Source organism: Coregonus lavaretus (genome assembly GCF_964263955.1).
Source record: "Coregonus lavaretus genome assembly, chromosome: 12".
Lineage (NCBI taxonomy): Eukaryota > Metazoa > Chordata > Actinopteri > Salmoniformes > Salmonidae > Coregonus > Coregonus lavaretus.
The window spans coordinates 35,840,681-35,912,769 of NC_139999.1; the positions used below are offsets into that span (position 1 = coordinate 35,840,681).

Below are 72,089 nucleotides of genomic sequence, written 5' to 3' on the forward strand. Positions count from 1 at the left end.
ATTTGCAGTAGTGGTGCGTGGGTAAAATCACTGGGGAAGCCAGGGACAAAAAAGCCATATTACAATCTAGGCCTATGTGTTGTGATAATTACGTTATTTACTCTAAAACATGTTAGTTCATATGCCTTGCCACCGTGATATATAGGCCTAAGGCCGAGACAATAAGAAGACACAGTGGCAGAATATATTCAACCACACCTTTGTTTTATCACAAAACCGCAAATCTGTCCGGCGGAGTCCACAAAGCATATTGCATGTAACAGAACAGTTACATGACCTACAGCATGGTCAAGCAAGTTAATGTTTCCTATATTTTCAGACTAATAAACAACTATTAATTTAGAACACCGCAAGTTGCAAAGAAAACAGGAGCTGCCTCCACTATTCCAGCACCATTTCAACTTCAATATTTCAACATCATAAAATCACCTATGCTCACCCTACTTGTAGAGAAACGCCAATGCCATCCTCCTCTCTTTTGTGTTGCAGAAATGGTCTATGATTCTGTCATAAAGTACACACTTTTAGTTTTTGTTGTCCTAGGCTACCTGGCTAAAATGCTTGCTCATTGCCTCTTTCATGAGCCAGCTAGTTAACATTAGCCTACTACATCTAGCTACAGATTGACTTTTTGAGAATTAAGTCAAACCACAAGACCAAATCCCTGGCTAATTTAGGAAAGTGCCAATTTTAGCTAGCTAGCTAGCCACTGGAGAACAACAACAAGATGCAACAATTCAATTTTTTTCAATGAAGTTTGGCTTTTGATGTGATGTGATTGGTGTGAAACTGGCTAACCTTGACACTTATTTGGTGCGCCAGGACCATTCACATTTGAGCTCACTCAGTTTAAGTCACCAAATGTTTGCTGGCTTCCCTTGCATTCAATGCTACAATGTCATACTCTTTTTGACCAGACAGCATCAGATAGATGGCCTACACATACAGAGACAAAGGGGCGCTGTTTCGCTCCCTCGGATGAGATACATTTAGCCTCTTGCAAATTGAAGGAAAATTATGAAACACAGAGAGATGAAAGATAAATTATAATCATGTTTTCCCCTTTTTGTCTTGGTAATTTTTTGGGGGAATCCTGGCTTTTGAAGATTTTGTAGACGATTTAAGTCAAAACTGTTACTAGGCCACTCAGAAACATTCAACGTATCCCAGTGTCTTTTGGAAAGCAGACTGAACCAGGTTTTTCTTAAGGATTTTACCTGTGCTTAGCTCTATTCCGTTTTGTTTTTATCCTAAAAACTCCCTAGTCCTTGCCGATGACAAGCATACACATAACATGATGCAGCCACCACCATGATTGAAAATATGAAGAGTGGTACTCAGTGATGTGTTGTGTTGGATTTGCACCAAACATAACACTTTGTATTCAGGACATAAAGTTAATTGCTTTGCCACATTTTTTACAGTTTTACTTTAGTGCTTTACTTTTTATTCTGTACAGGCTTCCTTCTTTTCACTCTGTCATTTAGGTTATTAATGTGGAGTAACTACAATGTTGTTGATCCATCCTCAGTTTTTTCCTATCATAGCCATTCAACTCTGCAACTGTTTTAAAGTCACCATTGGCCTCATGGTGAAATCCCTGAGCGGTTTCCTTCCTCTCTGGCAACTGAGTTAGGACGGACGCCTGTATCTTTGAAGTTAATGGGTGTATTGCTACACCATCCAAAGTCTAACTAATAACTTCACCTTGCTCAAATGTCTGCTTTTTTATTTTATTTTTACCCATCTACCAATAGGTGCCCTTCTTTGCGAGGCATTGGAAAACCTCCCTGGTCTTTGTGATTGAATCTGTGTTTGAAATTCACTGCTCGACTGAAGGACCTTTAAGATAATTGTTTGTGTGGGGTACAGAGATGAGGTAGTCATTCAAAAAACATGCTACACATTATTATTGCACACAGAGTGAATCCATGCAACTTATTATGTGACTTGTTAAGCACATTTTTACTCCTGAACTTATTTAGGCTTGCCATAACAAAGGGGTTGAATACTTATTTACTCAAGACATTTCAGCTTTTCATTTTTTATTAATTTGTAAACATTTCAAAAAAACATAATTCCACTTTGACATTGACACACACATCTCAATTTAATCAATTTTAAATGCAGGCTTTAACACAACAAAATGTGGAAAAAGTCAAGGGGTGTGAATACTTTCTGAAGGCACTGTATCTCTGTGAGGAGGAGAATATCAAATAGGAAATATCTATGACAATGAGCACTATATACAGTGAGGTTGGGGTAGTAGTAATAGTAATACTATTAGTAGTAATACATAATTTTTCATCTACACTGATTGAAGTGCATTTAATAAGTGATACCAATAAGGGCTCATAGCTTTCAGCTGGATTCACCTGGTCAGTCTATGTCATGGAAAGAGCAGGTGTTCTTAATGTTTTGTATACTCTGTGCATATAACTTTTTCTAAATACGAAATATTAGATCAACTTACCTCAGAATCGTTTTGTTAGAGTGAAATATATTTTTTTAGATGTGACAGATAACATGTTTAGTTGAGCAAGAGTAGTGGCAGCCAGGGAAAGTGATGGGGGAAAAAATGTGTGACATAAAGTGGTTTCTGTGAGAATTACAGGGGGGCAGTTACCCCGGGGGGCTAGTAACCCCACCTTACCCTACTGGTAGGACAATTTAGGACCTTTCATTAGCTATCACAATAAACTCTAAACTGTTAATGAGGCCATTTATAATGCTTATATCTAGGTTAAGTGTGGGAAATGCCTAATCAAATTCAAACAGGCCTACTCTTCCACCTGTTTAAGATTAAGTCCTAATGTGATATATAGTGGTGGATGAAGAATTGACATTGCCTAAATGCTATTTTTTTCAATTAGAGAACTAATTAGCCTACATAACACTTTTAATTAAGATTTGCCATCCTGCGAAATTGTCCAGCACATTATTGTTGGTCTCCTCAATGGAAGGCTGACTCTGTCTTATTTTCTTTTACTCAGCGTTGTTTACATCCGAAGAAAGCGATGGAGTCATAAATCTTACCCTGACTGCACCGAGACAGTGCCATTTGTATGCATGGTTCTAACCACAGCCAGTACCTTGCCCATTCACATCTCCCCAGCTCGCCTCTTGCCTTCTCTCACCCCCAGGTCAGGCTGTACTCTATAGACTATCACACAATTTGACCCCAAGGAGAGAGGCTGTGTTTGCCTGGGGCTGAATCAAAACTTATTTTTGATTGTTTGTACAATTCATAAGTCACTATCTGCCTGATAAGTTCACTAAACAAACAATAATAACCCCATTGTAACATGTGAGCCTATTGTCTTACTGACTGCATGCCCAGTTACCAGCAGCACACAACCAGTTTTACTTATTTTATTCAAATCTTCTTTAATATTCGTTTTTATTTATATTTCTTCTCGATATGCCCTAGCCTAGACCATATCAAAGGCAGGGAGATATTATAATGGTTTGACAGGGTGAGCTAACGGCCGGCGCGAGCGATGGGAGAAAATAATGTATTGTTGTCATCGCGGTTCACACGGAGTTCACGAAGAGCTGCTGCCTGCTTGTGCAGAGAAGAGAGGAAAGGCTCGAGCTATTCTAGCGCTCTGAAGAAAGGGAATAACAAAATAGAAAAGGGAAAATGTTGATAATAATAATGCAACCCAACGATAGCACGAATTATTACAATTACATTGTTAGTCTAATGTTTACCCTGTAAGTAGTAGTAGTAGTAATAATAATAATAATAACAATACATTATTTTTTGTCAGTCTGGTCAAGCAGAATTGAGAGGATATGGCAGAGAAGTTTTGCTTAAGAATAAAGAGATTGAGAATTATATAATTTTGCAATATTTGCATGATTTCTTTAATATAAATCCAAGTGTTCATTTGAACAATAGGCCTAGTCTATAAAACTAAATGTTATTTGAGAAAGTATACATTTCCATAACATGATAATAATTTGATACACTTATGATAACCTTAATGTTAGGCAAAATGGCAAGAACATTTTCCAATATTGACTTTGGTTAGGTCTATATCTGTCTTTTCTGATGTTCAAGGCATATCAGTTATTATGAGGATTATTTAACACAGGAAATTGCAGTCAAACTTGCCTCTATTTTGTGCAGGCAGAAAATACTTGTGGGAAGTGCAATATCGTCTCAATTGAAGAAGTATTAATTAGAGTGGTGTTGATTAGCAAATGTAAATACTTTTCATAATGCATTGGCATATTGCTTCTGCATACTTCCGTATAGAACTATTTACCTATAATTTAATTTGATGCAATGTAGGCCTATTGTCAGGGCTGTTGTTTTTGTTTGACGGCCTTCCTGATATTGCTTTCCTTGTCTATAACCTCCCCAGCTTGTACTCACCTGTTCTGTCTTGGCAACTTGACAAAGCGTTTGAACTTCAAATTAGACCTACTGATTACAACAATAATACAAATCACAGCAGAATATGTAAACGGAAATGGGTTACAGGAAATTATATGAAAAAATATTAACGCTAAATAGCTATTAGCCGACTCTTCAATTGGCTCAACAAGTTAACAGAATGGAAAGAAATGCTTATTTCCCAGAGTGGGGAATAATTATGGGCCTTATACTAAAGACATGTATTTTGACAGTAAACATGTATTACCTTTTAATGTGGCATGAACACAACTAGTCATTATGTTTTCTTCTGATTAGCCAGGTTTCCATCCAATTGGAGACACTTTTTCATTCGAATTTCCGCATAAAAACTATATATTCTATGCATTTTCCGACCAGAGATGTGTTTCCATCAAATTGACTTGTTGATGATAAAAGGCTGTGTGTGATGACTTAGTGCACATAAAAATAGCTTTTGCGGTTAAATTCCCATGTACGGAAAAAAAAATTCTACTCTACTGATGGTTTTGTCACAAAAAATGTTGCCTTATATTTGCACGTGCGCTCTCACCAACAGCTTGCAGACACAGTGGGGGTACATGATCAGATTATTATGGACAGAGTGAGATTATTTGTATTTGTCAAAAGGCAGCCAAGCATCTATCATCATGTCACCAGAATAAGACTCTCGATATTTATTGGAAAGCAGCATCAAGCTCATCACCATGCACTTTCACCGCCCTTTGAAGCCTTTATAAATTATTTAGTCTGTAGCCTAATACACTGCATGCTTTCAAATCAAATAAAATCAAATAAAATTGTATTTGTCACATACACGTGTTTAGCAGATGTTATTGCAGGTGTAGCGAAATGCTTATGCTTCTAGCTCCGACAGTGCAGTAACATCTAACAAGTAATATCTAACAATTTCACAACATATACCCAATACACACACATCTAAGTAAGGAATGGAATTTAAGAATATATACATATATGGACAAGCAATGACAGAGCGGCATGAACTAAGATACAGTAGAATACAGTATATACATATGAGATGAGTAATGCAAGATATGTAAACATTATTAAAGTGACTAGTGTTCCATTTCTTAAAGTGGCCAGTGATTTCAATAGGCAGCAGCAGCCTCTAGTGTGCTAGTGATGGCTGTTTAACAGTCTGATGGCCTTGAGATAGAAGCTGTTTTTCATTCTCTCGGTCCCAGCTTTGATGCACCCGAGTCATAGTGGGAGGACCACACAATGAGTTAAATAATATGCCATTTAGCAGACGCTTTTATCCAAAGCGATTTACAGTCATATGTGCATACATTTTTACGTATGGGTGGTCCCGGGGATCGAACCCACTATTTAACTGCCATAAATGTTATTCATGTCATTATTAATGTTATTCATGTCATTATTAATGTTATTCATATCATTATTAATAGGTTTTACATAATATCATTATTATTTGTACAACTTGTATTTTGAATATTGATTTTGCTTGTATTTATGTGATAGGAACTATCTGTACATTCTATGTTGTGTTGGGACGCTTTTAGTGGTGACAAGTTCCAGACATCGCGGTAAAGTAGCGGCGGTAAAGTTTAGTACTCTGAAAGATAAGTTAAATTAACGACGTGTTTATTTACAAGTATTCTTGTTTCTAAGTGGACCCATTTCCCTCTCAGTTGTGTGCAGCCAGCGAGGTATGTTCATTATGTTAATTGTTTGTCGCGCATATTTACGTGCAAGGTTTCTGTAACGTGAACGCCAACTTGTTTTTTGTGCATGTGTTGAAATGTATTTAAACAGTTCGACGGTGGATTGATGACGGTGGAGAATTTAGTAGAAGAATAAATCCATCAGTAACCAGAACAGCGGCGTCGTGTATTTCCTGGAGGGAGTGATAGTCGAACTCGAGTCTGCGTGATCGTTTCCTGACCTGCTCTGCAAGACGGCTCGTCAAGACGGACTCACAGATAAGCCACTGTTCAGTGTTAAAGGACTCACACAAGTTCATCCGTTTTTTCTTTCATGAAGACGTCCGTAAGTCAGACACTTAAGTTTGTGTTCTGAAAAGGTGACACAAGGATTGGAAAATATAAAGGACTTCAAAGGGCTGTGTGTAGCCAAGTAACATAACAGTGTGTAACAAGATATTAAGAGACATTAATGTAAGTGATTTAGCGATATTGATAATTCTTTATTTCATTGAATATAAGTCATTGATTTACTTAAGAAGAGGATTTATGTTTGTGCATTTAAGAAAGCTGTTATTTTGAGTGATTCTGCAACATTTCAAAATCTTTATAATGCCTGCCTTTATTCTGAAGGGTTAATTTCAAAGACAATAACTTAACTTGGCATATTCTATTCTCTTGAGTATTTCTTTTTGTAAAATGTTTGTTGTAAACTCTACTGTTTATTTAAGACAACTGTCTTGTGTACAGGTTACTTTCAAATAAGTTAATATGTCACATAGAAGTAAAGAGAGTCAGTGTAAAGGATCACTCGTAGAGCCAGTAGAAGAGACAGAGCAGACAGATGAGTCTAGCGTTGTACAAGAAGCAGTACAGTCTGAAGAGCCTCGACAGAGTGGAAGAGCCCGTACATTAACGGAAAAGGGAAAATAATTTCAGAAAGAAAAAACAAAAGAACTACTAATTCGCTTTGACAGCATTTATGAACGCTGGAAAGTTTTAACTAAGGTGGCTAAGAAATCAGTTACAAAACAAGATCCAAGCAACATCCTACACGAACACAGCAGCACTATTCAAAGAGAGTTATCTGAACTGAATAATGTTTATGAAGAATATCGCAGGATTGACAGCCCAGCTCACGAGATGCGCCGCAAGCTGGATAAATGTATATCAGTCACCAAGATTGTTGTACACAACGCGCAATCTCAAATTCAAGGAACAAAGGAGGAACTGATTTGGCCGGATGCAAGCTCCGTATTCGCATCTACGATTTCCAGTGTGTCATCTCCAGACTTTAAGTCTTCTAAGGCCACTTCCATTCGCTCTAATGTATCCTCAGTTAAACGACAAGAAGCCGCTGCTGAGTATGCAGCCACAAAGGCTGTGTTGAAGATTATGGCTGAGCAAGAGTGCCACCAAGAGAAACTCCAAAGACTTGAAGTTGAGGACAAGAAGATAGTTGCAGAGCAAGAAGTAGCTGCAGTAACTCGTCGTCTTCAAGGCGAAAGAGAAGAGACTGAACGTAAGATAGAAAAGGAGAGACAAGAAGCTTTGCTCTTAAAGAAACAGCAAGAAGAGAATGCTGCAAGGAAAAGATCTGTAGAAGACTTAAAAAGAGAGCTTGGACGTTTAGAGGAGATAAAAAGACTGAACGCGGCCAGAGCAAGGCTTCAAGTCTATGACGAAAATGAGTTGTATCCAGACCAAAGGCTTACTCCACATAAGTCTGAGCTGCCTACATTTGAGCAACCAATTGATCAGGTGAATCCTGTGTATCAGCACCCACAACCACTAAGGGATGTGGCTACAAGAAGTGTGCTTCAAAACGACACAAGAGAGCTTGTGAAAGTCCTGGCTGAGGCTATATCAGCAAATAGGCTTCCCATTCCAGAGCCTACCATTTTTAGTGGGGATCCACTCAAGTTTAACCATTGGAAGTCTTCCTTTCAGACACTGATTGAGAGAAAAAATATTCCAGCTGCAGAGAAAATCTTCTTCCTTCAGAAATATGTGGGAGGAGCAGCTAAAGAAGCAGTAGAAGGTTATTTTCTGATCGATTCAGAAGATTCATATCATGCAGCATGGGACCTGCTCAAGGAACGTTATGGTGAGCCGTTTGTGATTGCCAAGGCCTTCCGAGACAAATTACATGCTTGGCCAAAACTAGCTCCTAAGGAGAGTGCAGACTTAAGAAAATTTGTAGACTTTCTACGTAGTTGTGAATTCGCTATTGCTCACAATGAGAGTCTAAAGGTTCTTAATGATGATATTGAGAATCAAAAACTAGCTGCCAAACTACCCGACTGGTTAAGTAGCAGATGGAACCGAAGGACCACACAATACCAACTGGAACACAGAAGGTTCCCAAGCTTTAACTATTTTGTGACATTCCTGTCGATGGAAGCTAGTATTGCGTGCAACCCTATAACATCCTACAACGCATTACAACAAAGTGAACCTGATAAAGCAAAGATCAAGAACCAAACTGTAGGTGCCAAGATCTTCACAACTAACATCAGTGAGAGAAACATAGTCACATGTGTGTTATGTAAGAAATTAGGACACAGTTTACACAAGTGCTTCAAATTCATTGAAAGGACAGTCGCCGAACGAGTCAAGTTCATTCAGAATGAAAGACTGTGCTTCGGATGTTTAAGTCCTGGCCATCAATCCAAGAGCTGCAGTAGCCGGATGGTCTGTGACACCTGCTCAAAACGTCATCCCACATGCCTACACGAAGATCGCTCAAAACAAGAACCAAAAGGGGAAACATCTAAAGACATAAGTTATGGCAAGGAAAGAAAGCTACTGTCAACACAAGAGGTTATCAAGGAAACCACATCCAACAGAGTTGTGCAAGATGGCAATACCACACAGACTTCAGCGATAGTACCTGTCTATGTATCAACGCAAAGTGATTCAAGTAAGGAAGTTCTTGTCTATGCTCTGCTAGATTCACAAAGTGATTCTTCCTTCATTCTTGAGGAAGTAGCAAACATTCTAGATACGAACACGGAACAAGTGAAGCTGAAACTATCTACAATGTCGTCAAAAAGGACAATTGTACCCTGTAAAAGACTCAAATACCTACAAATAAGAGGTCTATTCTCCTCTAAGAAGATCACAGTGCCAACAACGTACACTCGTGAATTTATCCCTGCCAATCGGACACACATTCCAACTTCAGAGACCGCTAAAGCATGGCCTCATTTGGAGCATCTTGCAGAACACATTGCACCGCCAAAGGAATGTGAAATTGGTCTGCTAATCGGATACAATTGCCCACAAGCGCTAATGCCCAGAGAAGTCGTATGTGGAGAAGAAAACGAACCCTTTGCTCAGAGAACTGATCTAGGTTGGAGCATAGTGAGTTATGGTGACCCACAAGAGCACTACAGTGATGCAATTGGAGTAAGTCACCGCATCATTGTAAGGAAAGTGACACCTGAACCCAAACCAACAATCAAGCTCAAAGGTGAAGTTCACTATGTTTGCAAGACTCAGATCAAGGAAATGATCAGTCCAAATGATGTAATTAAGGTACTAGAATCTGATTTCAGTGAAAGAGTTGAAGAAGATGCAACCGTCTCTCAGGAAGATCTCCACTTCTTGACTAAGCTGAGAGATGAAATCAAACTCAAACAAGATGGTCATTATGAAATGCCCTTACCTTTCAAACAAGACAGACCAAATCTACCCAATAATAAGTCATGTTCTGTTCAGCGTCTAAGAGGCTTGGAACGAAGGCTCAAGAGAGACCAGAAATACTGCTCAGACTACATGAACTTCATGAAAGATATCATTGCTCGTGGTGATGCTGAGAAGGTTCCCGAAAAGGAACTCAACAATCATCCAGCCTGGTATATTCCCCACCACGGGGTATACCACCCTCAAAAGCCTGGGAAGATACGCGTCGTCTTCGATTGCTCAGCAAGATTCCAAGACACGTCATTGAATGACCACCTTCTTACTGGGCCAGAGCTCACAAATACCTTGGTGGGAGTTCTCTGCAGGTTTCGCAAGGGCCCAATTGCTATTATGTGTGATGTGGAGCGAATGTTCCATCAGTTCCATGTAAGACCGGAAGACCAAGACTACCTGAGGTTCTTATGGTGGGAGAATGGTGACCTGATGTCTCCGCCATCAACTTTCCGGATGAAAGTCCATCTGTTTGGGGCAGCCTCCTCACCCGGCTGTGCCAATTTTGGTCTCAAACATCTAGCCGCTAAAGGTCAGGATCAATTTAACCAAAACGCTGTTAAATTCATCCAAAGGAATTTTTATGTTGACGATGGACTGGTGAGTGTAACGTCTGATGCTGAGGCAATTCAACTCATCAAGGAAGCAAGAGGTCTTTGCAGCACAGGCAAGCTAAGACTACATAAGTTTGTCTCCAACAGCAAGCATGTATTGAAATCAATACCAAAGGAAGAGTGCGCTGAAAGTGTCAAAAACCTTGATATGGCTTTGGGAGAGCCACTCATGGAAAGAGCTCTCGGAGTGCAATGGTGCGTGTCCTCTGATGACTTTCAGCTCAGAGTTACAGTCAAGGAACACCCGTTGACCAGAAGAGGAGTGCTATCAACAGTAGCTTCCATCTACGACCCATTGGGGTTCGTAGCCCCATTCATTCTTCTAGGAAAGCAGATATTGCAACAACTGTGTCGAGACAAGGCCGGTTGGGATGAACCACTCTCAGAGGAACTCAAGACACAGTGGGAATCTTGGCTACAAGATCTACAAAACTTGTCTAATGTAAGGATCAGAAGGTGCTATATTCCAGCAAACTTCATAGATGTCAAACAGTACGAGCTTCACCACTTCTCAGATGCCAGCGTCACAGGCTATGGGGAGTGTACTTATCTCAGAACGATCAACACCAATGGGGATGTCCATTGTTCGTTAGTCATGGGGAAAGCACGTGTTGCCCCCACCAAAGTGACCACAATACCACGCCTTGAGTTATCTGCAGCAGTGGTAGCAGCAAGGACAAGTGTTGTGCTCAGAAAGGAGCTCGAAATAGATGGTCTTCAAGAACATTTTTGGACAGACTCAAAGGTTGTCCTTGGATATATAAACAATGATGCAAGACGATTCCACGTCTTTGTGGCTAACAGAATCCAAAGAATCAAGTCCACTACAGATTCAAAGCAATGGCGATTTGTACGTTCTGAAGATAATCCTGCGGATCATGCTTCAAGAGGCCTAAAGGCAGATCAGCTTGTAGCTTCAACTTGGTTTAATGGGCCAGATTTTCTGTGGAAAAGAGAGCTGCCCATAGAAGACGTCAAAGTAAGTGAGGTCATTGACAATGATCCAGAACTTCGAAAGGCCCAGGTGCTCAACACAAAAGCAAAAGAGGACAGGACATTGTTAGACCGCCTGACAAGGTTTTCTGACTGGAAAAGAGCCGTCAAAGCTATTGCTCGTCTTAAGCGCCATGCTAAGCAAATCAAGGGTCTCAAACTTAAAACAAATGAAGCCACAAGTGTTGAGGAAAGACAGGAAGCAGAGCTTTTCATCATCAAATTGGTTCAAACGGAAGTATTCAGCACTGAAATCAATGGAGATTAGCAAGAGTAGCACAGGTGTACCCTAGCACTGATGGAAGAGTCAGAAAGGTAAAACTGTTAATTAGTGACTCAACCTTAGATAACCAGGGAAAACGCACTACAAAGCCAGTCTATCTTGACAGGCCTGTATACAAGACAGTTTTACTGCTTGAAGCAGAATGAATGTTATGGTTATTTTGTGAGGTGAAATCCCAAAGGATGTGATTTGGTGGGAGTTTAACTGCCATAAATGTTATTCATGTCATTATTAATGTTATTCATGTCATTATTAATGTTATTCATGTCATTATTAATAGGTTTTACATAATATCATTATTATTTGTACAACTTGTATTTTGAATATTGATTTTGCTTGTATTTATGTGATAGGAACTATCTGTACATTCTATGTTGTGTTGGGACGCTTTTAGTGGTGACAAGTTCCAGACATCGCGGTAAAGTAGCGGCGGTAAAGTTTAGTACTCTGAAAGATAAGTTAAATTAACGACGTGTTTATTTACAAGTATTCTTGTTTCTAAGTGGACCCATTTCCCTCTCAGTTGTGTGCAGCCAGCGAGGTATGTTCATTATGTTAATTATTTGTCGCGCATATTTACGTGCAAGGTTTCTGTAACGTGAACGCCAACTTGTTTTTTGTGCATGTGTTGAAATGTATTTAAACAGTTCGACGGTGGATTGATGACGGTGGAGAATTTAGTAGAAGAATAAATCCATCAGTAACCAGAACAGCGGCGTCGTGTATTTCCTGGAGGGAGTGATACACTACCCTGGCGTTACAAGCGCCATGCTCTACCAATTGAGCTACAGTTATCTCTTGACTCCAAGTTTACTTTTATATGATGCTTATTATATCAATATTTGCGCATAAAAGCGTTTCCACCACCAGTTCTCGCATAATAAATTTGACCAACACATAAAGATCCCACCTTGTGTAGATTATTTTGTTTTGTCTACATTTAAAACGTTTACAGACAAATGTGCTGTTTCCTTCAGGCCTGTCATGACATTTTCAAAAAGTTTTATGGAAACCTGGTTAGTAGTTAGGTTTCCATCCAATTGGTGACAGATTTCGAATATTCTAAAATCACATAAAGAAAACATATGCATTTTCCCACCAGTGGTGTGTTTCCACCAAACTGACTTGACGCAGATACAAATCAGTGCGTGATGACATGGTGCACACAAAATGTACTTTTTTGCTTAAGTATTCACATACCAAATAAAAATCTAATGTTCATGTGTTCCATCACATTTTCAACTCTACCGATAGTTTTGTCATAAACTGTTGCTTAAATAGCAAATGTGCCAATAGTCTTGCACATACAGTGTGGGTAGGCTCTGCAGGTAGGTTAGTCTACATGATGAGATTATTATGGATAAGAGCGAAAATATTTGACAGTAAATGATCGATTATCATGTCACCAGAATAAGACCCTTGACATTTATTGGAAAGCAGCATCAAGCTCATATCTTGCACTTATCTTGCATTTCATCTATAGCCTAATAGTTTCCGGAGTCGTAGTGGGAGGACCACACACCATGTTATAGCGTGACTCCAAGTTTACTTCGATATTATGTTTATATCAATACTTGCCCGTAAAGGCGTTTCCACCACAATTTCTCGCATAATTAATTTTACCGACACAAAAAGATCCCACCAGGTCAAACAAACAAATTATCTGTTGGCATTTATAAAATTGTACCGAAACTTCCTGTTTCCATTACAGCTGTCTTGATTTTTTTATGGTTTGACTTTACTGACATTAAAACTGTGGATGGAAATGTGGTTATTTAAGTGTGCATTCATACTATTTCATCCTTCCACAAGATATAGCCCCGACACAAATCTAGGGTTGCTACACAAGCCGGCTGGTCATTCAGTCTTTTTGTTCTGTATCTATGGACCATACCCAGTTGTTCAGTCTTTTTGTTCTGTATCTATGGAAGCGACCCAGTCATTCGTTCTAAATGTTCCATTGCCTTACTGGCTGGCAACGTTCTTATCCCTTGCTTGCTAGCTAGCCAACCACGGCTAACTTACAGTCAAGTCAAAAAGTGCAGCCAGAATAACAGCAAAGTAGCTGTACTTGTTATTTGGATACATGCGTAACAATGAGCTAATGAGGCGCGATTTCGCCTGGATTAGAAAATGTGCTCACTAGTGTCGTAGTAAATATAATTTGTCGTAGTAAATATAAAATGTTATAGATTGGTCTGACTAAAATGTTGTGCAAGACCCATTTGTGTTAGGAGCTTGTTTTCAATAAATGCTGTTCCAGGTCAGAGAACAAAGGACAGAGGAGAACGCCATATCTTGTCACCAGATGGCCTAGTCTTGCAGGAGTGCGATAACAGGACAACACCCCCACCTCCGGCCATAAACCACCAGTTACTCCCCACGAGTTCCCTGGACACACACAGACATTTCACTGTGCACGCACACTAGTCAGGACACTGTTGTTCAGAGGAGCTAGCCAACAACACAGGTAAAACAATCACTTCGAACTGAAGCTGGAAAGACTGCAAACTAGATGCACTTCGTTTCGTTTTACCTTTTTTCAATTGACATTTCTTTGTATATATACATAAAAATCATGCCAGCTGATTCATGATTTGACTGGCCGAGAAACGCTGCATGCTTGCCTGTCTGTCTCCTCTCACTTCCGACATGTTCATTACTATGGGACAGCTGGAGATCGAATTTGAATATTAAAACAATGTTGCAAATGTCGGAGAGACAAACAGCAGGGTTTATAAAATCTCTGCTGTTGAAAACTAAATGTTAGTCTAAAAGAAATGTGAGATAATGTCTTTATAAATAGCCTGACTGGGTTGATGAGACAGTGGATTGCGCAGTCAGATGGAACAGAGTAAATAGGCATTTTAAAGTCATAGATTTAGCCGGTGGTAATTTATGGAATAGACACCGGCTGGAATGCGGTTTTAACCAATCAGCATTCCGGATTAGACCACCCGTTGTATAAAGTCAAACAATCACTTCAAAAAAAAGTATGCCTAGGCTACACTTTCCTCCACTCAAACTAATTCCAGCATCCCAAAAAGTGCACTGTACACCCACCATTTGATGAAGGGAAAGAGAGATAGATATCTTATAAAACACCAAAAAGTGTTATGAAATTGAGCGATTGTCATAAGGCCTACACGCTTGTAGGCTAAATTCATTGATGCATCTTGCTGACAAATTGACCTTTTTTGTCAAAAGAAAAGTCGGGACACCTGAAAAGGTGCTGAAATATGGGACACAAATAAAGCTGTGTCTGTTCCGAGCTCATTGGCGTGCAAAACTGTGAGGGCCGATATAATGTTGCAAGTTTGCTAGCAAAGCTCAAGACAGACAGAGAGGCAGACAGGCTGAGTAGAGAGATTAATGCAATTGAAAGAACCTGACCCAATTGTCACTGGTTTAAACCATGACAGAGAGGCTAGGGAGTTCGTTTAATTTGGAATACGTTTTTATTTTCATATTTACCGCTGTAGCAGTACAAAATATCATTTAAAACAAATAGGAGAATGGTTAAATTAGACACCCTCCCCAAAATTTTACTTTTGTTGCATTTAGGGGAGCTCATGTCTCATTCAGGACCAAAATATGGTTTTTGGGTGGAATTTTCCTTCGACTGGCATGGCCTCTTTACAGCTTTGTATGATAACCTCTGTGGGTAAAATGAATATATCCTTTTGTTCATAATATGTTGTTAAATTCTCATTAAGTTGCATTAATGGAATGGGGCAGACTGTTTTCATATGCGCTACGTGGAGGCCGCAAAGGCTTGAAGTGTAAATTAAATGGAGATCATATCTGGGTTGATGCTCTCCTACATGGCATCCATCATCGGGGAGATAGAAAGAGGCGACTCTAACCCCGAACTAAGCAATAGTCTATTTGGCTACTTTGTGTCTCTAATAATACAGGGGTTTGTCCAAGTTTCATCCTTGCTTTAATACATTTTGATGATGTTTGACTGATGTCTCAGGCTGTTACTAAACTAAATATTGTGTAGTGATATCTTTAACCTACACCATTCCATCATTTCCATCCAAATTAAGACAGATAACTATTTTGTTTTATTTCTCTGAATCCAGAAGGAATGGACTCACCTTCTCAATTCTCATAAATGGAAGTCCACAAGAGAAAGGGGCCGTGACAAATCTGAAATGAATGCAAATTACATTTTTAAAGGTCTATGGTTGCACAAAGACAGCAAACATCTCTGAGTAGAATTGACAAATTGAATTTGTTGCACAATGTCTACAGAACATCCTTCAAACCACTTAGGAGCTGAGAGAGTCTCCTTGTTCTCTTTAGTGTGGAGGATACAAACGTTTCCATTTACCTAACAATGTGACTCAGATGGTGGAAGGCAGCTATATGTGGCATAAAGTCTCAGAAATGTGCCATACAATTGTTGTATGAAAGTGAGAAAGCCAGGTAGCTTGTCCTCTAACTTTGGTGTTGGTTCAAGGCCCTGGATGGAGAAAAGAAAATCACACAAGAATGCTTTGTCAAATTTCTGCAAATACAAATGATATGTTCTTTGCTTTTTGCGAATCGCTGCATTGCATCATGTCACAAAAATGTATTGACAGTCTCTAATTTGTTGGCTTCATATGTGTAACCTTTACCCTATGTGTCTTTCTCCCCTGCCTTCTATCTCCCCAGGTACGTCACCTGAGAGGCACAGTGGGGTGGACCTTGTCGGATGACAAAGTCAGCCGATGAGCCTAGTACACCTGTTCCGCTTGGAAGACCACAGTACACTGAACAGGGATGGATGCTGTGAGGAACATGGCTCTTGGGCTCCCCCTTGATATGATTCTCAAAGGGAGAATCTGAGTACAGCAGCACTTCACTTAGTGCTCTGAGAAGGGCCTAAGTGCAGAAGCTATGGCCCACCCACCTTACTACTACAGCAAATGGTGCATCCTCTAGCCCCCTAGTAAACGGAGCTGCAGCATTAGGAAACCAGAGGAGCCAACAAGGCTGAACTGTAGAGGCTTAGGGGGGGAATCTTCCAGTGATTATAAATTAAATGATTTTGTTTGTACTGTACGTTATGACTAGTGAAGGCTGTTGGGAGCAGAGTGCTACACTCAGGTCCTTGGACAAGGGCTTGTCATCAGCCTCTTTTGGACTACACCTCTGAGGAGTACTGTCGACCGGCATGCCAGTGAGCACTCCAACAGCTCCATGGACCCTCACTTATTCCAGTCATGTTAATGGGATATGTGATGCTACAGCTGGGACATTGGTAGAAGCCTCTGACAAGTACCGCTGATAAGATCATTCTAAGGACACACACACACGACCTATTTTGTAATTCTACCAACATTGTATCCGGAGGCCCATTGTGATTCCTCAAACTTCACTATCAGTGAGTGAGTTGTTTTCTCATTGCTAAATTAGATTGCATTAATTATATTTTTGCAACAGTGTATTAAGATATTCATACTGAATACTGAAACAATATATATGTTAAACATATATATATATATATATATATATATATATATATATATATATATATATATATATATATGTCTATTATACACCTGTGATAATGACACACCATCGAATACTATGGAAGCCATAGCTATGGAAATGACAGATTGGAAATACATTTGCTGCACAGATAGTGAAATTGTTGATTAAATGCTTTAATAAGAGTATTGATGGTATTTTTCTAGTTTGTGTCATTTGAACTAAGCAATGTAAATGTGATACATGTTCAAATTAGAAATGCAAATAATAACATTACATACTGTTAGAGAGAGAGAGGGATTCATGACAGTGGCAAATAAGACAGTGTGTTCCTTGTTGTATGGAAATCACACAAAAAACACATAATTTCCTCAGGGAGATCATTCAAGATTGAGGTCAAAATTGGACATCTATCCATGTCCTGAGGATGTGGGGAAATGCCTTCAAAACCGGCCACTAGGCTCAACAGTAAGCACTATTACCATCAAGTAGCCTTTTACTAGGGCGTTGTGGATGGGGGTGGCGAATGGGCATAGTTCCATGACTCTGCATCAGATGGTTGCCTGTTTGATCCCAGTGGTGGACACTGTTTTTCCCCCAAACCTTAACCCTTACCTTAACCATTCGGAATGAGTGCCTAAACTTCATGTTTTAACCCTACCCCAAACCCATGACTCTGGATCAGACCCTTACCTTAACCATTCGGAATGAGTGCCTAAACTTAACTTCGAAATGGAAAGATACAGAGCAGCAGGAGCAACAAAAACACTTAGAAATGTGATGTTTGGAGCAGCTTCGAAATTTGACGTTTGGAGTACATTGATGAACGTCTAATTCTGCAGTGAGACTGTGAGAGCTGGTTGACATTATCCCCATTGCAATCAAATCCTGCTTTGTCCCTCTGTTTTCTTTCTAGCTTAGTCTGATACTCTTTTAGGTTGAAATGTTTTTGCTAAATAATGACTACAGAACACCTGCTAGCATCTCAAATTATTTTATTTTCAGAGAATATGTAAATAATTGTAGTCAAAAATGACAGTGAATAACATAGGATGAGATTTGGGGATGTTTGAACTGCTTATTCTCTCTCTCTGCCTCTTGGATGGTTTCTGCAGTGGCAGCTGTGTATGCTGATGCTGTTATTGTACATACGCCACTGCATTATCATCCATCACCCATGCAGTCAGCAGTGGGCTTAATGGTGGAGTTGGCCCGCTGATGGCCCCTGTTTGTGACACTAGCAAATGCCAACTCTGTGCTCCACGCCTCGCGGTCTACCATTCTAATTCTGATATTACTGTCATACGACTATTAATCACGGCCACAGGAGAACAATTGGAGGGGGAAGAAATACACCAACACAATTAATGCAACTCAATCTACAAGGAGCCAACACATGGAGACCATCTCTTTCTGCAGATTTCACAAATGGAACTTGAGAACTTCAATTTAGGTCTTAGCGAAAGGGAATTCTAGAAATTGTGTTGAAATTAATCATACTTATTCATTGAAGGGTTTTTCATAACCCTGTATTAAAAAGAAATTATTTTAGTTTTTCCCTTAATATTTAGTGAAACATTTAGCATTCCCCCGGAGGCCCTGCAGTAGGCTACTGCCATACTACTGAAGTTACAAAAAGGAGTAAACACCAGAACCAAATGACCAGAAGCCCAGACAGCTGGAACAGAGTTTACCCTATGTTCTGTATTACCTGAAGGGGACATACTGGCGGCCCAAGTCATTGCTGAATAGCGACATTTTGGTATAATCACACTCAGATTAAAATGATTTAAATATAGGAACAGATGCAGATGGGATAGCATTTCTGCGACACATGGCTCCAAATCCCACGGCTATTAATCATAGGAGAAACTCCAAGCACTTGCCACAATGCTGGAGGAAAGCCCCAATGACCAACACCAAACAAGTGTTTCCTCTGTTTGTCTGTTTATAATAGTGTGTATTTGTTATTGCCCCAGTGGTCCAACCAAGCCTGCTGTTCAGACTTCTCACTTTCTTGTTCCATTTTTATTTTTATTTTCTTTCCTGCCTCAAGTCATGCTGTGGTTAAGAAAAGTAGAGTGTGGATACGGTTAAGGTTTGAATTGTACTGTGTGTGTGTGTGTGTGTGACTTCTGAAAGCGTATAAATATTATCATTAACTCCCTTTCAAGCCTCTAAGATGTGTCAAGAGCCTCCAAAAGATGTGTCAATCTCTCTTGCTTGAACAACAGCTGTTTTATATACAGGCACCTGCACAGGTGGGGCTCCCACACGCCCGGTTGCGCCTTTTTCCCAGTCTGCCCTGTATGGAGATTGCGTGTCCCAGTATCCATACGTGCATGTCTTGAGAGATGCGGTCACCGGTCAGTGTGTGTAGCTACCTAGTTTAAATATCAACAGCACTGCCACAGTAGCATAATATTTGATTAACACTTCATAACTGATTTAGCCTACATCATCATCAATATTGGGTCTGGTTGGTTGATACGGGCAGCAGAGAGAGGCAGAAAGACATAGAGGGGAAAATCACAATCAGTCAAATAAATCGAGCTAGCTAACTAGAAGATTTACATCAACCATCAACATCAATGATCAGCTGATAGCCCACCCTCTTTTCCAGATGTCAATCATGTATTTAGGAGGCACTGTAACTAGCTTGCTTACAATGTGTGATGATGAGTGAGTGTGTTGTTGCAGAAAGAAATATACCTATGAAAAAAAATTGCATGGTCCTGTTTACATGGAATAACTTGACATTAAATCAAGTAGTGTCTTGCTAAATAATCCCAATTCAAACTCTGTGTGTACACTTGACCTACTGTATATATACATATCATAATAATATCCAATTGTAAACATCAATAAACATTTGTACTTATTTTTAATCATACTGCAAACCAACACCAGTCAAAAGTTTGGACACACCTACTCATTCAAGGGTTTTCTTTATTTGTACTATTTTCTATGTTGTAGAATAATAGGGACGGCATCAAAACTATGAAATAACACATATGGAATCATGTAGTAACCAAAAAAGTGATTCTTCAAAGTAGCCACCCTTTTCCTTGATGACAGCTTTGCACACTTTTGGCATTCTCTCAACCAACTTCACCTGGAATGATTTTCCAACAGTCTTGAAGGAGTTCCCACACATGCTGAGCACTTGTTGGCTGCTTTTCCTTCACTCTGCGGTCCAACTCATCCCAAACCATCTCAATTGGGTTGAGGTTGGGTGATTGTGAAGGCCAGGTCATCTGATGCAGCACTCCATCACTCTCCTTCTTGGTCAAATAGCCCTTACACAGCCTGGAGGTGTGTTGGGTCATTGTCCTGTTGAAAAACAATTGATAGTCCCACTAAGCGCAAACCAGATTGTATGGCGTATTGCTGCAGAATGTTGTGATAGCCATGCTGGTTAAGTGTGCCTTGAATTCTAAATAAATCACAGACAGTGTCACCAGCAAAGCAACCCCACACCATCACACTTCCTCTATGCTTCACGGTGGGAACTACACATGCGGAGATCATCTGTTCACCTACTCTGCGTCTCACAAGGACATGGCGGTTGGAACCAAAAAATCTCAAATTTGGACTCAACAGACCAAAGGACAGATTTCCACTGGTCTAATGGCCATTGCTCGTGTTTCTTGGCCCAAGCAAGTATTTTATTCTTATTGGTTTCCTTTACAAGTGGTTTCTTTGCAGCAATTCGACCATGGAGACCTGATTCACACAGTCTCCTCTGAATAGTTGATGTTGAGATGTGTCTGTTACTTGAACACTGTGAAGCATTTATTTGGGCTGCAATTTCTGAGGCTGGTAACTCTAATGAACTTATCCTCTGCAGCAGAGGTAACTCTGGGTCTTCCATTCCTGTGGCGGTCCTCATGAGAGCCAGTTTTATCATAGCGCTTGATGGCTTTTGCGACTGCACTTGTAGAAACTTTCAAAGTTCTTGAAATGTTCTGCATTGACTGACCTTCATGTCTTAAAGTAATGATGGACAGTTGTTTCTCTTTGCTTATTTGAGCTGTTCTTGACATAATATGGACTTGGTCTTTTACCAAATAGGTATATCTTCTGTATACCAACCCTACCTTGTCACAACACAACTGATTGGCTCAAACGCATTAAGAAGGAAAGAAATTCCACAAATTAACTTTTAACAAGGCACACCTGTTAATTGAAATGCATTCCAGGTGACTACCTCATGAAGCTAGTTGAGAGAATGCCAAGAGTGTGCAAAGCTGTCATCAAGGCAAAGGGTGGCTACTTTGAAGAATCTCAAATATAAAGTATATTTAGATTTTTGTAACACTTTTTGGTTACTACATGATTCCATATGTGTTATTTCATAGTTTTGATGTCTTCACTATTATTCTACAATGTAGAAAATAGTAAAAATAAAGAAAAACCCTGGATTGAGTAGGTGTGTCCAAACTTTTGACTGGTACTGTATGTCAAAGTCATAAAAACTACATTTCCCCAAGAGCAACACATTCCCCCTCTCTTGATCAGATATTGCCCGGTGTGGTGGGACACAATTAGTCTCCAGCCACCGAGCCTGTTCACTGGGGAATTTTAAATATCCCTTTTTGTTTTGTCAACTTTATGGCCCTTATTTATTTGTCTGCTTTATTATAGTGGTGTTGGGGACAGAGGCATCAGTAAGGTAGATGGGTGTAACTCACCTTATAGGGGCCATCAATCCGGGGAAGTTGACTTCCTGTATTGATTACAACTGTTATTGTAACCCTTAATGTCATTATTAATTAAACAGTCACCTAAATCAATAAAAATAACTAGTAAAATGCCATATGTTTGGTAATAGAGAATCATTTGAATACCCTCTACATAAATCTTCAATTTTTTTCTCTGATTCAAGTAGCTGAATGTATTCTTTAAATAAATGCCTCCATGAAAAATCCCTTTTATTTTAACCAGTGATATTAATTCCCTGTCAGTGTGTTTAGATCATGACACGGCTCACTCTCAGCAGTGTACTATGCTTCCAGGCAGGTGTTGTCCACGGCACTCTGTCCGTTTAGATGGAGTAAAGGATCCCTCTCTCCTTCTATCTCTTTCTCCCGCTCTCTCAGCAGCACTCAATACTCTCACACAGGTTGGCATGTTTGAATGAAGCCAAGGCCCAGATACAATATCACAGCTCGCACCAATCATTCTCTCCCAACAGCCCAGGTAGCACTAGCTCAACTTCAGCAGTGCTCCCCGACCTCTGGTGCTGACAGTCGTCTGTCAGCACCAATTAATCCCTTCGGTGCTCCCAGGGTCGAGAGATGAACAAATAATGACACCTCGCGCTCCTCTGGGTTCATTATTTGTCCCATGCAGCCTTGTTTACAAGTTCAAACACTGGAATGTGAGATGTAATCTACACCTTGATTAGAATGATAGAAATTCTCATTATTTAATTTAATGATTTTTAAATTTGAGCATAATATTTTTGTACATAGCCAACATTTTCTCGCTCTGAACTTCTAACGTGATGGTGCGGGTGTGGCTTTGTGACAATGATCGCAAGAGCAGCTGCTCATCAATTTGACTGATTTGACAGCTCCAATACAGTTCCTCCTCTGACACCACCAAAACATAAGCTATGCGGGTGTCTGCTATCACCTGATGCTTGATCTGATTGAATCCAGGCCTTACCCAGTAAACTCAGGGCATGAGTAGGCTATGGACTGTTGGATGAGGTGCATTGAATCATCGAGACATCATGCACATTTATGATCCAATTTTAAACAAAGTTAATGACTAGTAATTAATTATTTCATTAATTAACATGAGCTGAAAATGAGTTCAGACAAAAAATGTATTATCCTCCCAACCTAGGGAGGTGTGTGTGTGTTGGCGAGATGCAGGTTGGTTTTAGATTGATGCAGTGCTCAGTTAATTAAACAGAAATGGGAAGGACGAAGAAGGACACCTTTTTTTCCTGGCAGCCATTTTTTTGTCCCGTTTCAGATGCAGGCGATTACAAATAAACGCTATTTCCTGTGTGTCTCTGTGGGGCAGCTCCACTATCGACTGTGAATGAATTAATATTCAGACGGTAAACAGAAAAAGCTACCGGGAGATTGATTTATTATGCCCCGGGGAGAAACAGGAGGGGGGAGGCAGGTGAACCCTGGACGACCCCGGGAGCTGTCACACAGACAGGATCTGCTTATTATGCAAATGTTGAAGTGAGCCTGTAGGATTCCATTAGCCCACCCAGCTGGGACCGGGGATGTGTCTCAGTGTTGTACCCATGCACTGCATATTGCTGTTAATTTGCAAATGTATATCAAATCTCCCTGAAATGGCCTCCATGCAGTCACTCAATGCAAACAGACCATATCCCATGATGGTGACACTGAGAGGAGGGTTGATGATGATGACGATTATGATGAAGATGATGATGATGATGATGATGATGGTGATTATGATTGTAATTCAACAATAACAATCTCAAGCAATAAATACATTTTAATCATGTTTAGATTATTGTAATTCAACAATAACAATCTCAAGCAGTAAATAGATTGTAATCATGTTTAGATTATTGTAATTCAACAATAACAATCTCAAGCAGTAAATACATTTTAATCATGTTTATTGATTTGTTTATTTCTGTTTCTGCAATGGTAATCAGGAATAGGGAACAAGTACTGTACATATATCAAGAATGAAGTACATACTGTATCTTAATTGGGTTCTCTACAGATCTTAATTGTACTCTCTCTAGCAGTCAAACACACAGGATGAGACTACAAGCCCAACACAAATGCTAACACACACACAAATATGTTTACAGGAGACAGTAGTCAACACAGCAGGACTGCTGGATGAAGAGGAGGACAGCCACATCAATCCATTTACACTGTGAATATTTTTCACCATCTGGGCCTCTCCACAACTGAACCACACCCTCAGGAGTTGCTCTTGCACTTGATTCCTATAGGGAAAACACACACATCTAAGGGTTACAGCAATTCATCTATCAATCATAGGAATCACTGTGTGATCGGAAACAGGGCCCCTGGTCTGTTTATTATGAAGACTTATCTCTATTTGCACACTGTCTCTATCCGTCTTTAACTCACTACCATTCTCCATATCACATCAATCAATAAGAGTATACTGTGGTATTGCCTTGATGAAAAACTGACACAGTAGCAAAAGAAAACAAAAGGAAGAATAGTGACAAAAGGTACATTGTTTCTTCATACATGGTTGGTTGAATTCAAAGTTGTGCCATCTTGTGCATATAGGAAGGAAAGTCAATATGACTACCAGTGCCAAGCTCCCTTCCCTGGGTCCGTATTTTTTATGTGCTTCAGAGTAGGAGTGCTGATCTATCAGGTCCCCCTGTCCCTTCATTATAATCTCAATGGCAAAACTGATCCTAAATCAGCACTCCAACTCTGAGATGCGTTATGAATACAGGCCATGGACCATGATGCTCCAGCAGCTTTCCTGACCTGTGAACCCAGTGATGAGGAGAAATCTCACTTTACCAAATACCATTCAGAGATCAATGACCATTGATGCTAGTTAATAGAAAGACATGAAAAACACTAAAGTGTCAATGGCGTATAGCGACTGCCCCTGTCTCTACTACAATGCCTGACACCTGCTCTATGTGAGTGAAGACAGACATGGCATCTAAGCACCATAACTTAAGGTAAGTGGCTTACATAAAGAAGCACTGTTCATTTGTGAATTATTATGATTATTACTAGACTGTGCTGGATATTTACAAATTAATGCCTGTTATAAATGCATCCATTCTGTTGGAGCCTGGCATATTATTAGAAAATGGTAAAACATTCAGAAAAAAATAGGTTCCTCAAAACCTAAAAAGGCAAAAGAATGATTAGCTGTATAATTTAAGATATGTTTTTAAAAGGTTAAGCGACAGCATGGTTCATCTCTATTGTTTGTTTCTATTCATCTCTAAAATACATGGCAAAGGCACAACAGCCACAGATAAACACATTCATTTGTCCCCTTATTACCAAATTAATCCAATTGACAGATGTAGGTTACAGAAATGTATGCTCATGCAGAATTTTCAAGGTTTCTATTCAGAATGTATGGGAGTCAGGAATCCATATAATGAACAGGTCTGAAAGTGTTTTGCAAAATTGACAATGGGAATCTCTTTTTCAAAAGTTTGTCAAAATGCCTACTTTAATTGTGTTGCTAGGTCTCCTTCGATTTCAGAATGGATCTAGTGTCTTCAGTGACAACGAGATTTGGATGTTATGCTTTTTATTCCCCTCTGATACAAATTTGCTTTAGTTTTGTGATAACAGTTTGGAAGAGGTAGGCCTCGATTAGAAATCTACATTTCACCAGAGGATAATGAATAGTTTGGGGAAACATGACATGATAAACATGTACCTATATTGTACTGCAATATACCGTTAGAGCGTTGGGCCTGTAACCGACAGGTCGCTGGTTTAAATCCCGGAGAAAGTGAAGAATCTGTCATTGTGTGATTGACCAATGTAGATAACCCGAATTCCTCCTGTAAGTCGCTCTGAAAAAAAGCTGCTAAATTACTAAGATGTAATGGGGTCAAGGCACATTCGAATGGTTCCTGAAACTAACTTTGAAAACATAAATTCTCGATGTGCAGGAAATGTTTCATGAAAAATATAAACATCACAACAGAAGTTTGATCTACCAGATTCGTACCATTCGAGCCCACCACAGCAACATGCAGCTTACGCAATGCTGAGTCCATAATGAAGTCATGGGTCCACTCCAGATCGTCAATGTCTTTAGATCACTTCAGTTAGTAGGCTAACTTTTTTTTCCGAAAATATATTCACTTTCAATATTTAGATACAGATCTTCTAATAGAGAAAATAAAAAGTTGAATCCTGTTGATTTCCAGATCATGAATAACTTCGACAAAGGTGTTGTCTAACTTTGGTCCTCAACTCGAAGCGAGGGGTAGGGTGCCATTTGCATGGACATACAGAGGGACCATCTAAGCAGTCTACGTCATCACGGGTCCTAGGATTGAATTACTTCTGAAGTGTATAGGCTGAGGTTGTGATTGAATTGAGGCGCTTGACAGGCCAACCTGTTTCAGGTAAGCCTATGGAGACAACAAGAGAGCAACACCGAGGGTCGTTTTTTAAATGTTTAAAAGTATATTTTGAACAATGAGCTGTAGACTTCATATACAACGATATCATAGGCTATTAATAACTCATTTGACAAGTCAAGAGACAAAGATCCGAATCCAAACTTGAGACACGCACACGCAACTTTAACGCTTGTGTAAATTATGCGTTGATGTCAATGGGAAATGTGTGAAAATTAAAATGACACGCGCATGCTTCAAGTTATGTTCGGCCCTTGACAAGTGTAGTACTCAACTCAAGTATCCCTAACATGGCTACTGTCATGGTGTCGTAGGCTATAAAACTAATCTAATAGGGTATACTGTTCTCCATTGATATAAAATGAGCAGCTATAGGCCTAATACAGACACTTGGTCAGATCAATCATGATATATCACATTTTGGAGCCATGCTATCCAACTATAGGCTAAGCCCAGTTCTTAGAGAGTTGAAGGGTCATTGTAAGGTCTTAAAGAAACAAGTGGTAGAGGGATATTCAGAATAAAGAGAGGACAACGGTAGGCCTACTTGCTGTCAAGTGGTGAGACAAGTTTGTCTAAACAGTGATAAAATGGAATGGTTTGGTGTTGTAAAAAGCTTGTCTTCAATATAAATTACCTTAAATGTTAGAAATGAACCTATAAAAATTGGGCAGACCTAAAGAAGAGAGAGAGAGTGCGAGAGAGAGAGAGTGCGAGAGAGAGAGAGTGCAAGAGAGAGAGAGTGCGAGAGAGAGAGACAGGCCACAAAGGGGCTGGTTGGTAATCGATTGAGAGAAGACAGCCACAGAATTTGGAGAATTCTTACACAAATTAAGAGATAAATAGTGAGGTTGAGGTAGCAAAGAAAGGGGAGATAAAAGAAAGAGTTGGAGTGACAAAATCAGTGAAAGAAAGAGAGAGCAAAAGAGATAGAGGGAGAGAAGAAAGGAGAATAAAGAATAAAGAGAGATAGCGCTGTGTGTTTGGGCCTATGCTGTCATTTATCAGGGCCCTGGAAGATCTGCAGTTGAAGTCGGAAGTTTACATACACTTAGGTTGGAGTCATTAAAACTTGTTTTTCAACCACTCCACAAATTTCTTTTTAACAAACTATAGTTTTGGCAAGTCGGTTAGGATATCTAATTTGTGCATGACACAAGTAATTTTTCCAACAATTGTTTACAGACAGATTATTTCACTTATTATTCACTGTATCACAATTCCAGTGGGTCAGAAGTTTACATACACTAAGTTGACTGTGCCTTTAAACAGCTTGGAAAATTCCAGAAAATGATGTCATGGCTTTAGAAACTTCTGATAGGCTAATTGACATCATTTGTGTGAATTGGAGGTGTACCTGTGGATGTATTTCAAGGCCTACCTTCAAACTCAGTGCCTCTTTGCTTGACATCATTGAAAAATCAAAAGAAATCAGCCAAGACCTCAGAAAAGAAATTGTAGACCTCCACAAGTCTGGTTCATCCTTGGGAGCAATTTCCAAATGCCTGAAGGTACCACGTTCATCTGTACAAACAATAGTATGCAAGTATAAACACCATGGGACCACGCAGCCGTCATACCGCTCAGGAAGGAGACGCGTTCTGTCTCCTAGAGATGAACGTACTTTGGTGCGAAAAGTGCAAATCAATACCAGAACAACAGCAAAGGACCTTGTGAAGATGCTGGAGGAAACAGGTACAAAAGTATATATATCCACAGTAAAACAAGTCCTATATCGACATAACCTGAAAGGCCGCTCAGCAAGGAAGAAGCCACTGCTCCAAAACCGCCATAAAAAAGCCAGACTATGGTTTGCAACTGCACATGGGGACAAAGATCGTCCTTTTTGGAGAAATGTCCTCTGGTCTGATGAAACAAAAATAGAACTGTTTGGCCATAATGACCATCATTATGTTTGGAGGAAAAAGGGGTAGGCTTGCAAGCCGAAGAACACCATCCCAAACGTGAAGCACGGGGGTGACAGCATCATGCTGTGGGGGTACTTTGCTGCAGGAGGGACTGGTGCACTTCACAAAATAGATGGTATCATGAGGAAGGGAATTTATGTGGATATATTGAAGCAACATCTCAAGACATCAGTCAGGAAGTTAAAGCTTGGTCGCAAATGGGTCTTCCAGGTGGAGAATGACCCCAAGCATACATCCAAAGTTGTGGCAAAATGGCTTAAGGACAACAAAGTCAAGGTATTGGAGTGGCCATCACAAAGCCCTGACCTCAATCCTATAGAAAATGTGTGGGCAGAACTGAAAAAGCGTTTGTGAGCAAGGAGGCCTAAATTCACCCAACTTATTGTGGGAAGCTTGTGGAAGCCTACCTGAAACGTTTGACCCAAGTTAAACAATTTAAAGGCAATGCTACCAAATACTAATTGAGTGTATGTAAACTTCTGACCCAATGGGAATGTGGTGAAAGAAATAAAAGCTGAAAGAAATAATTCCCTCTCCTATTATTCTGACATTTCACATTCTTAAAATAAATTGATGATCTTAACTGACCTAAGACAGGGAATTTTTACTAGGATTAAATGTCAGGAATTGTTAAAAACTGAGTTTAAATGTATTTGGCTAAGGTGTACGTAAACTTCAGACTTCAACTGTACCTTCAGAGAGGTTCTGCGTGATGGTGCTCACTGACCTCCTCCTCCACTCTCCATCACACCAAACCTCAGTGGGCTACACTGACTGCACCCCATGCCCCAGCCCCACCCGCTGGGTCCATTTTCATAAAACGTCTCGGAGTGCTGATCTTCGGTCAGTTTTGCCTTTTAGATCAGCACTCCTACTCTAAGACACTTTGTGAATATGGGCCCTGGGCTACTCTCAACATCCCTATGTAATAGAGAGCATAGTAAGTAACAGGTCAGTAACATTAATAGCCTACTTTTTTATTTTAACTGTAGTAGGCAGAAAAGCATTATTGGAATACAGATTGCATTATGTAGGCAAAATAGGGATGTTGCAATGGTCCCCCCTTCAATGGAGGATACCTTTTGAGGCTTAATGACAACTTCACTTTGCCTTATTCAGGCAAAGGGTGCCTTCGTAAATTCGCTCTGGCTATCTATTCCGATTTCAAAGCACTCTAGTGGGGCGGCAGGTAGCTTAGTGGTTAAGAGCGTTGTGCCAGTAACTGAAAGGTCGCTGGTTCTAATCCCCGAGCCGACTAGGTGAAAAATCTGCCGATGTGTCCTTGAGCATGGCACTTAACCGTAAGTTGCTCTGGATAAGAGCGTCTGCTAAATGACTAAAATGTAAATGTAGTCTGATTGTGCCAGAGCTCAGAATAACTGATGAATTTATGAACGCTCAATACCAGTAGAATATGGCTGGTGTCAGTAAACATCAACAAAACGGTGTTGCCAGCAGCACAGTTACAGTCATCAACACTCTGGATAACATGAAAACAGCCTAACCAGCTCTGCTAGGGCGAGTAAAATGGTCACAGTGAGGTGTTCTCTCATTTGTGTCTGGAAGTAGCTAGCAAGCTATCCAACGTTAGCTTGAACGCTCGGATCAACCCTACTCGTCTGCCCGAGCGTCCAGTGTACGCTCCGAGAGCGAAACGCTCTGAATTTACGAACGGACAATCTGAATTTACGAAAGGACAATCTGACAACACTATGAATTTACGAGCGCACTATGGCACTCCAGATTGAATTTACGAACACACCCAAAAGCAAATGTAACTTCAGTGGTGTAAAATAACTGTAAAAATACTTTCAGGTAGGCTACTAGTAGTTTTGGGGGGGTATCTGTACTTTAGTATTTATATTTTTGACAACTTTTACTTTTTACTACACTACATTCCTAAAGAAAGTATGTATTTTTTACTTTCATACATATTCCCTGACACCCAAAAGTACTCGCTACATTTCGAATGCTCAGGCAGGATAGCATGGTCCAATTCCACGCCTTTCAATATAACCCATTGTCATCCCTAATGCCTCTGATCTGGCGGACTCACTAAACACAAATACTTTGTTTGTAAATTATGTCTGAGTGTTGGAGTGTGCCGCTGGCTGGCCATAAATAAATAAAAAACAAGAAAATAAGAAATCGTGCTGTCTGGTTTGCTTAATATAAGGAATTTGATGTAGGCCTATAGCATTTCCTTTTACTTGTTACTTTTTTTTTTTGTTAATTGAGTATCTGGTTTTAAAAAATTTAACCAGATACTTAATATATATATATATATATATATATATATATATATATATATATATATATATATATATATATATATATATATATATATATATATACTTTTAGACTTTTACTCAAGTAGTATTTTACTTTACTTTCACTTGAGTAATTGTTTAAGGTATCTTTACTTTCACTCAAGTATGACATTTCAGTAATTATTCCAACACTGTCTAACGTAAGGTAAAGGGTTATGCCACATTAAGCCAAGCACAGGATGTAAGGACATTTTATATCACCCCTCATGACTTTGCTCATAAATGGCTTGTGGAGCTGTTGTCTTAGCTCTCGAATAACACCTGTGATTGCTTTATGCCTCTCTCCCATTTCAATATACCTTTCTTATTGCTGTTTCGGTTATTTCTTATTGTACTATTTCACTGTAGATCCCCCAGCCCAGCTCAACCTGCCATAGATAGCTCCTTTGTCCCACCCCCCATACACGCGGAGACCGACTCAATCGGTGCCTCCAGTGATGCTATCTCTTTCATCGTTACCCAACGCTTAGGTTTACCTCCACTGTACTCATATCCTTCCATATCCTTTTCTGTACATAATGCCCTGAATCTATTCTACAACGCCCGGAAACCTGCCCCTTTTTTTTCTCTGTACCCAACGCTCTAGAAGACCAGTTCTTAAAGCCTTTAGCCGTATCCTTATTCTACTCCTCCTCTGTTCCTCTGGTGATGTAGAGGTTAACCCAGGCCCTGTAGCACCCAGTATCACTCCTACTCCCCAGGCGTTATCATTTGTTGACTTCTGTAACCGTAAAAGCATTGGTTCTTGCACGTTAACATCCGAAGCCTCCTCCCTAAGTTTGAGTTATTCACTGTGTTAGCACACTCCGCCAACCCTGATGTCCTAGCAGTGTCTGAATCCTGGTTTAGGAAGGCCACCAAAAATTCAGAAATGTCCATCCCCAACTACAACATTTTCCATCTCGATAGAACTGCCAAAGGGGGTGGGGTTGCAATCTACTGTAGAGATAGCCTGCAGAGCTCTATCGTACTATCCAGGTCTGTGCCCAAACAGTTTGAGCTTCTACTTCTAAAAATCCACCTTTCCAGAAATAAGTCTCTCACTGTTGCCGCTTGCTACAGACCCCCCTCAGCCCCGAGCTGTGCCCTGGACACCATATGTGAACTGATTGCCCCCCATCTATCCTCAGAGTTCGTACTGCTTGGTGACCTAAACTGGGATATGCTTAACACCCCGGCCAACCTACAATCTAAACTAGATGCCCTCAATCTCACACAAATTTTCAAAGAACCTACCAGGTACAACCCTAAATTTGTAAACATGGGCACCCTCATAGATATCATCCTGACTAATTTACCCTCTAAATACACATCCGCTGTCTTCAACCAGGATCTCAGCGATCACTGCCTTATTGCCTGCGTCCGTAATGGGTCCGCGGTCAAACGACCACCCCTCATCACTGTCAAACGCTCCCTAAAACACTTTAGCGAGCAGGCCTTTCTAATTGACCTGGCCCGGGTATCCTGGATGGATATTGACCTCATTCCGTCAGTAGAGGATGCCTGGTTGTTCTTTAAAAGTGCTTTCCTCTCAATCTTAAATAAGCATGCCCCATTCAAAAAATTCAGAACTAAGAACAGATATAGCCCCTGGTTCTCCTCAGACTTGACTGTCCTTGACCAGCACAAAAACATCCTGTGGCGTACTGCATTAGCATCGAACAGCCCCCACGATATGCAACTTTTCAGGGAAGTCAGGAACCAATATACACAATCAGTTAGGAAAGCAAAGGCTAGCTTTTTCAAACAGAAATGTGCATCCTGTAGGACTAAATCCAAAAAGTTTTGGGACACTGTAAAGTCCATGGAAAATAAGAGCATCTCCTCCCAACTGCCCACTGCACTGAGGCTAGGAAACACTGTCACCACCGATAAATCTACAATAATCGAGAATTTCAACAACCATTTTGCTACGGCTGGCCATGCTTTCCACCTGGCTACCACTACCCCGGCCACCAGCTCTGCACCCTCCGCTGCAACTCGCCCATGCCCCCTCGCTTCTCCTTCACACAAATTCAGACAGCTGATGTTCTGAAAGAGCTGAAAAATCTGGACCTCTACAAATCAGCTGGGCTAGACAATCTGGACCCTTTCTTTCTAAAATTAGCCGCCGAAATTGTCGCAACCCCTATTTCTAGCCTGTTCAACCTCTCTTTCGTAACGTCTGAGATCCCCAGAGATTGGAAAGCTGCCGCGGTCATCCCCCTTTTCAAAGGGGTTGACACTCTAGATCCAAACTGTTACAGACCTATATCCATCCTGCCCTGCTTTTCGAAAGTATTTGAAAGCCAAGTTAACAAACAGATCACCGACCATTTCGAATCCCACCGTACCTTCTCCGCTATGCAATCCAGTTTCCGAGCTGGTCATGGGTGCACCTCAGCCACGCTCAAGGTCCTAAACGATATTATAACCGCTATCGATAAAAGACAGTACTGCGCAGCCGTCTTCATCAACCTGGCCAAGGCTTTCGACTCTGTCAACCACCGCATTCTTATTGGCAGACTAAATAGCCTTGGTTTCTCTAATGACTGCCTCACCTGGTTCACCAACTACTTCTCAGATAGAGTTCAATGTGTCAAATCGGAGGGCCTGTTGTCTGGACCTCTGGCTGTCTCTATGGGGGTGCCACAGGGTTCAATTCTCAGGCTGACTCTATTCTCTGTGTATATCAATGATGTTGCTCTTGCTGCTGGTGAAGCTTGGATCCACCTCTATGCGGACAACACCATTTTGTATACATCTGGCCCTTCATTGGACACTGTGTTAACAAACCTCCAAACGAGCTTCAACGCCATACAATACTCCTTCCGTAGCCTCCAACTGCTCTTAAACACTAGTAAAACTAAATGCATGCTCTTCAACCCGAAAGCTGCTTGCACCCGCCCACCCAACTAGAATCACTACTCTCGGCGGGTCTGACCTAGAGTATATGGACAACTACAAATACCTAGGTGTCTGGTTAGACTGTAAACTCTCCTTCCAGACTCACATTAAGCATCTCCAATCAAAAGTTAGATCTAGAATCGGCTTCCTATTTCGCAACAAAGCCTCCTTCACTCATGCTGCCAAACATGCCCTCGTAAAACTGATTATCCTACCGATCCTTGACTTCGGCGATGTCATTTACAAAATAGCCTCCAACACTCTACTCAGCAAATTGGATGTAGTCTATCACAGTGCCATCTGTTTTGTCACCAAAGCCCCATATACTACCCACCATTGTGACCTGTACGCTCTTGTTGGCTGGCCCTCACTACATATTCGTCGCCAAACCCACTGGCTCCAGGTCATCTATAAATCACTGCTAGGCAAATCCCCGTCTTACCTTAGCTCACTGGTCACCATAGCAACACCCACCCGTAGTCTGCGCTCCAGCAGGTATATCTCACTGGTCATCCCCAAAGCCAACACCTCCTTTGGCCGCCATTCCTTCCAGTTCTCTGCTGCCAATGACTGGAACGAACTGCAAAAATCTCTGAAGCTGGAGACTCTTATCTCCCTCACTAACTTTAAGCATCAGTTGTCAAAGCACCTTACCGATCACTGCACCTGTACACAGCCCATCTGTAATTAGCCCACCCAACTACCTCATCCCCATATTGTTATTTATTTTGCTCATTTGCACCCCAGTATCTCTATTTGCACATCATCTTTTGCACATCTATCATTCCAGTGTTAATACGAAATTGTAACTATTTTGCACTATGGCCTATTTATTGCCTTACCTCCATAACTTACTACATTCGCACACACTGTATATATATTTTCTGTTTGTATTTTTGACTTTATGTTTTGTTTACCCCATATGTAACTCTGTGTTGTTTTTATCGCACTGCTTTGCTTTATCTTGGCCAGGTCGCAGTTGTAAATGAGAACTTGTTCTCAACTGGCTTACCTGGTTAAATAAAGGTTAAATAAAAAATAAAAAAAATAATAATCTATGTAGGTCTCATGATGGGTTATGGTGGTTTCATTAAGCCTAAAAAGTTAATCATTCATTTTAAAGTGGGACAATTTTTGTTTTTTGAATGTCCAGTTTCATAATAGTTAGGCCTACATAGGGAAAGTTAATTAGATATTGGTCATTAAATAGGCTTTGAGATTGTATGGAGTTGATATGTAATTTTAGAAAATCATATCTCTCAATTTGCCCTGTAGTCTAAGGTGTTTTGTTCTTATCTCAACAACCAATTTATGATCAAATCTTATGCTTGCAGCTAGTGCTCCTGCTGTTTCCTACAGGCAAAATGTCTCACAGAATCCTCTGTAGCCTACTCACGTATTTATTACCAGAACGTCGAGGTCAATGATCAGACAACGGTGCTAACATTATATCTGCGTAATTCTATACCCCATTGCAAAAGACTATTTGAACATAGACCCTTGTGCCATTCTGCATTCATTTCAACACATTTTCCATGGGATTTAATAGAAATGGTTTGCAATGTAGTTATCCTGTCGCGGTATAGTGGCAATAGTTTATCTGGGCTGTTTACAACAACAACAAAAAATACATCAGTCAATGTATTAGGCTACAAGATAGAAATTACCGCGAAAGTCACCATAGTGCAAGTGCCACTCTAATTCCATGACATTCTTCACCGCACATGACCTGCTTTTAGACCTTTTTCAAGATGTTACCCCCACACGCCGTCTGAAATAGAGAAGAGAACACACACCATCTATTTTACATTGGGAATATGAAGGAAATGCCTAAGTTCAGCTTGAAATAAAATGTTCCATTGTTTCAACATTAATTATAAAGGATAGTAGCCTATAACAAAACACCAAAAAGTGTAGCACATAGCCTGTATTGCCAGTGAGAGAAGTAGGATAGCTTAGGCCTAGGCTACATTTAATAGACACGGCAAATTCTCTGGTCTTAAAATTAATTTCCTATCATTTCTCGAATGGGTTCGTCACTTTTACCAGCAGTGGTTCTGCTACAGATTTGAGCATGGGGTAGAGAAAAAAGCAATTAGCCCAATTTACCGAGTAGCCTAATTCAATTCAAAACGAATTACTTTCAAAGTTTAAGTAGTGCAGCCAACAAACATGTTTTTAAAGTTGGGATAGATCTACATTTTTCCATCTCTTAAATGAAGTTAAAGACGGTAAATGACTGCTGGCAAGTTAATGACGGCCATAAAAATGTAGATTATGGAGAAAAACAACAATTGACTGGTCACTATTGATTCCCGAATTATGCTGATATGTTTTGGAGGTAAACATGGGAGAGAAAAAAGTGAGAACGGGCGGAAAAGTGAGGGAGATGGGGTACATTCAGAATCTGAAAGTGGCTCACATATAGTCCGATTTTGGTTGAAAAATAAACCCTTAAAAGGCACAACAAATTAACTATACCAGCACGCTGATGTATAGCCTACATGTTTTAATATCTTTAGGCCCTACATGTTAAGAAAATTTAAGAAAATAGGATGCTGCTGCATCAATGATTTAGATTAAATTCACGTAAAAATTGGGCTAATGTTATTCACAGTTTTACAGAACATTTTAAAGATGTATTTTAGTGTTTTCACTCGTTACAAATTCACCTCAATTAGAAACATCAAATTGCATGTTTACTGGTGTTCACAGCTCTTCACTTACTCCTCGACAACATGGTCTTCCTTTGGTGATTGGAACTTGTTCCCTAGTTCAACTTCGACCTTTTGACCTCTGACTCGCCGTGGGACAAAGCTGACCCGGCCACCGGGTCTGAGAGAGGCAACATTAATTTGCGTAAAAATTCTCCAAATTCTGTGGCTGTCTTCTCTCAATCGATTACAAACAAGCCACTCTAACTCCACTTATCTGTCTGGGGTGAAGTTGAATAAGTTCTGATATTTGTAGAATCCCCTCAGAATGGGAACTTGCACATTTAAAAAGGATGTGTGCCCTTTTTTTCTAGCTCACTGACTTTGAAATTCAGGATGTTCATTTATTTTTGTATAAGATTGCAAACATGATAAATCATAAAGACTATTATTATTATCAACATATTCAGAATTTGTTTGTTTATAAATTAAACTAAAGTATTACCATGACAATTGTATGTTAATGTTTAATGTTTTAATTTTAGTCATTTAGCAGACGTTCTTATCCAGAGCGACTTACAGTTAGTACATTCATCTTATGATAGCTATACGGGACAACTACACATGTTGTAATTTGTAATTAATATGAGCAGATATTATTATTATTATTATTAATATTAGCCTTAGTTCACCCCGTGATCCTTGGCAATAAGTGTAGGGACACACATCAATTTACTTTTAATGAATTGACTCGAACTGGCTTTTTGTTAATGGCCTAATCACTTTGTATAACGGCTGGTCCGCTATTTACAGAAGCATTGGCTTCGGTCCGAAACAATCGATGTTAGCGAAGTAGAAGAGTAATGAGCACCCTGTTACATTAAGATCATTGATCGTATGTATACACTTTTTATTTATCGTTTAGAGGGGGGACGACTTCATAATATAAACTTGGAGAGATCCGTCATTTTAATATGACCTTCATAAGGCTGCCGAAATAAAGGTAAAAGAGCTCCCTCGCGGTTTATCCTCAATGTTAAGTAACACAGTACAACAGGCCTGCATGTCGGATTCATTTAGATGACAAATGAAAATGGATGAACAGCCTATGCAGAAACGAATAGCCATAGTGGCTGGGGTATTCAAACCCTTCCCTCCTTTGACTACCCTATCGTAGCATAGTAGGCTATGCTTCTCTGTGTTTGGTGAAGCTAAGCCCTAAACCTGAAGTGTACGCTGACTGCCCCTTCGCTTAGGCTCTTCAGTGAAGGCTTGGATGTGCAGGACATGACATGCATGGTTTCGGAGATGCATCAATCTAGCCCAAGCTGATGCTGCAAGTCTGAGAGAGAGTGAAATATTGTTTGCAGTCTGGATAAATGCAAACGTGCAACTTTTCTCTCCCTGTCAGACGTTAACGTCTCTGCATTAGGCCTGTAAAAAAACAGTAGACTATTCAAACGCATAATTGCCCAATCCGTAGGCCTATATATTGTTTTTCTTGTTATTAAGCTCACAAAAATACATATTAAATTAATAGACAATAATATTAGGACCAAATGTCATCGCAAGAACGATTTAACTTGATCAAAATGGATTCAAGAGAAAGGCTAATATGTTTCTGAACAATTCAACTATTTGCTCATGCATGTAAAATACCTGTTTATGTTCTGGTATTGATACTACTCTGTAGTAGACCTCTACGTAATACTGGATGAACTACACTGGGAAATCCTAATGGGATATCCAGCCAAAGCTTTCTATTGATGGAGAGTCTATAGTATACTCTATTGTAGTCTTATTTGTTGACACATATGCCTATGTGTGGCACAGAGATTCTGATTAGAATGCCCCTGGTAGACTACGCATCCAACCTGTTGGGTCACTATCAAACGGTTCAGATGCATGGACAAATATGGTGGCAAAATTTGGGGCACCATTGCGCGTGTTCAAATCTAATCCAATCCAAATATTGGTCACATGCGTCGAATACAACGGGTGTAGACTTTACCGTGAAATGCTTACTTACGAGCAAATAAGACAATTATTTGCTAAATAAAAATGATATTTCAATATTTGTTCATAGCGGAATTATTGTGTTGATGATGTGTTTTTCCATCAGCCTACTAAATAAGTTATTCTTTATTCTATGTTTGTAGGTGAGACTGATGGGATTTCCTTGCACTTCACTGCTCCACCACCATATGACTGGACGTCCCAGCTTTTCCAGCACCAGACACGACGCCTCGTGCACTGTTACGCACGCTTTCAGGCTGCATAATCCTGAACGAGCACGTCCAGAGCAACAAGCGGTTCACAAACTTTTGACAGCACAGTTTTTAATGTTTCAAGCTTTTATATACATAGTAAAGCGTCGCCTATTGGATTATAGACTATGACAACTACCCGACATCGGATGGGAAAAATTATACAGCTTTTGGTCAATTTTGTGTCATGAATTTCGGTGAAAGATAGAGCTGTACGTTTAAGCCTACGGAGAGTAATAGTTAGTTAGCTATTGATTACGCGTATTTTGCGTATTCGCACTATTGTCATGTTTCATTATTATTCTATATACTCATGTTTCATAACAGGTCAAAAATCCGACTCCGGTGGGACTCGAACCCACAACCTTTGAATCACTTCGATCCTTAACCTAGAAGTCCAATGCGCTATCCATTGCGCCACGGAGCCACTGGGTGTCTTTTGAGAGATTTGGAATACAAACCGCGGCCTCGTAACATGCACTTTTTTGTCCACATCTTATTCTGTCAAGTTTAGGGTAGTTTTAATTAATATCCAAAGTCTCTAAACATATCAAATGCTTTTTTTTTTTTTTCAAAATAGATAGCCTACAGTAGGCTAACTGAAAAAATACCCAAGCTGTAGCCTACATCTCAAGTTTTGGTCATATATTAAACGCACCACTCACGCCACCGTTACACCACTCCAGCACTAAGTAGCCTACCATTTCTTACATCTTTGGAATGTGTTGCTCTTTCTTTACAATATTGTAAGTGCGAGTCCCTATGAAATGCTACCTCCCTGTCTAGGAATTTTCTGGTAGCGACAAATAATCATATCGCTTGTTCGCTACAAAGAAGTTAACTATTGGCGTCGCCACACCCCCTGACAACGGTGAGTCGAGGAAATGTCTGGTTGCGACAACCAATCATATCGCCGTCTGCAACCAAGACGTAACCAAGAACTGCACTCACCAACCAATCCGAGACGCCAGTGCAACCAAGAATTGACCATTTCTGACATGAACATTTCATTCAGCTTGCAAGTTAGCATTTCATGCCACTGTTTACACCCCGCTGTATATGACCTCGACTACTGAGCGATATCCTCACCACTGATAAGCACGGGCCAGTTGAGGTTACCCTAACAATAATTAATTGTAGCGAATTCGGGGGTCATGTTCTACCAAAAATGACACACTCGCCGATCCGGTATCGAATCCCGTCACGGGCTGTATTTAGCCTAGAATCCTTCATTTTTATGCTTTCTTTATTTTCTCACTGTGAGAATCTGACAGCAGAAAACCATCCGGCTTATTCCGACAATCCTCGCTCCTCTCACGCCGTAAATCTGTCATCATCATCCATAGTCTCTTTTTGTCAAACTACTCACCCTCGTCAGAAATTGGACTGGATTCAGAAAGTTAGGCTAAAGGTTTTCTCATATCTGTTCTCCAATACACAACAGGAGTTACGTTCGATTTGTCCCAATTAAGATAAAGGGCTTAATCTATTAATTTAAGATCAGGTTTAAAAACCTTAATGTTGGGTAAATTGTATTGATTGTAAATCAAGGAAATAGGCCGAATTGAAGACAGAGAATTCGCCCTTCGCTAAGCCCCGCCCCCCGTGGTTACTGTTGCAACCTTGTACAACATTTTCCCCAGAAGCCCAATTCCCACTTCTAACCACTGGCGAAATCCCCTCACAATGATCTCAAACAGTGTTTTTAATACACAATGAAATTAAACACAGACTACACCTTGCTAATCGGGAGACTCTCAGGTATGGTGTGGTGGACTGTCATTATAATTGCTTCACGGGAACCTGGTAAAATGAAGGTTGTAGTGTGGCTAACCACAAATCGTATTCTGATGTCGACAGCAGATGCATTTTATTCATAACATGGCTAACTTAGCTAGATAACATACATTTTTGGGGGGGAAAGTTATATTAACTGGCTAGCTAGCTAGTTTTAGCAATGTTGGACAGTCTTCTTCGATGAGGTTTAACGGCGGTTGGCATCCAATAAATGTATGAAAAATGTATGCACTCACCAACTGTAAGTCGCTCTGGATAAGAGCGTCTGCTAAATGACTAAAATGTAAAATGTAAATGTAATGCTGCATTACCGCCAGCTACTAGACGGGAGTATAACTCCCTTACACTTTGCTTGAAAAAAGAGAAGAAATAAATCAACAAATACCCTACCATCTAACCCAACACTCCCTAAAAACCCACCACCCTACTCCACTATTTAAATCTATCTAGTCCTACCTCAGGCCAACAGCCTGAAAGGACAGGACAACACCACTCAACACACCCTGTAACTCTTCTGACGTCAAGTATCGTACACCCAAAAACCTCTCTGCAGCTGCCACCACAACCTCAATTTTCTGCTCCTTACGTTCAATCCCTGCAGTACAGTTGATAACCATTGCTATAAACACTAAAAATCCAATCTTACTGAAGCATATATCACTGGTTGGCCTATCCCTTTGTACTGGTACAGATCTACTACTCACACCACTTCTCTCAGGATCCCTTCCCCTTGACCCATCTTCCTCTACTTTCTTCACTGCCTCAGCATACGACAACTTCTGCACTACTCTAACCCTGGAAACCTCAACCTGCCTCTCTCGCCCTGGGCATTTCTGATCCCCATCCCCATGGGCACCCTTACAATTAACACATACCACTACTTTCCCCAATGCTACACATTCCTTTGTCTCATGCCCTTCTGCACACTTCTCACACCTAGGAACCTCCCTCCTACACAGTGATGCCACATGCCCATAAGCTTGACACCTGTAACAACATAATGTATTCGGCACAAAAGCTTGTACGGGATAATTTATATATCCTAACATCACTTTGTCGGGCAAAGACTCAACATCAACACTCAAAAGAACAGACAACGACTCTTATGTTTCACCACTCACGCCACCCTGTCTGCGTCGCACCAAACGACGAGCATCACAAACACTGGGAATCTTCCCCTTCAGTTGGTCAACTTTCACATTTACCGCTACCCCAGTAATCACTCCTTTCAATGGCGCCCTTTTCTTGAAAGCAAAACAGTTCACATCTCTTGTCCCCATTCGTTTAACACAGAGCGCCTGCTCCCTCTGACCAGCAGAAACACAAACAATTATCACAAGACCATTTCTGGTTACCTTCACTGATTCCACAGCACCCAACACTGTTTTCACCCACCCTGAAAACACAAATGGATCAGCCAAAAGGCAAGGGTCCACTTTTTACAACAATTTCACTCCTACCGTCACAGACACATCTTTATCCTGACCCTCGGTGCAAGCCTTGGGCTCCGAGAACTTCACCACACCTACCACCTCCGATACTTCGCTCTCACTCACTTCCATTTCTCCTCCTGTCTTCGATCCGGCATACAGCTCACTCTGCTTACACTTTCTCAATGTAGGGCAGTCAATAAGACAGTTCGACATTTAGCCTATTGGTGTGGGGAGGTGGTCCAAAACAGGGGAGGGTTGTCTAACTTTTTTTTGTTGCTTTGGGGAGGGTTGTATGATTTTTATTGGCACAGGGGAGGGTAGTGCGTTTCTTCCCTCGTTTACATTCGCTCTTTTGTAGATTTTACTATATAATTTATTCTATCCTAGCCACATTTTCTCATCTGCTTGCATGCGCCTTCCCTATATCAAGGTGTTTTGGTATTTCCCTTATGCACACCGCTTTTCTGCAGGCTAACTTTTACTATACCACAGGTCAATATAGGGTGCGTTCGTAAATTCACTTTGGCTATCTACTCCGATTTCAGAGCATTCTCGTTTGAGTGTGCCAGAGCGCAGAATAACTGATGAATTTACGAACACGCAACACCCGTTGAATTTGATAGGTATCAGTAAACGTAGACAAAAAAATGGAATTAAATTGTTGCTAGCAGCACAGTTACAGTCACTAACACTCTAGATAACATGAACAGTCAAACCAGCTCTGTTAGGGCGAGTAAAATAGTCAGAGTGAGGTGTTCTCTCATTTGTGTTTGGAAGTAGCTAGCAATCTAGCCAACTTTAACCAGTTAGCTTGGGCACTTGACTGCCATTGTGAGGTCAGAACGCTCGGAACAACCCTTCGGATCAACCCTACTCCTTGGCCAGAGCGTCTAGTGTGCGCTCTGAACACTCCGAGAGTGAAATGGACTGAGGACAATCTGACAACGCTCTGCTCTGAATTTACGAATGCCCAGAGCACACTCTGAGCGCACTCTGACATTCCAGAGTGAATTTATGAACGCACCCATAGCCTACCAGTCTAACTGTCTATATCCTGCCCTCTATCCACCATTCATAGTGGTAGGTGGATCGTTTATCCAGATCTGCAATAGGCTAACTAGCAAACATGCCTCACATAAAAGCATTCAAAGCAGCATACATTTTCAATATGAATCCACAAGAACAAATAGGAATAGCTGATAGGCAGTGGAGAGGCCAGGTGCATCATTGCGCATGAAAGAACAGTGAAGACATGAGACACGCAGTTAAAAAAGCTCCCCTATTGATCTTGTTTAGGGACAATACAATTATCCTACAACACCACAATGCAATTAACAGACTCAGAGTCTATCTTGTAAAAACACATTTGTACATATCGGCGCTATTAAGTGGAAAAAACTACCACAGCAACTTAAAGCCATACCAACCATAACCACTTTTAAAAATAAACCATAACCACTTTGTCAAAATGTCAAAAGCTGGCTAATGTGTGAACAGTATAAACCTTTTTTGTCTGGATCTCTGTAATGTGTCTGTATGTAATTGAATAAGTATTTATGTAAAAAAAATAGGGCCCACAATGGAAATAAGTCCCCGACTTTATTGTGCAATCCCGGTCACTTTAAAAAATCTTTGTACTGTGTGTATATATGTATTTTGACAAATAAAATCAATCAATCAATCAATCCAAACAGTGAAGCAAAAAGTGTAATAACATTCAGAGATTGTCAAACAAAGCCTTCTATCATGCTGTGGGGATGCTTTTCAGAGGCAGGGACTGGGAGACTAGTCAGGATCGAGGGAAAGATGAACGGAGTGCTCAGGACCTCAGACTGGGGCGAAGGTTCACCTTCCATCAGGACAACGACCCTAAGCACACAGCCAAGACAATGCAGGAGTGGCTTCGGGACAAGTCTCTGAATGTCCTTGAGTGGCCCAGCCAGAGCCCGGACTTGAACCAGATCGAACATCTCTGGAGAGACCTGAAAATAGCTGTGCAGCAACGCTCCCCATCCAACCTGACAGAGCTTGAGAGGATCTGCAGAGAAGAATGGGAGAAACTCCCCAAATACAGGTGTGCCAAGCTTGTAGTGTCATACCCAAGAAGACTCAAGGCTGTAATCGCTGCCAAAGGTACTTCAATAAAGTACTGAGTAAAGGTTCTGAATACTTATGTAAATGTAATATTTCAGTTTTTTTTAAATACATTATGGGGTATTGTGTGTAGATTGATGAGGGGCAAAAACTATTTAATCCATTTTAGAATAAGGCTGTAACGTAACAAAGTGAAAAAAGTCAAGGGGTCTGAATACTTTCTGAATGCACTTATATAGTTATAAATATGACATGAAAATGTTGAAAATCTGATTTCCCCCTAGCTGATCATTATCTACAGATCATTATCCCCCCAGTAAATGTCGAACTGTCTCTTAGCTGAACAGCTGAGCTAGCATACATTGTAACAAAATTATAATTTCGGATTTGAAAAATACTCCAACAGACTCTGCATTTCAGGAATCACAGTAGCAAGTACCCCTGGTGCACTGTTAAATTATTTAGCCATTTAAACAATATTCACACCCCTTGACTTTTTCCACATTTTGATGTGTTACAGCCTGAATTAAAATTGATTAAATTTAGAATATTGTCACTGGCCAACACAAAATACCCCATAATGTCAAAGTGGCAAGGTAAGGTTTACAAATTAATTCAAAAATGAAAAGCTGAAATGTCTTGAGTCAATACGTATTCAACCCCTTTGTTATGGCAAGCCTTAATAAGTTCAACATTTGCTTAACAAGTCACATAATAAGTTGCATGGACTCACTCTGTGTGCAATAATAGTGTTTAACATGATTTTTGAATGACTACCTCATCTCTGTACCCCACACATACAATTATCTGTAAGGGTCCTCAGTCAAGCAGTGAACTTCAAACACAGATTCAACCACAATGACCAGGGAGGTTTTCCAATGCCTCGCAAAGAAGGGCACCTATTGGTAGATGGATAATAAAATAAAAACATTGAATATCCCTTTAAGCATGGTGAAGTTATTACTTACACTTTGAATGGTTTATCGATACACCAAGTCACTAAAAAGATACAGGCGTCCTTCCTAACTCAGTTGCCGGAGAGGAATGAAACTCAGGGATTTCACCAGGAGGCCACTGGTGACTTTAAAACAGTTACAGAGTTTAATGGCTTTGATAGGAGAAAACGGAGGATGGATCAACAACATTGTAGTTATCCACAATACTAACCTAATTGACAGAGTGAAAAGAAGGAACCTGTACAGAATACAATTATTCCAAACCATGCATCCTGTATGCAACAAGACACTAAAGTAATACTGCAAAAAACTGTGACAAAGCAATTAACTTTTTGTCCTGAATACAAGGTGTTATGTTTGGGGCAAATCCAATACAACACATTACTGAGTACCACTCTCCATATTTTCTAGCATGGTGGTGGCTGCTTCCTGTTATGGGTATGCTTCTTATCGTTAAGGACTGGAGAGTTTTTCAGGATAGAAAAGAAACGGAATGGAACTAAGCACAGGCAAAATCCCTGAGGAAAACCTGGTTCAGTCTGCTTTCCACCAGACACTGAGAGATGAATTCACCTTATAACCTAAAGTACAAGGCCAAATCTACGCTGGAGATGCTTACCAAGAAGACAGTGAATGTTCCTGAGTGGCCGAGTTACAGTTTTGTCTTAAATCTACATGAAAATCTATGGCAAGACCTGCAAATGGTTGTCTAGCAATGATCAACAACCAATTTGACAGAGCTTGAAGAATTTTGAAAAGAATAATGGGCAAATGTTGCACAATCCAGGTGTGGAAAGCTCTTAGAGACTTACCCAGAAAGACTCACTGCTATAAATCACTGCCACAGATGCTTCTACAAAGTATTGACTCAGGGATCTGAATACTTATGTAAATTAGACATTTCTGTGTTTCATTTTCATACATTTGCCACATTTTCTAAAAACATGTTTTCACTTTGTCATTATGGGTTATTGCTTGTAGACAGGTGAGAAAAAAACATTTAATCCATTTTTTATTCAGGCTGTAACAACAAAATGTGGATTAAGTCAAGGGGTATGAATACTTTCTGAAGGCACTGTATAATTAATTGAAAATGGAGAGACAGATCGCTGGCTTCATCAGAATGCCCAACCAGTAAGGAGCAGAGGACAGGGGGCTGACTGAAGGACAGCCGAGCATACACTGTAAACCCCAAGGCATTTTTAACTCAAATACCTAGTCCCCTGTAGCTCAGTTGGTAGAGCATGGTGCTTGCAACGCCAGGGTTGTGGGTTCGTTTCCCACGGGGGACCAGTATGAAAATGTATGCACTCACTAACTGTAAGTCGCTCTGGATAAGAGCTTCTGCTAAATGACTAAAATGTAAGTGTAAGTTTAACTCAAAATCAATTAAAAGTCCTTATTACTTCAAATGTTTATGTGGTACTGACTCAAAACTAGATGAGAATAAATGAAAAGCATCAACTCAATTTTTTAAACTTATGATAAATTCACTTTTTACTCAACATGCTCTACTGCAGGTTGATTTTTTGGAATTGTTTTTAATATCTGTGTTTTTGCATGTACTTCATTGATTGATTAATATTATGCTACACAAAGATAAATAACATACATTTTTCGAAACCAATCCAATCATTTACTGTAGTTAGATATTCTGCACACATTATTGAAATGGTTGTCCCAGTTTAAATGGCTTAGGTAGTCTACTCACATTGTTTCTTAAACTCAGTGGTGTAATGTACTTAAGTAAAAATATTTTTAAGTATTACTTAAGTAGTTTTTTGGAGTATCTGTACTTTGCACACACTGTATATAGATTTTCTATTGTGTTTTTGACTGTACGTTTTGTTTATCCCATATGTAACTCTGTGTTGTTCTTGTTTTTATCGCACTGCTTTGCTTTATCTTGGCCAGGTCGCAGTTGTAAATGAGAACTTGTTCTCAACTAGCTTACCTGGTTAAATAAAGGTTAAATTAAATAAAATAAAACTATTTATATTTTTGACAACTTTTACTTTTACTTCACTACATTCCTAAAGTAAATCATTTACTTTTTCTCCATACATTTTCCCTGACACACAAAAGTACTCGTTACATTTTGAATGCTTAGCAGGAAAGGAAAATGGTCCAATTCACACACTTATCAAGAGAACATCCCTGGTTATCTCTACTGCCTCTGATCTGGTGGACTCACTAAACACAAATGCTTTGTTTGTAAATTATGTCTGAGTGTTAGAGTGTGCCCCTGGCTATCCGTAAATAAAATAAATTACAAATTGTGTCATCTGATTTGCTTAATATAAGGAATTTGAAATGATTTATACTTTTACTTTTGATACTTAAGTATATTTTAGCAATTACATTAACTTTTGATACTTAAGTATATTTAAAACCAAATACTTGTAGACTTTTACTCAAGTAGTATTTTACTGGGTGACTTTCACTTTTACTTGAGTCATTTTCTATTAAGGTATCTTTACTTTTACTCAAGTATGACAATTGGGTACTTTTCCCACCACAGTTTATGCTTGCAGTCATTTTGAATACAGGTTGCGGGTGAATAAAGATTCCAGCTGTCGGATATCTTAACTTGGCTGGATTCCAACAGGAATTACACATCTCTTTGCAAGCCAGCATAATGTGACTTGCAGGTAGGGGTGAAAAATCCTGGGAAATTTCCCAGGTTTTCCAGAAATCCCGGTTGAAAGATTCCTGGAAATCCTCCAACCAGGATTTTTTCATTATCTGGGAATTTTAGGAAAGTTACTGGAATTTTGCAACCCTACTTGCAGGCCTGATGTGGCCTGTAAACCTTGAGTTTCAGGCTGCCTTATGAGATATGTATTGTTATAGAGTTTAATTATTATTATTATAATATTCACCAATTTGTAAGTTGCTCTGGATAAGAGCGTCTGCTAAATGACGTAAATGTAAATGTAAATGATATTCGCTTAGGAACTCACTTGGTGAAGGCCACAGGATTGAAAATTCACAAATTCAACAAACATGTCTCTGTCACTAAGAAATACAGTCATGGGTGGTAACTCTACAATTCACTCAAGAAGGCAAGGCATACTGGAAATGATATTGGAGGCGTGGCTTAGTGGGATCATTACTTTTCGTACAATTTTCAAGCTGTTACAACTCCATTCTAGACCCCCGACAGGGTCACAGTGACTCTATCAGTTTAAGTAATGACTACAAAATCACTTTAAGTAACTGTACTCAGATATATTAAGTGCAACAGATTTCCTAAAAGGTTTTCAGTAATGACAGTACATTGGGATTTACAGCGTAGGTGTCGAGGGCATGGACAGAGGCCCACCCTAGGGCTGGGCGATATGGCCAAAATATCATATTTCCATTTAGCAGACAATCTTATCCAGAGCGACTTACAGGAGCAATTAGAGTTAAGTGCACATCGACAGATTTTTCACCTAATCGGCTCGGGGATTAGAACCAGCGACCTTTCGGTTACTGGCACAACGCTCTTACCCACTAAGCTACCTGCCGCTCATATCACAATATTTTTCACATTTTTGACTATGACAGTATTTTTATTATACATTTTGTGTGGACCAAGTTTTTATTTGTTTTGTCGTTTTTTGTTGTGGGGGGTTACAGGTACATTATCCATTTCAATGTATACGTTTATAAAACATGTACCCGTAGGCTGCCACTCAAAATAAAAATAACAGTAAGAAATACATACAGAGTTTAAGTCATAATAAATTCAGTATAAACAGGAAAAGACAACAAAAAAAGAAGTGGGCCTCCACCCCCAACCTCCCATCCCATCCCATCCCATTCCCCCAAACCCACCTAGCCAACATGTCTCCATCCAATGTGTTGGGCTTTAGCTAAGATTATTCTTTACAGAGTCAAGTATATTGGTCCAGGCCTTAATTATCCCTTGACTAGCACCATTCGTTCTCACTGTCGATAATTCTAATGTTATAACTTCTAAAGGTAACTGTGTCCACTGGCAAATTGGGAGAGAGTGAGGTTATTGCCATCTAAGAGCCAACATATTTTTTGCGGCAGTGATGCCTGCCATCAGTAATCGTCTCTGTAAGATGGCACTGACAGACATGGCAGCTCTGCTTCTAGCTCCTAAGCAACTTTGCAGTATTTCGTTTTTTTGTGTGTTCGTTTTTACATTATTAGCCCAGAACGTTTTTTTGTGTTATCACATACAGCCGGAAATAACTTTTGGATATCAGAGAGGCGTTAACTCACCAGCATTCCTACCAGAAATACGACTTTTCCGAATTGTATACTTTGTTTGTATTTCCAAGGCAATTGAACTTATCCCAAAAGCTGCTCCAAGACACCGCCAGCAGAGAAGAGGTATTTGGAGTGGACTTCTAGTCCGACTCAGGAGGCGTGCACACCATCCACTGTTTCCGAGTATATTACTCGCTAATGTTCAGTACCTGGACAATAAAGTAGACGAGCTCAGGGCGAGGATCTCCTTCCAGAGAGACATCAGGGACTGTAACATACTCTGTTTCACGGAATCATGGCTCTCTCCAAATTAACTGTCCCCTTCCATGCAGCCAGCTGGGTTCTCAGTACATTGCGCAGACAGGAATAAAGAACTCTCTGGGAAGAAGAAAGAAGGAAGTTGTATGTTTCATGATTAACTACTCGTAGTGTGATTGTGATAACGTACAGGAACTCAAGTCCTTTTGTTCAGGTGACCACAATCAAATGCCGACCGTATTACCTCCAAAGAGAATTCTCTTTGGTTATAGTCACAGCTGTGTATATTCCCCCTCAAGCCAATACCACGACGGCCCTCAAGGAACTACACTGGACTTTGTGCAAACTGGAAACCACATATCCTGAGGCCGCATTTATTGTAGCTGTGGACTTTATCAATCAATTTTCAATCAATTTTATTTTATATAGCCCTTCTTACATCAGCTAATATCTCGAAGTGCTGTACAGAAACCCAGCCTAAAACCCCAAACAGCTAGTAATGCAGGTGTAGAAGCACGGTGGCTAGGAAAAACTCCCTAGAAAGGCGAAAACCTAGGAAGAAACCTAGAGAGGAACCAGGCTATGAGGGGTGGCCAGTCCTCTTCTGGCTGTGCCGGGTGAAGATTATAACAGAACCATGCCAAGATGTTCAAAAATGTTCATAAGTGACAAGCATGGTCAAATAATAATCAGGAATAAATCTCATTTATCAAAGCAAATTGAGGAAAAGGCTACCGAAGATCTATCAACACATTGCCTGTTGTACTCGCGCTTCAAAAAATCTCGACCACTGTTACTCTCTCTTCCGGGATGGCTACAAGGCTCTCCCCCACCCTCCCTTCAGCAAATCCGACCACGACTCTATTCTGCTCCTCCCTTTCTATAGGCAGAAACTCAAACAGGACATACCCGTGCCAAGGTCTATTCAACGCTGGTCTGACCAATCGGAATCCATGCTTCAAGATTGTTTTGATCACGCGGACTGGGATATGTTCCGGGTTGCCTCTGAGAATAACATTGACGTATACACTGACACAGGGACTGAGTTCATCAGGAAGTGTATAGAGGATGTTGTTCCCACTGTGACTATTAAAACCTACCCAAACCAAAAACTGTGGATAGATGGCAGCATTCGTGCAAAACTGAAAGCGCGAACCACCGCATTTAACCACGGCAAGAAAGCAAAGGTACCCAAGAAAACAAAGGTAACTGAAATGACTATTGCCCCGTAGCACTCACTTCTGTCATCATGAAGTGCTTTGAGAGGCTAGTTAAGGATCATATCACCTCCACCTTACCTGACACCCTAGACCCACTTCAATTTGCATACTGCCCCAATAGATCCACAGACGATGCAATCGCCATCGCACTGCACACTGCCCTATCCCATCTTTACAAGAGGAATACCTATGTAAAAATGCTGTTAATTGACTACAGCTCAGCCTTCAACACCATAGTACCCTCTAAGCTCATCATTAAGCTCGGGGCCATGGGTCTGAACCCCGCCCTGTGCAACTGGGTCCTGAACTTCCTAACGGGCCGCCCCCAGGTGGTGAAGGTAGGAAACAACACCTCCACCACGCTGATCCTCAACACAGGGGCCCCACAAGGGTGCGTGCTCAGCCCCCTCCTGTACTCCCTGTTCACCCATGACTGCGTGGCCACACACGCCTCCAACTCAATCATCAAGTTTGCAGACGACACAACAGTAGTAGGCTTGATTACCAACAATGACGAGACAGCCTACAGGGAGGGGGTGAGGGCCCTTGTGGAGTGGTACCAGGAAAATAACCTCAACATCAACAAAACGAAGGAGCTGATCATGGACTTCAGGAGACAGCAGAGGGAGCACGGGACCGCGGCGGAGAAGGTTAAAAGCTTCAAGTTCCTCAGCGTACACATCACTGACAATCTGAAATGGTCCACCCACACAGACCGTGTGGTGAAGAAGGCGTAACTGCGCCTCTTCAACCTCAGGAGGCTGAAGAAATTTGTCTTGGCCCCTAAGACCCTCACAAACTTTTACAGATGCACGATTGAGAGTATCCTGTCAGGCTGTATCACCGCCTGGTACGACAACTGCACCACCCGCAATCGAGGGGCTCTCCAGAAGGTGGTGTGGTCTGCCCAACGCATCACCGGGGGCACACTGCCTGCCTTCCAGGACACCTACAGCACCAGAAGTCACAGGAAGGCCAAAAAGATCATCAAGGACATCAACCACCCGAGTCAAGGCCTGTTCCCTCCACTATCATCCAGAAGGCGAGGTCAGTACAGGTGCATCAAAGCTGGGACCGAGAGACTGAAAAACAGCTTCTATCGCAAGGCCATCAGACTGTTAAATAGCCATCACTCCACCCAGTACCCTAGTTGGCTACCACCCAGTTACTCAACCCTGCACCTTAGAGGCTGCTGCCCTATGTACATAGACATGGAATCACTGATCACTTTAATCATGGAACACTGGTCACTTTAATAATGTTTACATACTGTTTTATTCATTTCATATGTACAGTGAGGGGAAAAAGTATTTGATCCCCTGCTGATTTTGTACCTTTGCCCACTGACAAAGACATGATCAGTCTATAATTTGAATGGTAGGTTTATTTGAACAGTGAGAGACAGAATAACAACAACAAAATCCAGAAAAATGCATGTGAAAAATGTTATAAATTGATTTGCATTTTAATGAGGGAAATAAGTATTTGACCCCTCTGCAAAACATGACTTAGTACTTGGTGGCAAAACCCTTGTTGGCAATCACAGAGGTCAAACGTTTCTTGTAGTTGGCCACCAGGTTTGCATACATCTCAGGAGGGATTTTGTCCCACTCCTCTTTGCAGATCTTCTCCAAGTCATTAAGGTTTCGAGCCTGACGTTTGGCAACTAGAATCTTCAGCTCTCTCCACAGATTTTCTATGGGATTAAGGTCTGGAGACTGGCTAGGCCACTCCAGGACCTTGATGTGCTTCTTCTTGAGCCACTCCTTTGTTGCCTTGGCCGTGTGTTTTGGGTCATTGTCATGCTGGAATACCCATCCACGACCCATTTTCAATGCCCTGGCTGAGGGAAGGAGGTTCTCACCCAAGATTTGACGGTACAATGGCCCTGTCCATCGTCCCTTTGATGCGGTGAAGTTGTCCTGTCCCCTTAGCAGAAAAACACCCCCAAAGCATAATGTTTCCACCTCCATGTTTGACGGTGGGGATGGTGTTCTTGGGGTCATCGGCAGCATTCCTCCTCCTCCAAACACGGCGAGTTGAGTTGATGCCAAAGAGCTCGATTTTGGTCTCATCTGACCACAACACTTTCACCCAGTTCTCCTCTGAATCATTCAGATGTTCATTGGCAAACTTCAGACGGGCATGCCATTTTGTTTCCCAGTTACATTGTTTTTACATTTTCCGCCAAATAGAAATTGTGTGAGCAATAATAGGACTAAATCGTAGTTTACATTGTGTAGACCGCTTTCCTGCAGTCAAATTACCAAATCGCCCTCTAGTGGCCTCATGTGTGGAATGTTATTAATATTTTTCATAATTTCATAATTAATAAACTTTTCTCTCTTTTTTTTTACTGCCAAAAATCTGGTGTTTCTATGTAAAACGGTTTTGTTATATTTCAGTCTTCTGTGATGAACATAAAGTCTAATATTGGGAAGCAAACTCAAAATGTAAAACATTTCAACTCTATATCTGACATGGTACAGGTGTATTTTTTTCAAGCCCATAACCATGTGTGTGAGTTGTATACTTTTGTTTCAAAGTAGATTTGTTTAAGACTACCAAGAAACACTGTGTGAAAATGTATGCACTCACTAACTGTAAGTCGCTCTGGATAAGAGCGTCTGCTAAATGACTAAAATGTCAAATGTAAATGTGTGACCCTGATTTAGCCCACTGCAGTCAAATTAAGGGATATAGCAGTGAAGACCACCTCTTCCAGGTCAATAGGAGACACCATATGTCTCCATATATTCAGCCAGGGGGCAGAATAATCATGTCTAAACCAATTTAGTATGGGGCGAAATGCTAGTGCCTAGAAATACAATTTAAAGTTTGGTATGTATAGTCCTCCTATGTCTTTCCCTCTTTGTAAGTTTGTTAATTTTATCCGGGATCGTTTACCTTGCCATATTTTGAAACCGCACTATACTATATTTTAATCCCAATAGCCAGAAGGGGGAGCCATGGGAAGCATTGAACTACAGAAATTCAGCCGTGGCAATATATTCATTCATTTTGACAAAAGATATTCTGCGGGTTAAAGCAACTGGGATATTATTCCATCTACTGAAGTCAAATTTAATTTATTTGAGTGTTCTGTTAAAGTTTCTGGCAATGATTTTATCTAAGGAAGGAAATATCTCTACGCCCAAATATTTAAAATGGGAAACGATCGGGATTCCATAAATAGAGATGGAGTCCTCCATTTGGGTCTTGAGAGGCATTAGGGCTGATTTGGTTAGATTCATTTTATGAGTTGAGATTAAGCTGAATTTATCTATGATCTTCAATGCGTTTGGGAGCGATTGACTTACATTGTCTAGGTATAGTAAAATATAGTCTGCGTATAATGAGATGAAGTAGATTTGAGGGAAATTGGTGTTATTTCCTTCGACTGACGAACTGCCTGGGCCAGGGGTTCCATGGATAATAAAAATAGCAAAGGCGAAATTTGATCGCCTTGTCTGCTGCTTCTAGTGATTCTGAATGGAGCAGAGCAGATTTAGCCTGGTATAACTATGGCTGAGGGATTGGCATACAGTGGGGGAAAAAAGTATTTAGGCAAATCAAATCAAATCAAATCAAATTGTATTGGTCACATGCGCCGAATACAACAGGTGCAGACATTACAGTGAAATGCTTACTTACAGCCCTTAACCAACAGTGCATTTATTTTAAACAAAAAAAGTAAAAATAAAACAACAACAAAAAAAAGTGTTGAGAAAAAAAAGAGCAGAAGTCAAATAAAGTGACAGTAGGGAGGCTATATATACAGGGGGGTACCGTTGCAGAGTCAATGTGCGGGGGCACCGGCTAGTTGAGGTAGTTGAGGTAATATGTACATGTGGGTAGAGTTAAAGTGACTATGCATAAATACTTAACAGAGTAGCAGCAGCGTAAAAAGGATGGGGTGGGGGGGCAGTGCAAATAGTCCGGGTAGCCATGATTAGCTGTTCAGGAGTCTTATGGCTTGGGGGTAGAAGCTGTTGAGAAGTCTTTTGGACCTAGACTTGGCACTCCGGTACCGCTTGCCGTGCGGTAGCAGAGAGAACAGTCTATGACTAGGGTGGCTGGAGTCTTTGACAATTTTGAGGGCCTTCCTCTGACACCGCCTGGTATAGAGGTCCTGGATGGCAGGAAGCTTTGCCCCAGTGATGTACTGGGCCGTACGCACTACCCTCTGTAGTGCCTTGCGGTCGGAGGCCAAGCAGTTGCCATACCAGGCGGTGATGCAACCAGTCAGGATGCTCTCGATGGTGCAGCTGTAGAATTTTTTGAGGATCTGAGGACCCATGCCAAATCTTTTTAGTCTCCTGAGGGGGAATAGGCTTTGTCGTGCCCTCTTCACGACTTAGTCAGCCACCAATTTTGCAAGTTCTCCCACTTAAAAAGATGAGAGAGGCCTGTAATTTTCATCATAGGTACACGTCAACTATGACAGACAAAATGAGGAAAAAAATCCAGAAAATCACATTGTAGGATTTTTTATGATTTTATTTGCAAATTATGGTGGAAAATAAGTATTTGGTCAATAACAAAAGTTTCTCAATACTTTGTTATATACCCTTTGTTGGCAATGACACAGGTCAAACGTTTTCTGTAAGTCTTCACAAGGTTTTCACACACTGTTGCTGGTATTTTGGCCCATTCCTCCATGCAGATCTCCTCTAGAGCAGTGATGTTTTGGGGCTGTCGCTGGGCAACACAGACTTTCAACTCGCTCCAAATATTTTCTATGGGGTTGTGATCTGGAGACTGGCTAGGCCACTCCAGGACCTTGAAATGCTTCTTACGAAGCCACTCCTTCGTTGCCCGGGCGGTGTGTTTGGGATCATTGTCATGCTGAAAGACCCAGCCACGTTTCATCTTCAATGCCCTTGCTGATGGAAGGAGGTTTTCACTCAAAATCTCACGATACATGGCCCCATTCATTCTTTCCTTTACACGGATCAGTCGTCCTGGTCCCTTTGCAGAAAAACAGCCCCAAAGCATGATGTTTCCACCCCCATGCTTCACAGTAGGTATGGTGTTCTATGGATGCAACTCAGCATTCTTTGTCCTCCAAACACGACGAGTTGAGTTTTTACCAAAAGGTTCTATTTTGGTTTCATCTGACCATATGACATTCTCCCAATCCTCTTCTGGATCATCCAAATGCACTCTAGCAAACTTCAGACGGGCCTGGACATGTACTGGCTTAAGCAGGGGGACACGTCTGGCACTGCAGGATTTGAGTCCCTGGCGGCGTAGTGTGTTACTGATGGTAGGCTTTGTTACTTTGGTCCCAGCTCTCTGCAGGTCATTCACTAGGTCCCCCCGTGTGGTTCTGGGATTTTTGCTCACCGTTCTTGTGATCATTTTGACCCCACGGGGTGAGATCTTGCGTGGAGCCCCAGATCGAGGGAGATTATCAGTGGTCTTGTATGTCTTCCATTTCCTAATAATTGCTCCCACAGTTGATTTCTTCAAACCAAGCTGCTTACCTATTGCAGATTCAGTCTTCCCAGCCTGGTGCAGGTCTACAATTTTGTTTCTGGTGTCCTTTGACAGCTCTTTGGTCTTGGCCATAGTGGAGTTTGGAGTGTGACTGTTTGAGGTTGTGGACAGGTGTCTTTTATACTGATAACAAGTTCAAACAGGTGCCATTAATACAGGTAACGAGTGGAGGACAGAGGAGCCTCTTAAAGAAGAAGTTACAGGTCTGTGAGAGCCAGAAATCTTGCTTGTTTGTAGGTGACCAAATACTTATTTTCCACCATAATTTGCAAATAAATTCATAAAAAATCCTACAATGTGATTTTCTGGAGAAAAAAATTCTCAATTTGTCTGTCATAGTTGACGTGTACCTATGATGAAAATTACAGGCCTCTCTCATCTTTTTAAGTGGGAGAACTTGCACAATTGGTGGCTGACTAAATACTTTTTTTCCCCACTGTATATAATTTTAATCATATTAATGAAATTGGAGCCAATTGCCATATGTTCCAAGACAGACTAGAGATATGTCCATTTTAGTGTATGAAAAGCTTTTTCTGCATCGAGAGATAATACAGCCCAAGGAGCTGTTGTTTTCTGATTAAGCATTTAAGATATGTAATAGTCGACAGAGATTAGGTCCGTGTAGACCAATTTGGGTAAGTAAGTCGCAAGACGGGACGACAACATTTTGGAAAACAGTTTAATATCTGTGTTTATCAAAGATAGGGGGCGATAGTGAGAACACTGGGTGGCATCCTTAACTTTTTTTTTATAAAAGCTTAATTAGTGCTGTATTCACATCTCTCCCAAATGAACCTTTGTGAACGGCTGTGTAAATCATTTTGAGCAATAGTGGAACTAATTGATGAAAATTATTTAAATATGCACACATGACTGTAAGTCGCTTTGGATAAAAGCGTCTGCTAAATGGCATATTAATTTAATTTTAATATTAGGAGGAATATTGTCCCATCCAGGTGATTTGCCTTATTCATGCAATCCAATGCCATTTTGAGTTCATTGAGATATTTGGACTCCCAGCGAGGTGGCTTCCTCTGTCGAGAGGAGTTCATAATTATTTTAGAAAGGACTTAGTCTGGCTTGGTGTGGGTTTACAATCAGAGATGTAAAGTTCTTTATAGAAGCTGGAGAATCTTTGATTAATTTGGGTTCTGATTGTATTTCCCCTGTTTCAGATTCAACAGTTACTATATCAGCTAATTGATCATTTGTGGTCCTCTGTAGCTCAGCTGGTAGAGCACGGTGCTTGTAACGCCAAGGTAGTGGGTTCGATCCCCGGGACCACCCATACACAAAAATGTATGCACGCATGACTGTAAGTCGCTTTGGATAAAAGCGTCTGCTAAATGGCATATTATTATTATTATTATTACTGTGTAGCTTGTTGGCAAGTAAATGACTAGGACGATTACCATGGAAGTAATGGTTGAGTCTTATCAATAAATGAATCAAATCAATAAATTGACTGAACATCTATTGATCATTATGAATTAATTTAGTTCAATTTCAAATTGATGATAGAATGTAGGATTTTGTAATAATTAAACATTGAAACTCCATCTTGTTGCTCTTTTAGTAAATTGTAAGATTTTAAGTTGGCAGTAGTAAGCGTGGTGGTCAGAAGCTCATATGTCGAATTTCTATTTCTATTATAGGTGTAGATAATAGTATGAAATTGATTCATGAGAATGTTTTGTGCCTGTTTGAGTAGAAAGAGTACTCTTTTGCTTTAGAATTATGTGCTCGCCAGGCATCGATGAGGTTGTAATTTCTTTCCATTATGGATACATTTAAAGAAAATGATTCTGCCTTCTTGGTCTTCGCATTTACCCAAAATGGTGATTTTGAGTTTCTTATGTATCATTATTATTGCACCTTTAGTTTTGTTTGGGGCTGATGAAAAAGCAGCCAGTTTGTACAAATGGTCCTTGATTCTATGTGCATCCTTTTGGAGCAGGTGTGTTTCTTGGAACACTGCTATATCAATATGGTTTCTTGCTAGGATATCAAGACAGCTGGAATGTTTAATAGGACTATTAAGGCCTTTCAAGTTCCAAGAGAGAATAGCTAGCGTTCACATTGTTTAAAAAAAAGAATGTATTATTAATTTTGTATTTGTTATCCTTAGTGTTGATAAGCCTATAGATGTGGACCTACATGGTCCCCCCCACCTGGCCCCCCAGCCCCCCTCCCCGGTTTCCCCCGCCCAGCACTCTCATTACAGGGTTACAACATAATGGTGAGTGGCAGCCTTACAGATGGAATCGTTTAAGTAACATATATTTTTTTAGGTCTTAAGGTATTAAGAAAAAACACAAAATAAGTAACCATTTACCCCTTCAGACCTTTGAATTTAAATTAGCAGACTTGATGAGTTAGGGTGGGTAATGAAAGAAAATGTAAAAGGTAGGATGTATATAACAACAGATTGCAAGCCTAAACAGTCAAATAGGATGACTATAGGAGTAATAGCTCTTGATCCATTATGCTCATTATTATTAGCAATATGGTTTAAATGACCTTTAACATAAATATACTCCCAATTTTATTAAGGATTTACTATATACCAAAAAATGAAAAAATAACAGGGTATGTGCAAGAAATGCAGTCTTCACAATAATTTGTTGCGGCCTGTAGGCCAAGTCCGCCCTGGGAGATAAATTCAGTGTTGTAAACAGAGGGGGACAGCCATCAACAGGAAGAAAAACAAAAACTAAATTGTGTGATAGTCCATATGGGACTGGCCATCTATCCTAAACAGTAGTAGAATAAAAATAGTAGGGGAATAGCTTTCAATTTATATTGCCATATTTAGTCCATTTAGGGAGACAATGTGCTGTATCCCCACGAGGAAGAATCCCTAGTCTTTATGACACTTTAATATAGTGTCCATTGTTCATTAATTTGCGTGGTGTCATCATTGTCTAAATGTCATGGACCATAGGCAATATAATAATGAAGTCCAATGTTCAGCAATAATAGTAATAATAGTGTTCCTTCATTGTCTTATGCTGAGGGTAGCATCATAGCCATAGGCTAGGCTGTGTGATTGTTCATGGATAGCATACCTGAATATTGAGCTAGTCACATTGGGGTTAGCCTATATCTGTCGGCTCGTTCCCTTGTGTGTTGGGCTTGATGTGTTTCTTGAAGAGGTCTTGAGCCTCCTTGGCAGTGGAAAACATCTGTGTTCTATTCTGCAAGATCAAGATTAGTTTTGCAGGGTGGATGAAACTGCATATCAGGTTTAGCTTGCGTAGCTGAGATCCAGTGGAGGCTGCTGAGGGGAGAACGGCTCATAATAATGTCTGGAAAGGACCAAATGGAATGGCATCAAACACATGGAACCCATGTGTTTGATACCATTCCGCTCCAGTCATTACCACGAGCCTGTCCTCCCCAATTAAGGTGCCACCAACATCCTGTGCTGAGATCACAGCTAGGGCTGTTGCAGTGACCATATTACCATCACACCGGCAGTCATGAGTCATGACCACAGTAAAATTCCATGTGACACACTAATCTCCTTTTATGCACTCTGGACATGCTTTGGTTGTACCCAACTTGCTAATTACCATCAGGTCCTAATGGCCTGGTACTCAGGACTCTATTGTCCCTCTAACCACTCTGACATCAATGCAAATGCAATCAAAAATCAAATCAAACACTTATCATCTAAACAGTAGGCCTATTGTACTTTTAAAACTCACCTCACTGTGATGATCAATTTGAAGAAAGGAGTGTAGTTGTGGATGTTGTTTTCAAAACCTAACACAATTAAATGGACAGTGCTTTCTTAAATTTTTATTTTACCCCCTTTTTCTCCACATTTTCGATCTTGTCTCATCGCTTCAACTCCCCAACAGGCTCGGGAGGCGAAGGTGGAGTCATGCATCCTCCGAAACATGACCCGCCAAACCGTCCTTCTTAACACCGGCCCGCTTAACCAGGAAGCCAGCCACACCGTTCAACTGACGACCGAGGATTAATTCAAAACACCCATACACATATTTGAGCTTATCAGATCAAATCAAATTGTATTGGTCACATACACATAATTAGCAGATGTTATTGCGGGTGTAGCGAAATGCTTGTGTTCCTAGCTCCAACAGTGCAGTAGTATCTAACAATTCACAACAATACACACAAATCTAAAAGTAATATAATGGAATTAAGAAATATATAAATATTAGGACGAGCAATGTCGGCATAGCCTTAAGCATAGGCTGATGAGACCAAGGCCGGTTATTTTTTTTGTACCGTTATACAATACATAGCCTACCGCATATTATGCATGGGAGAAAAACATCAAACGAAACGGATTTAAGATGTCTTTGGTACATAAATACGCTCCAAAATTTATATCCACAACATCTGAGACAGAACTTTACCCCTAGGCGATGCAGTTAGCCTACAATTAGTGCATTTGTATTTTATTTTGAATAGCTTAGTAATATGGATTTTTTAAATATATATATTCATAATTAATTAGGTGACACATTACCTTTAGCTCTACAGAATATCTCACCACAATGCGTTTCCATCTCCTCCTCTCTCTCCTTTATTACTTTCTCGAGCGCGCAGACTGGCTGTCAACAGTTTAGTGAAATGTGTTTCGTTGCGAAAACATGTTACTATCGATGTTCCCGAACAGATTTCACTTGGTTCCACAAATTAAGCACTGGGTAGCTGCAGGAACAAGGTTGGAGAGCCCAAGGCATACAGAGTTTAGGCGGAATATCTCCTCAAACAGCGAGAGCATGCTCCTCAAACAGTGGTTGATGCATCTCATATTAAGCACATACTCCACTATAAAACCGAAGTAGCCTACAAAACCGACCAGCAGGAAAGCGCGCGGCCTCCATTCGCTGTTTAGGCGGAATATCACCTCAAACAGCGAGAGCATGCTCCTCAAACAGTGGTTGATGCATCTCATATTAAGCACATACTCCACTATAAAACCGAAGTAGCCTACAAAACCGACCAGCAGGAAAGCGCGCGGCCTCCATTCGCTGTTTAGGCGGAATATCACCTCAAACAGCGAGAGCATGCTCCTCAAACAGTGGTTGATGCATCTCATATTAAGCACATACTCCACTATAAAACCGAAGTAGCCTACAAAAACCGACCAGCAGGAAAGCGCGCGGCCTCCATTCGCTGTTTAGGCGGAATATCACCTCAAACAGCGAGAGCATGCTCCTCAAACAGTGGTTGATGCATCTCATATTAAGCACATACTCCACTATAAAACCGAAGTAGCCTACAAAACCGACCAGCAGGAAAGCGCGCGGCCTCCATTCGCTGTTTAGGCGGAATATCACCTCAAACAGCGAGAGCATGCTCCTCAAACAGTGGTTGATGCATCTCATATTAAGCACATACTCCACTATAAAACCGAAGTAGCCTACAAAAACCGACCAGCAGGAAAGCGCGCGGCCTCCATTCGCTGTTTAGGCGGAATATCACCTCAAACAGCGAGAGCATGCTCCTCAAACAGTGGTTGATGCATCTCATATTAAGCACATACTCCACTATAAAACCGAAGTAGCCTACAAAACCGACCAGCAGGAAAGCGCGCGGCCTCCATTCGCTGTTTAGGCGGAATATCACCTCAAACAGCGAGAGCATGCTCCTCAAACAGTGGTTGATGCATCTCATATTAAGCACATACTCCACTATAAAACCGAAGTAGCCTACAAAACCGACCAGCAGGAAAGCGCGCGGCCTCCATTCGCTATTCGAGGGCATACAGATTACATGTCTCCCCCCCCCCCCCCCCCCCCCCCTCTGCCCCTATCCCTGCCCATTTGATAATGGGCCATTCTAAATCGAAAGAGAAAATTACATTGAGAATAGTCTGATGGGGTGATAATATGATCACTTGATGAGAGAACAGCTGTGCAGCCTGGGGCAAGAAACAGAGCTCAAGGTTTTTTTGATACTTTCTCAAATCATCAATAGCCTGTAGTCACACCATGCAGCCCATATATGTTTAGATTTCTAAGACATTCTAAGGTTTGTATCATTCACAACTAAAGTTGCCAAATAACTCTAAATCTAGCATATAGGACCTGTTTCAAATAATCACTTTTACGCTTAAAAATTTCCTCTCTATTTTATTCAGTTAAGTTCAATTATATTCTTCTTACTATAAAGTAATATAAAATAAAATAATGGCACGGGACTTATAAGCATATCTTGTCAGCTAAATGAACAATTGATTTATTAGATGTTCCATTGATTAGATGTTCCAAAGGCGTGCATCGGCGGCATGCATGTGGAGGCCTGGTAATGCCAAATGGTGTTTATGTTAATTACCGGACAATTACGGTGAGACCAGACGTTTGCATGACAATAACCTGCGGACAAAATGTCATGACGGCCAAAGCCCTAAGATTCACATCTTGTTGTAGGTCGACCCCTGTTTCAGCAGCTTGGCAGTCGGATTTGGGTAGATAATGATCCTCTTCTCAGCATAGGTAAAATAAAATAAAAAATAGAAAACTGTTAGTCACATACACATACAGTTGAAGTCGGAAGTTTACATACAGTGGGGGAAAAAAGTATTTAGTCAGCCACCAATTGTGCAAGTTCTCCCACTTAAAAAGATGAGAGAGGCCTGTCATTTTCATCATAGGTACACGTCAACTATGACAGACAAAATGAGATTTTTTTTTCTCCAGAAAATCACATTGTAGGATTTTTTATGAATTTATTTGCAAATTATGGTGGAAAATAAGTATTTGGTCAATAACAGAAGTTTCTCACACGGGTCAAACGTTTTCTGTAAGTCTTCACAAGGTTTGCACACACTGTTGCTGGTATTTTGGCCCATTCCTCCATGCAGATCTCCTCTAGAGCAGTGATGTTTTGGGGCTGTCGCTGGGCAACACAGACTTTCAACTCGCTCCAAATATTTTCTATGGGGTTGAGATCTGGAGACTGGCTAGGCCACTCCAGGACCTTGAAATGCTTCTTACGAAGCCACTCCTTCGTTGCCCGGGCGGTGTGTTTGGGATCATTGTCATGCTGAAAGACCCAGCCACGTTTCATCTTCAATGCCCTTGCTGATGGAAGGAGGTTTTCACTCAAAATCTCACGATACAAGGCCCCATTCATTCTTTCCTTTACACAGATCAGTCGTCCTGGTCCCTTTGCAGAAAAACAGCCCCAAAGCATGATGTTTCCACCCCCATGCTTCACAGTAGGTATGGTGTTCTTTGGATGCAACTCAGCATTCTTTGTCCTCCAAACATGACGAGTTGAGTTTTTACCAAAAAGTTCTATTTTGGTTTCATCTGACCATATGACATTCTCCCAATCCTCTTCTGGATCATCCAAATGCACTCTAGCAAACTTCAGACGGGCCTTGACATGTACTGGCTTAAGCAGGGGGACACGTCTGGCACTGCAGGATTTGAGTCCCTGGCGGCGTAGTGTGTTACTGATGGTAGGCTTTGTTCCTTTGGTCCCAGCTCTCTGCAGGTCATTCACTAGGTCCCCCCGTGTGGTTCTGGGATTTTTGCTCACCGTTCTTGTGATCATTTTGACCCCACGGGGTGAGATCTTGCGTGGAGCCCCAGATCGAGGGAGATTATCAGTTGTCTTGTATGTCTTCCATTTCCTAATAATTGCTCCTACAGTTGATTTCTTCAAACCAAGCTGCTTACCTATTGCAGAATCAGTCTTCCCAGCCTGGTGCAGGTTTACAATTTTGTTTCTGGTGTCCTTTGACAGCTCTTTGGTCTTGGCCATAGTGGAGTTTGGAGTGTGACTGTTTGAGGTTGTGGACAGGTGTCTTTTATACTGATAACAAGTTCAAACAGGTGACATTAATACAGGTAACGAGTGGAGGACAGAGGAGCCTCTTAAAGAAGAAGTTACAGGTCTGTGAGAGCCAGAAATCTTGCTTGTTTGTAGGTGACCAAATACTTATTTTCCACCATAATTTGCAAATAAATTCATTACAAATCCTACAATGTGATTTTCTGGATTTTTTTCCCTCAATTTGTCTGTCATAGTTGACGTGTACCTATGATGAAAATTACAGTGATCCCAAACACACCGCCCGGGCAACGAAGGAGTGGCTTCGTAAGAAGCATTTCAAGGTCCTGGAGTGGCCTAGCCAGTCTCCAGATCACAACCCCATAGAAAATCTTTGGAGGGAGTTGAAAGTCTGTGTTGCCTAGCGACAGCCCCAAAACATCACTGCTCTAGAGGAGATCTGCATGGAGGAATGGGCCAAAATACCAGCAACTGTGTGTGAAAACCTTGTGAAGACTTACAGAAAACGTTTGACCTGTGTCATTGCCAACAAAGGGTATATAACAAAGTATTGAGAAACTTTTGTTATTGACCAAATACTTATTTTCCACCATAATTTGCAAATTAATTAATTAAAAATCCTACAATGTGATTTTCTGGATTTTTTTTTCTCATTTTGTCTGTCATAGTTGACGTGTACCTATGATGAAAATTACAGGCCTCTCTCATCTTTTTAAGTGGGAGAACTTGCACAATTGGTGGCTGACTAAATACTTTTTTTCCCCACTGTACACCTTAGCCAAATACATTTCAACTCAGTTTTTCACAATTCCTGACATTTAAACCTAGTAAAAATTCCCTGTCTTAGGTCAGTTAGGATCACCACTTTATTTTAAGAATGTGAAATGTTAGAATAATAGTAGAGAGAATTATTTATTTCAGATTTTATTTATTTCATCACATTCCCAGTGGGTCAGAAGTTTACATACACTCAATTAGTATTTGGTAGCATTGCCTTTAAATTGTTTAACTTGGGTCAAACGTTTCGGGTAGCCTTCCACAAGCTTCCCACAATAAGTTGGGTGAATTTTGGCCCATTCCTCCTGACAGAGCTGGTGTAACTGAGTCAGGTTTGTAGGCCTCCTTGCTCGCACACACTTTTTCAGTTCTGCCCATAAATGTTCTATAGGATTAAGGTCAGGGCTTTGTGATGGCCACTCCAATACCTTGACTTTGTTGTCCTTAAGCCATTTTGCCACAACTTTGAAGTATGCTTGGGGTCTTTGTTTATTTGGAAGACCCATTTGCAACCAAGCTTTAACTTCCTGACTGATGTCTTGAGATGTTGCTTCAATATATCCACATAAGTTTCCTTCCTCATGATGCCATCTATTTTGTGAAGTGCACCAGTCCCTCCTGCAGCAAAGCACCCCCACAACATGATGCTGCCACCCCCGTGCCTCACGGTTGGGATGGTGTTCTCCAGCTAGCAAGCTAATCCCTTTTTCCTCCAAACATAACGATGGTCATTATGGCCAAACAGTTCTATTTTTGTTTCATCAGACCAGAGGACATTTCTCCACAAAAGTACGATCTTTGTCCCCATGTGCAGTTGCAAACCATAGTCTGGCTTTTTTATGGCGGTTTTGGAGCAGTGGCTTCTTCCTTGCTGAATGGCCTTTCAGGTTATGTCGATATAGGACTTGTTTTACTGTGGATATAGATACTTTTGTACCTGTTTCCTCCAGCATCTTCACAAGGTCCTTTGCTGTTGTTCTGGTATTGATTTGCACTTTTCGCACCAAAGTACGTTCATCTCTAGGAGACAGAACGCGTCTCCTTCCTGAGCGTTATGACGGCTGCATGGTCCCATGGTGTTTATACTTGCGTACTATTTTTTGTACAGATGAACGTGGTACCTTCAGGCGTTTGGAAATTGCTCCCAAGGATGAACCAGACTTGTGGAGGTCTACAAATTTTTTTCTGAGGTCTTGGCTGATTTCTTTTGATTTTCCCATGATGTCAAGCAAAGAGGCACTGAGTTTGAAGGTAGGCCTTGAAATACATCCACAGGTACACCTCCTATCAGAAGCTTCTAAAGCCATGACATCGTTTTCTGGAATTTTCCAAGCTGTTTAAAGGCACAGTTAACTTAGTGTATGTAAACTTCTGACCCACTGGAATTGTGATACAGTGAATTATAAGTTAAATAATCTGTCTGTAAACAATTGTTGGAAAAATTACTTGTGTCATGCACAAAGTAGATGTCCCAACCGACTTGCCAAAACAATAGCTTGTAACAAGAAATTTGTGGAGTGGTTGAAAAACGAGTTTTAATGACTCCAACCTAAGTCTATGTAAACTTCCGACTTCAACTGTATTTAGCAGATGATATTGCAGGTGTAGCAAAATTATTGTGTTCCTAGCTCCAACAGTGCAGTAATATCAAACAATATACAACAATACACACAAATCTAAAAAGTAAAATAATGGAATTAAGAAATATACAAATATTAAGATGAGCAATGTCTGAGTCCGGAGTATAAATATACAGCACCAGTCAAACGTTTGGGCACACCTACTCATTCAAGGGGTTTTCTTTATTTTTACTATTTTTTACATTGTAGAATAATAGTGAAGAAATCAAAACTATGAAATGACACATATGGAATAATGAGGTAACCAAAAATGTGTTAAACAAATCAAAATACATGTAATATTTTAGATTCTTCAAAGTAGCCACCCTTTGCCACAGTTGATGTCTCATTACGATGGCTTCTATACTGTAGGAGTTTATTCACTCCAGGACACTGATGTAGGTCCTTATCTTGATTGGCTCTGTAGTTTCACTACCAGAGAGAATGACATTCTTCATACCGCCATGCAGGAGGCAGAGGATGTTGACAAATTTTGTAGGTCAGCCATATCTCAGGATAATTCTCCACAGGGCCTCACGGTTAACAGAGTCAAATGCCTTGGTCAGTAGCATAAGCAAGTGCATTTATATTCAATATCAACAGCTAGCTAGCTAGCTACAGTTAGTAATTTTAAAGTAGCTAACGTTAGCTAGCTTGGTGTGACAAAACATAGGCATACTATAAAATCACACTTTATGATTTCAGCCTAGTATGGAAATAGTGGGGCTGACAGACTATTTTGATGATGATGAGACTGAAACTATTTTGACAACCTGTCAAAACATGCAGCTAGCTACTGTTACTGTAATTGCCTGATAAATCAGACTGTGATACCAGCTTTCTGGTTACACAGTCTGAATCAAAGCACTGCAAAAACTTGGAAAGTTTCCTTACAAGCCAGAATGTTGATAAAAATTACATTTTAACTTGCTCTACCGGTTGTCTGTGCGGTTGGTCCTTATTCGGGTCGAAATCTGAGAAAGAATATCCACAGGAAAGTATTATTAAACCGACTTTTCAAAACTATGGTACGGTGGTTGAGATTTCTATCACCTGGTATATGCGCAAAACCATGTAAACACCTGCAAGACTTCGGTCAATATACACTACGGGTCAAAAGATTTAGAACACCTACTCATTCAAGACTTTTTCTTTATATTGACTATTTTTTACATTGTAGAATAATAGTGAAGACATCAAAACTATGAAATAACACATATGGATTCATGTAGTAACCAAAAAAGTGTTAAACAAATCAAAATATATTTTATATTTGAGATTCTTCAAATAGCCACCCTTTGCCTTGATGACAGCTTTGCACACTTTTGGCATTCTCTCAACCAGCTTCACCTTCAATGCTTTCCAACAGTCTTGAAGGAGTTCCTACACATGCTGAGCACTTGTTGGCTGCTTTTCCTTCACTCTGCGGTCCAACTCATCCCAAACCATCTCAATTTGGTTGAGGTCGGGGGATTGTGGAGGCCAGGTCATCTGATGCAGCACTCCATCACTCTCCTTCTTGGTACAATAGCCCTTACACAGCCTGGAGGTGTGTTGGGTCATTGTCCTGTTGAAAAACAAATCATAGTCCCACTAAGCCCAAACCAGATGGGATGGCGTATCACTGCAGAATGCTGTGGTAGCCATGCTGGGTAAGTGTGCCTTGAATTCTAAATAAATCACAGACAGTGTCACCAGCAAAGCACCCCCACACCATAACACCTCCTCCTCCATGCTTTACGGTGGGAAATACACATGCAGAGATCATCCGTTCACCCACACAGCATCTCACAAAGACACGGCTGTTGGAACCAAAAATCTCAAATTTGGACTCCAGACCTAAGGACAAATTTCCACCGGTCTAATGTCCATTGCTCGTGTGTCTTGGCCCAAGCAAGTCTCTTCTTCTTATTGGTGTCCTTTAGTAGTGGTTTCTTTGCAGCAATTCGACCATGAAGGCCTGATTCACACAGTCTCCTCTGAACAGTTGATTTTGAGATGTGTCTGTTACTTGAACTCTGTGAAGCATTCATTTGGGCTGCAATTTCTGAGGCTGGTAACTCTAATGAACTTATCCTCTGCAGCAGAGGTAACTCTGGGTCTTCCATTCCTGTGGCGGTCCTCAAGAGAGCCAGTTTCATCATAGCGCTTGATGGTTTTTGCGACTGCACTTGAAGAAACGTTCAAAGTTCTTGAAATGTTCCGTATTGACTGACCTTCATGTCTTAAAGTAATGATGGACTGTCGTTTCTCTTTGCTTATTTGAGCTGTTCTTGACATAATATGGACTTGGTCTTACCAAATAGGGCTATCGTCTGTATACCCCCCTACTTTGTCACAACACACCTGATTGGCTCAAACGCATTAAGAAGGAAAGAAATTCCACAAATTAACTTTTAAGAAGTCACACCTGTTAATTGAAATGCATTCCAGGTGACTACCTCATGAAGCTGGTTGAGAGAATGCCAAGCGTGTGTAAAGCTGTCATCAAGGCAAAGGGTGGCTATTTGAAGAAACTAAAATATAAAGTATATTCTGATTTGTTTAACACTTCTTTGGTTACTACATGATTCCATATGTGTTATTTCATAGTTTTGATGTCTTCACTATTATTCTACAATGTAGAAAATAGTCAAAATAAAGAAAAACCCTGGAATGAGTAGGTGTTCTTATACTTTTGACCGGTAGTGTAGCTGATATGGCTGACATGCTTAAACAAATGTGGTTTCTACTGACAATTGAGATGTGCAAACTATGGCATAAGGGGATGACAAGCGGATAAGAGGCAATCTGTAATTTCGATTCAGACATTAATGAGCGAGCTAGGACGGACATAGTCAATATAACTATTTGTTCGGCACTTGTACAGCGACAGAATTCAGAACATGGGCCGTTCTTACAGTGTTCTCCTTGTACATCAAGTCAGAACCGTAGGATAAATAAAGGGGGCATATTAGCAGACAATGAAAGCTCTTACAATATTCAATGATTATATTTCTCTAAAACAGGTTATAGGCTACATGTGCACCACCAAGTAAGAACAGTAGGCAAAATTAAGAGGGAAAAATATACCAAATTATTAGGGTGAGGCACATGGGCTAGTAACAGCTTACTACACAACATACACTTAGTATTACTTTCTTAGCTACAGTATACATACAGTGGGGAAAAAAAGTATTTAGTCAGCCACCAATTGTGCAAGTTCTCCCACTTAAAAAGATGAGAGAGGCCTGTAATTTTCATCATAGGTACACGTCAACTATGACAGACAAATTGAGAAGAAAAAATCCAGAAAATCACATTGTAGGATTTTTAATGAATTTATTTGCAAATTATGGTGGAAAATAAGTATTTGGTCACCTACAAACAAGCAAGATTTCTGGCTTTCACAGACCTGTAACTTCTTCTTTAAGAGGCTCCTCTGTCCTCCACTCGTTACCTGTATTAATGGCACCTGTTTGAACTTGTTATCAGTATAAAAGACACCTGTCCACAACCTCAAACAGTCACACTCCAAACTCCACTATGGCCAAGACCAAAGAGCTGTCAAAGGACACCAGAAACAACATTGTAGACCTGCACCAGGCTGGGAAGACTGAATCTGCAATAGGTAAGCAGCTTGGTTTGAAGAAATCAACTGTGGGAGCAATTATTAGGAAATGGAAGACATACAAGACCACTGATAATCTCCCTCGATCTGGGGCTCCACGCAAGATCTCACCCCGTGGGGTCAAAATGATCACAAGAACGGTGAGCAAAAATCCCAGAACCACACGGGGGACCTAGTGAATGACCTGCAGAGAGCTGGGACCAAAGTAACAAAGCCTACCATCAGTAACACACTACGCCGCCAGGGATTCAAATCCTGCAGTGCAAGATGTTTCCCCCTGCTTAAGCCAGTACATGTCCAGGCCCGTCTGAAGTTTGCTAGAGTGCATTTGGATGATCCAGAAGAGGATTGGGAGAATGTCATATGGTCAGATGAAACCAAAATATAACTTTTTGGTAAAAACTCAACTGTCGTGTTTGGAGGACAAAGAATGCTGAGTTGCATCCAAAGAACACCATACCTACTGTGAAGCATGGGGGTGGAAACATCATGCTTTGGGGCTGTTTTTCTGCAAAGGGACCAGGACGACTGATCCGTGTAAAGGAAAGAATGAATGGGGCCATGTATCGTGAGATTTTGAGTGAAAACCTCCTTCCATCAGCAAGGGCATTGAAGATGAAACATGGCTGGGTCTTTCAGCATGACAATGATCCCAAACACACCGCCCGGGCAACGAAGGAGTGGCTTCGTAAGAAGCATTTCAAGGTCCTGGAGTGGCCTAGCCAGTCTCCAGATCTCAACCCCATAGAAAACATCACTGCTCTAGAGGAGATCTGCATGGAGGAATGGGCCAAAATACCAGCAACAGTGTGTGAAAACTTTGTGAAGACTTACAGAAAACGTTTGACCTGTGTCATTGCCAACAAAAGGTATATAACAAAGTATTGAGAAACTTTTGTTATTGACCAAATACTTATTTTCCACCATAATTTGCAAATAAATTCATTAAAAATCCTACAATGTGATTTTCTGGATTATTTTTTCTCATTTTGTCTGTCATAGTTGACGTGTACCTATGATGAAAATTACAGGCCTCTCTCATCTTTTTAAGTGGGAGAACTTGCACAATTGGTGGCTGACTAAAAACGTTTTTCCCCCACTGTATCTCCCTGGCATATTACATAATTTATGCAGCAGCATACAATACATTTTTGGACTCACCTTGTTGTGCTGTGCTCACTTGAACAGGGTGGTGGCGCGGCAGTCCTTCATGGGCAAATTTTGTCATCAAACTTTGTCATCAAAGTCTGTAATTCTTTGGATTTTAGGCGCCTTTAAGACTGGGAACTTGGGAAAAAAACAAGGTTGAATCATGATAACATCAGTGATCTTCAGGTCGTAGCTCTAGAAAGAGGCCAGAGTTCCCGACTTACAATTCCGAGTTGGATGACCATTCAAAACGTATTTTCCCAGTCGGAGCTCGTTTTTCCCCAAGTTCTCAGTTGTCTTGAACTCACTGAAGTCAGATTTCCCAGTTCCGAGTTAACAGTAATTTTGAGCGCGACAGAAATCATGCTGAATTGACAGCATGGCCAATGTTGAATGGTTATCATTTTAAGCTTGGAAAAGAGACTCTTACACCCAGACTTGGGACCACACAGCCACTCCACTGAATAGCAGGCTAGTGTTTACTTTGCAATGCTTGCAGTTAGCCACTGTCACTGATTCCTTCCTAACCACTCATTGTTGAATTTGCGATATCCAACTTGTTGTGTAATGTTTATGTCCAATGGCCGATGAGCACCGATACGTTTTATCTATAATTTCTCTTAATTATTTATCTTAATATGACAAGGATTAAAAAGGATTTGACAGTAGATTGTCGACTTGATTCATGAGGATGACTGCTAGCTAAGATTTTGAAAGTATGATGTTGACTTGATCAGTCCAATCAAAGCTACTGTAGATATAACGTGATTTGACGTCATTTTATCTGTGGCCGATGACCTTGAGCCTTCTTGGATGGGCACTTCTAATGTAACTCTATGGCAGCACCCAAGGGGCTTGAATTTTCCAGCTCTACCCTTAGATTTTGCGGTGAGTAGTGTCCCCATGAGTGACAGAACACTGAGCCAATCACGGCGCAACTAGAAAACATTACCAACCCCTATGCTCCATATTTTCCACTGGCTGCCCCACCACAGAAAGCACTGAGCTAGGCTGAAACACCTGCATTTTGGAGCTGCCTTACTCAAGAAAGCAAAAAAGAGACCATGTTTGTATGCAGGTTTATTAACTCAATTATTATTTATTTTTTTGTACATTGTTTGCAAACTGATATGTGACACGTAGTAATGCCCAAATAACATGCAAAACAGGCACCCCCCCCAATAATTTTTTTATTTCATTGTTTTATTTTTTAGCTAAAGAAATCTGCCCCACCTGCCCTGAATGATGGGTTGCCACTGGCACATAGCATGCTTTTGGGATACGTGTCTTTCAGATTCCACAATGAT

General features: G+C 40.6%; 1 long non-coding RNA gene across 2 annotated transcripts; it reads right to left on the reverse strand.

Moving 5' to 3' along the window:
• Positions 1–23,824: 23,824 nt before the first annotated feature.
• LOC311138012 lies at positions 23,825–39,821 on the reverse strand. Of its 2 annotated transcripts, none has more exons than XR_014614005.1 (3): positions 39,722–39,821; positions 35,099–35,202; positions 23,825–24,121 (listed from the first exon to the last, which is right to left on the reverse strand). It is a non-coding gene; the product is annotated as an uncharacterized lncRNA (long non-coding RNA). The 2 variants fall into 2 exon arrangements; XR_014614006.1 differs by lacking the exon at positions 39,722–39,821 and adding an exon at positions 39,304–39,385.
• Positions 39,822–72,089: the final 32,268 nt, after the last annotated feature.